The sequence below is a fragment of the Tenrec ecaudatus genome, chromosome 2 (genome assembly GCF_050624435.1).
Source record: "Tenrec ecaudatus isolate mTenEca1 chromosome 2, mTenEca1.hap1, whole genome shotgun sequence".
NCBI lineage: Eukaryota > Metazoa > Chordata > Mammalia > Afrosoricida > Tenrecidae > Tenrec > Tenrec ecaudatus.
The window spans coordinates 253,826,228-253,894,225 of record NC_134531.1 but is presented as its reverse complement, the minus strand read 5'-3'; the positions used below and the strand labels follow the sequence as shown (position 1 = coordinate 253,894,225).

Sequence of the window (67,998 nt, the reverse complement as noted above, 5' to 3'; positions counted from 1 at the left end):
AGCTCACAGTAGGGGGGTATTTAGAGGATTTGCACCTGGACTTTCTAGGAACTGTATAGTCTATTTCTCTATGACCTTATGAGCACCGCCACTGGAGAGATCAAGAGTGAGTCAGTCCACCGCTCAAATGGCTCCCGAAGAGTGAGGCAGAGAGTCAGCCCCTTGACGGCTCCCTTGGCTCATCTTTACAAGTTTGCAAAAGCAATTATCAAAGCACTGAGAAAATTAAGTGTTCTCAGTAGACTCACGTTGAATAAAAGTCTAAGATTATAGCCTTAGATTTAATGTAAAAAGATGAATTAATTTAATTAAACAGAATTTTATGATAGCTATATGGAGGTCCAAGTAAATAAACACATCTAGCTAACTTGTCTGATAATGGTGCATTTTGCAAGTTTAAAATGTGGGGCTTATTTTTAAAAGAAAAAGTTGCATGAACATGCTGAGCTGTTTTCCAAAACTTCCAAAAGACAGTGTGCCGTGGCATACGCCAAAGAAAGCATCAACAGACCCGAGACATGAGCATACATAATCGTGTGTCAGCCTCGCCCTGCAACACAGTCACAGAAAAAGTTGAATACAGCCAATGTGTGTTGTTGTCATAATCTGCTTTTCAGAAGCTGCAAAAATAAAGGAAAATTTTTCAGTGAGTTAAGTAGAGTCAGCTAATCAAAATACTGCTACCTTGTGGACTAATTCAATTATAAAATCAACTGCTCTCTGTGAAACTAAAAAAAAAGAAGACTGCTTTGCTCGGTGGATAGGTAGAGAGAATTTTTTAAGAGGGGAGGGAAAAAGCACAGAGCAGATTGTCTAAAGATGCTGATTTAAAAAAAATAAGATGCTGATTTAATAAATCAGTTTTTATTTGATCTCAGAGATCATGGTGGTCTATCTATATTCTCAACACCCTTCCTAAATTACATTTCTTGGTGATAATTGTGTTCTCATTATTAAAGGAGCCTGATTTTCTCCTCTTTCCTTTTTTCAAGACATGGTTGATTGCACCATTATACTAGACCATTCTGCATATTTTCTTTGGCTGATTTATCTCCTGGGTTCTGCCTACCACAGCTAAATTTTTCTCACTTAAAAAAAAAGGATAAAGCTAGAAGGAATAGAGTCTGAACATTTATTCCTTAAAGTATACTAAAAAGGAGAGCAGTGGGAAGTTCATCGCTTTTTAAGTAAACATGTCAGAATAGCTAGCAACATTTCCCAGCCATCACCTGCACGGCGATGCATCACTCATAGACGATCTGCAGGTTGCTGGATACATTTACCCAAATCTGGATACATTTAGAGGAAATGTAAAATGTCCATATTTATCTGTCTTCAAATGTATATTAAATAAGAACAGATGTAAAACAGATTAAATTTATTAATCATATATATTTATTTTTATAATACAACAAAAAGGTATTTAGAAATAAGGATTAAAATAATTATGGTCTTCCATAGAACTCTTGTCAGCAACTTCAGTATACCTTGATGATATAAATTTCCATGAAAATATTTACACAATTCTAGAGGATTGGCATTTAGTAATTGGACATTAAGGTTCTTTATTAAGATTTGTTTACCTTATAGGTTCTGATAATCCCAGAACTTTCGGTAGTACTATAAAACTGCCTTTTCCCTTGTCTCTCACTCCTCTCATCTACAGATTTTCTTTTGAATGCCATTTCTATTTTTCAGAACTGTAAGCATGAAAAAATTAAATGTGATTTGAACGTCACCATAGTCGAAGAAAGACTGAATGATGTGTGCAAAATTAAACAGAAACATTTTAAAAAGTAAGAATATCTATTTCTTTACTGCCTACCACTCATGGACCCCATGGTATTAACAGTTTAATTGCCACACTCGTTGGGAAATTTCACAGGAACCATTCTGAGATTTATTGGTGCATATAATTCAGTAATCAGAACTGTTTAATATTCATAAGTGTAATCTCAATTATAAAAAGAAAATGAATAACCTCCATAATCATAAACCTTCTGAAGTAATTTTGATAGCTAAAATGTTTATGTAGATTCATATCACTTGCTGTATCTCCAATTTCCTAATCTATCTTGTTGAGGAATTTTGGGATTTTAAAAAACAGAGATTTGAAGAAAACAATTTTCGTTTTATTTTCTGAGTGGTCAATTTCAAATCTATGGGAAACTCATTATCATAAAACATAAGGAAAGTTTTCAAAATGATGTATAAACAATGTACAATCAAGCAGAAAGATGAGCTATGCAAGTCATTAAACAAAACAAAACAAAAATGTGTAAGTACTAATGGGAAATGGCAAAACCCTTAACAAGAATCAAGAACTAGCACACCTTTGCTCTGAATGGTCATAACTATTGGCAAATAAATATTAACATCATAATGAAGAGCTGTCATATTTTACTCCTTTTCACTCTTTAAAATATATCCTGAATATATGCCCTGAATTAAACAGTTTCCCAGGTATGCTTTAAGGTCTATCTCAGTCTTTGGAGAGAAAGGAAATCCAAACCCTGACCTCAAAAGGGAGAGATTTGTCAAAGAGTCTTTTCAAAAGCCAACGAAGGGTGAACTGGATTACAAATCGCCCAACCATGATCCCTAAAAGTTCTGTTTTGACATCTTCCCCCTCGATTTTTTGCTCTGTAAGAGAAGCCTTCGTGACACCGTGGTTAAGTGTTAGGCTGCTGACCAATTGGTCCCACTAATCGTTGTAAGGGAGAAACTAGCAGCTTGGGGATTGAACTCTGTGCAGCAGCTTGTATCTGTCCCAGAGTCACCCTTGGTCGGTGTCAACTCCACGGTAATGGGTTTGCTTTGGGAGGTTAGGACACTCAGTTAAAGCTGTCATCTCAAAATTGCCACCTGTACAAGTTCTCTTGTCTCTATTCCTTGACTAAAATGTCTTAAACTTGTTTACTCAGCTCCCTCTATCCTACTCTCATAGGGTCCCATCCTTCCACAGCTTCTGCTATTCAACGTTGTATTTCTTCCAGCACAATGAAGGTGACAACAGATCTCAAGAGATCTTATGTTATCGCCTTAGAAGAGACTACAGGTGAGGCAAGAAGGGTAGAAGTTATACTTCAATATTTTGAGTCCCCTCATATAAAAGGAAGAATCCTGATGCCAAAGTGAGTTATTCATTTGTCAGCAATTCCAACCCACCGACATTGAAGCTTTCTTCCCGTAAAGATTTACAGTCTTGGAAACCCACCTGGGCAGTTCTATCCTAACCTATAGTGTTACTTTAAGTCAGATTCAGCTCAGTGGCAGGGAGTTTGGTTTTGTTTACATAAGTGAGAAGTATGGGTTCTAAAAAATTAAATACTTTGGAAAGCTATTTTGCAAAGGATGATGATGAACCTTTTCTATATCTTTGACTAAGATGGTTTATCATTAATTTAAAAGAAATTAATAGTTTAAGATGCAAAAACAATGATAAGGGCACAATTCATTCTCATGTCTTCATATAACAAAGAGATTAAAAATAAATGATCACTTCTTTTCGCATTATTCCCTTAATCTTTCTAAGATCACATTTCACATAGTAAAAGAATCAATCCACAGTACCTTGTAGTCAATCCAAAAGGACAGTAATTCTTTCTATATGCTGACTCCATAAGGTGGAAACGTACGGTATCTCGGGCACACGTCCATTAAGACTGCAGGCACTGAAGTCAAGGAACTGTTTTGTCTTCATGATCAATATTTTCAACTCGTTTTCTACTTTATGTTGTTACTGTTAGGTCTAATGGCCCTCTTCTGACTCACGGCAACCCTAGGCGCCACAGAGGGAAATGCTGCTGGTCCCGAACCATTCTCCTGACCATTCCTCCCATCGAGCCGTGGCTCCACCCACTGTGTCAATCCATGTCAGCAAGAGTCTCTCTTTTTCGTTGACCTTTTTCCATGGACTTTTCCAAGCATGATGTTCTTCTCCAGGGACAGGTCCCTCCTGATGGAAAAACAAACAAACAAACAAAAACAAACTCATTGCCATTGATTTTATTCCAGCTCACAGAGACCCGGTGGGACAGAATAGACCTGCCCTTTTGGGTTTGTGAGACTGTAAATCTTTGGGAGAGCAGAAAGCCTCATCTTTCTCCCCAGGAGGGGCTAGTGGTTTCTAACTGCTGACCTGACAATTAGCAGCTCAATTCTTAACCCTTTGCCTGGCCGCATGTCCCGGTCTCTCTTGATAGCATGTCCAACACATGAGTAAGAAAAGTCTTGCTGTCCTTGCTTTTAAGGAGTATTCTGGCTTTATTTCCTTCAAGATAGTTTTGTTCCTTATTCTAGCAGCCCAATATATATTTAATATTTGTCATCAATACTATAATTCTAAGACATCAATTCTTCAGTCTTCCTTATTCATTACCCAACTGTTGCATATATGTGAAAGTTGAAAATAGCATGGCTTGCATCACATGAAACAGAGCTCAGTGTGCCATCTTCACTTTTTGCCTGATTTTATTTGCTTCATGTCATTTGATTTCCCGCCGACTCTCCGTGGGTGTTGGTTGTGGATCCAAGTCAAATGGAATCCTTGACACCTTCAATCTTTTCATCATTGATCATGACGCTACTTACTAGTCTAGTTGGGATAATTTTTGTTTTCTTTCTGTTGAGGTGTAATGCATACTGAGAATGGCAGTCTTTGATCTTCATCAGTAAGTGCTTTACAATAAGCGCTTCAAGTCTTCTTCACTTTCAGTAAGCAAGGTAGTCATCTGCATATCACCGGTGGTTAATGGGTCTTCCTCTAATGCCAACACTGCATTCTTCTTCATCTAACCCACTTTCTCAAATTATTTGTTCTGCATACAGACGGAATAAATAAGATGAAAGGAAACTAGTCTGATGCACAACCTTCCCTGATTTAAGCCATTTACTATCCCCTGGTTCTGTGTAAATGACTGTCTCTTTGTCCACGTTACAGACAGGCTGTTTAACAACTATCTATGGAGCACTTCTTCTACACTTAAAACTGTTTAAAGGTTAAAAAAAAATAAAGAACAGTTTGAGAGAAAGCTAAGTTTGACATTACTGGCTTTCATTTCGTTTATGTCTCAAGCTGAAGTATTTGAGGTGAGAGCCTATTTGCTGTTGGCTGTGGTTTCCATGTAAGCAGCGATTGGCTCTTTTCAGGAGCGGAAATAAACAATGAGACACTGTGCAGTATGAACTGGGCTTGCGGTTATCGACAGATAATAAATACTTTTGGCCTCAAATTCTCATGGATTTCTTTCCGCTAACCCATATTCCTTCTGGCAGAAGAGAGCACTCTTGTTGGTCCTCTAACACAGTCTCTCTTGGCCCTTCTCATGAGTCACAAATTGTTACTGTCCCCAGTGGAAAAGTTTTCAGCTTCTACATGAACTCGCTACTTCACAGATACCTCCAACTAGAAAACAACTGCCCTTGTTCAAAACACTTCTGGAGTCGTCTCGTGCCCAAGCCAGTTCACCAGGCCCAGTGCAGACAATAAGGATGCATCTGTGATTGCTACGTAAGATGCCTCAAAACTTGATCTATCTAACAGGGAAGAGATGATGAAACTTAACAAGAGCTAATAAAGTATTCAGGAAATGAAAGAAACATACTATATTGCAGAAGAGTCAAATGCCCTATTGTTTCATGATTATTCTCAAAAAGTCAAGCATTAGGCAGGTGTTTCAATGCTTCCTTATGACTAAAACCATACTTTAAAAAATGTGATAAGGCAATATGATTGGCTATGTTTATTTCTATTGGGAAAAAAGATCCAGAAGAAGAGAAATATAATCAAAATGTAGTATTAAAACATCCTCTCTTCTACTAATTATGTTTAAACTATTAATGGATCTATAAAAAGTATATTAAACAATATTTATAACCTAAATGAAAGACTTAGGTTCTTTGCTCTTTAATCAAGACAAAGTGTTCATTTGTTTGTTTTGAGATTTTAGGATAGATTTTAAAGAGTTTAACTTTAGCTCATGAAAATTAATTCACAATTACCACATTTAAGAATGAAAGGAAAACGTGAAAGCTTTTCTAAGGCTCAGAGTGACAAAGCACCACTAAGTGAATAAAGTTAACCTTTAAAAGAAAGAAGGGGCTGCCTGCCATACATCGTATGTAAAGTTTTTCTATCTTACACTGATACAAGATCACCTCCACTGTATTATAATTGCAGTCTACCATTTATAACAACAGTTCATTCTAAACGAAATAAAGCAAAGGGAGGTTGCTTGCGCCTCTATGCTGCCTAATCAGAGTAGCCAATCTCTGTATCATTAAGGACTATTTTTTCCCCATGAAAGAGACAGTTTCAAAGAATTTCACTACTCTCCCCCGAAAAAAGCCTCACTGTAATTGAGCCAATCCCAACTCATAGAGCCCTTATAGGACAGAGTAGAACTACTCCTATAGGTTTCCAGGCCTATAACTCTTTGTGGGAATAGAAAACCTCATCTTTCTCCCAGGGAGCAGCTAGTGGCTTTGAACCACTGACCTTGGGGTTAGCAGTCCAACTTTTAACCCTCTATGCCTACAGTGCTACCCTAAGCACACCTAATTCATCCTTATCAATGACAAAAACATTAAATAAAAATTTCCTAGTGGATGAAGATGAAATACTGTCTTAAATGTAATATGGTTTCCCTTTTGTTTAGAAACTAAAGTACAAATTAATAATATAATTTCTCAAGAGTTCTAAATTAGAAAAGTGTCAGAATTCGTGAAGATCTTTTGTTAGTAATGGTTCCAATTTTTTTTCATTTTTTGTTCTTTGGTATGATAAACTCACTTTTGTTTAATATATTATTAACCTAAACAATCAATCAGAACAACTGAGATAGTGGCTTAAGGATATATGCAAAATGATGAGAGGACAACTTTATTTCAGGATTTCTATCTAGATAACATTGGAGTTCATACTCCCTGACGCTTCATTGAAAGGAGGACTACCTCTATCCTTAAATTATACATTATCATAAAGAATACTCCAAAGAAAAAGAACCTTCATCTTTCATGTACTTCATGAAATGTTAGTTATATTTTAGAAAAAAGATGGAATGAGGGTTGAGTAAATAGAAGTTTGCTTCAAAGGTATTGATTGGAGTGTTTAAAGTATCAGAAATTTGAAGATCGCGTTCTTTGTTTTCAGGAGTTAAATATGAGTTTACAGGAGAAATAATATTTATGTGAACACTTCTATATAAGTTTTCTACATTTATCTATCACATTCCTTTTAAGAAGTCTTCATTTTACTCCATTCTAAAAAGTTTCAATATTATTTAGCCCTTTGAAATCATAATACATGGAGTAAATAACCCTATCTCATAAAGATGAGTAAACAATACAGTTTCAAGATTTTTACCTAATTTAAAATATCCTATTCTGCTTTTATAATAAATCCTTTCCTCTACCTTTAATGATTTGTCAAAATAAATGTATACATTTACATAGAAATTGTTTTGTTAGATTTTCACATGAGCACACCTTCACTCAATCACTGAAAAGCTAGAAATAATTCTGTTAGTTCATTTTTCACACAAAGTAGTTTTATTTGCTCTTTAGAATTCTTGTCTACTCAATCATATCATTATTAACATTGCAATAAATTGTCTCTTTAACTATAAGCGATTTATTTATTGCCTTCTATTTTTTTTATTGAAAACAAATCTAAGAATTATGATTAGATCAGTGGCAATCATTTTCTAACAAACTGGTAACTGAACAAGCTATGTCTTTCTCAATGCAAATGATTATCATATTTAACCTGTTTACTCATTTAAAAAAATCTAGAGCCATTATTTCAATAGCTTCAGAAGTATAAAATCATGCTGAACTTCATGGACAATATTATAAACAATGATTGCGCTTTTCAAGATGTTTGTGTTACATGAAAAATAAGATTTAATGTGTATAAGTATTCTTCACTGGAGTTTTGAATTTACTTTAATGTGATTTTTTACAAGCTACCTGTATGTAGACAAAGAATATGAATCATACTGATGTATTTATACTATGCAAAAATGTCCTTTTCTTCCTTACAGATCTGAAGGTTGAATGTGATTTTAAGCTCTTTAGGCCTCCAAAAGGAAAAATGTCAGAATATAAAGTGGAAGTGTTTTCTGTTTGCTTGGTTTTTGTTCATCTTTGCTGAGGCACAAGACCTGAGCAACACTAACCACTATAAGCAGGAGCAACATTGGGTTGTAGATCTTATTGTGTGTGCTTGATTTCTGATATACTATTCATAATTTTGCTAATCATATTCTAACTTAGGTTGTGCCGTTGAAAACATTAATACCTCCACTGATATAAATGCCTTGTGGAAAATTTTCCTAGAGTTAGATTAAATATTATATACATTGCAAACACCTTAATTTTTAGTTTTAAGCAAATAATTGTTCATTAACAGCCTACAATATTAACTGCTATCACTGCTCTAATAAGCTCATTTTCGAAAACTCAAAAGCAGAACATGAACCCAGACTATGGTAAGAGAACCAAGTCCCACTAATAATTAGAAGATGAAAAGGCAATACAAATTTGTGTTGAAAATATTACCCCTTTAAAAACACACACATTAGGAAAAAGTAAGTAAAAATTATGTTGTTATGCTTACTGGAAATTTTGAAACTAAAATGCACTTGAGAATGGGAAATTCTCATACAAGTAGTCAGTTCACAAATATTTTCTAAAATAGATATTGGTATATAAAATTATATATAAATCTTATCAAAGTATCAAAAAGAGAAAGAGAAATTATTTGGGGGAAAAATCAGTAGACCAAATTATCACAATTCTTAACGTTTCTATGCTATGTATTCCTGTTATTTCTAATACTTATATAATCAAGGAAGTTTCCAAAAAGCAACATTTCATTGAAAGGTGGGTTTTCAAATTACCCTGTATATCAATGAATCATTTTCATTAATAAAGAGATTTTTTTCTCCTTCTTTTATTAAGAAGTAATGGGTAAGTATTGGGTTGCTAACCAAAGAGTCAGTGGGTTTGAACCCACTAGCTACTCTGTAGGAGAAAAGACTCAGCAATCTGCTCCCATAGAGATTACCGAAACATCCACGGCCCCTGCAAAGCTACCGCGAACCTCTGTGGTGGAGCTGGTACTGACCCATGAAGACTCTGTACTGGACTTCCAAGACTGTAAACCTTTATGGGAGCAGACAGAGCATCTTCCTCCTCCTGTGAAGCAGCTGGTGAATTTGAACTACCAATCTCATGGCTAAGAGCCCAACACCTAACCCACAGCACCCCCCACAAATATTACAGCCGAAGAATCCCTACAGAACAGTTCTATTCTGTCGTGGAAGGTCTCTGTGAGGCTGATTTGACTCAACCACACACAACAGCTGTTATTCAAGTAAAAATAGTATATACACGATGCAGAGTTGAAAGCCTAGTCTTTTCACAAGAATGGATGCTTTTTAAGTCATTACATAAATATGATGTGATTATAAATATATAAACACTATGACTTCTACATACTGATTTTTACATGATATTTTTGCTCTGTACATGTTTGTCATACTCTTTCAAGGAGATTGTTCTTGCTTTCCAATGAAGTAGTGCGTGTGTGTGTGTGTGTGTGTGTGTGTGTCTTGAAAAAGAGCCATTCTGTACCACTTTCTATTTTCTGGTACATCGTTTCATATTGTTCATAACTTTCAAATTTTCAAACTTGAAGCCAAATGAACTAAGGCTAGAGGTTATTCTTCTTTTACCTAATTTCAGTCAGAAATCATGTAAAGTCTGCTGGAAAAAAGCATATTATTCTTTCTCATAAGTGGAAATGCAAAAAATATATTTATATTAGAATTTGTGGATTCAAAATAGTGAATTTTTCTATTTTTTAATTTTTTTCTAATACCATTTTATGATTTTTTTTGTTTTAATCATTTTATTAGGGGCTCATAAAACTCTTATCACAAGCTATACATACATCAATTGTGTAAAGCATATCTGTACATTCATTGCCTTCATCATTCTCAAAACATTTGCTCTCCACTTAAGCCCCAGCATCAGTTCCTCATTTTTCCCCTCCCTCCCCGCAATCCCTTCCCTCATGAGCCCTTGATAATTTATAAATCATGATTTTGTCATCGCTTGCCCTCTCCAACATCTCCCTAGTAGTGAATTTTTTTTAATAGTTACTGGTTACTTTTCACTGGTTTCTGGTTGATTTTAAGAATTTCACCCATTTGGAAGTATCAAACAAGATTTTCTTCAAATACCTCAAAATTCCTCTCAAGAAGAAGAAATCCCCATTTCCCACCTTACAACACTGATTGCTGTATCATTAAATGCAACAGTTAGGGACCATTCTTAATATAAACAAACAAAACCAAGCAGGACTTGTTTAGATATGGGAAACCAATATAACAACACAGCAAAGGAAGTCATGTCCAAAAATAGATACTTTCTGAATCTTAAAATCAGTATATACACTGCTTTATGCTAAATATATACACATTCATAAATACATCCCTCCATCCAACTAATGCTTGTTGAACACCACTATGTACTCATGTTCTGTTCTCAACACTTGAGGATACAAGGCGACCCAGATGACCAAAGTCCCTGTCTCATGGAATTGACCTTCTAATGGGGAAGATGCACAGTAAAGAAATAGTGCTAAAAGGTACATGAATAATGTGACCCACCATGCCTGGGGATTCATTAAATTAAAGGGAAGCCTCTGAGAACTGGACCCTTCCACCGAAATCTGCAAGCAGGAGGTCGACTTGAGATATTCCGGAGGAAGCTCATTGCAGGCAGAGGGAGTAGCGCATGTGTGGGTAGTCAGAGTGTTTCGGGACAGAGGACCAGGTGACTGGTACACCGTGGATGAGGTGAGGTCTGGGGAAAGAGGTGAGGAGCGCAGAAAAGATCTGTGAAGTCCCTGCTCTAGTTCCAACCCCGAATAGTGATTGGTGTAGGGTGCAAGTAGAGAAGATGGAGACAAGATCATAGGTTTTGGACATGTTTCAAGATGGGGTTTGCTCCTGTCTAGGCAAAAGAAAAACAGAGGGAAATTTTGGGAAATGAGCAAATGAGTCAATTCTGCCATCAATTCGATTCGTGGTGAGCCTACAGGACAGGCTAGAACGGCCATGTGGGTTTGAAAGACTTGGTGGTAAACAAAAAGGAAGTTTAGAGGGGAAGGCAAGAGTTGGTCTTTAGCCATGTAATGGCTGAGATGCCTGTTACATATTTTTATTTATTTATTTATTTATTTATCTATTTATTTATTTATTTATTTATTTTTAAGCATTTTATTAAGGGCTCATACAACTCTTATCATAATCCATACATATACATACATCAATTGTATAAAGCACATCTGCACATTCACTGCCCCAATCATTCTCAAAGCATTTGCTCTCCATTTAAGCCCTTTGCATCAGGTCCTCGTTTTTTTTCCCCTCCCTCCCCGCTCTCCCCTCTCTCATGTGCCCTTGGTAATTTATACATTGTTATTTTGTCATGTCTTGCCCTATCCGGAATCTCCCTTCCCCCCCTTCTCTGCCGTCCATCTCCCAGGGAGGAGGTCACTTGTGGATCCTTGTAATTAGTTCCCCCTTTCCAACCCACTCAGCCTCCACTCTCCCAGCATCGCCCCTCACACCCTTGGTCCTGAAGGTATCATCCACCTTGGATTCCCTGTGCCTCCAGCCCTCATATGTACCAGTGTACAGCCTCTGTCCTATCCAGGCCTGCAAGGTAGAATTCGGATCATGGTAGTTGGGGGAGGTAGCATCCAGGATCTGGGGGAAAGCTGTGTTCTTCATCGGTACTACCTCGCACCCTGGCTGACCCATCTCCTCTCCTAAACCCCTCTATGAGGGGATCTCCAGTGGCCGACACTTGAGCCTTGGGTCTCCACTTTGCTCATCCCCCATCATTCAATATGGTATATATATATATATATATATATATACACACACATATACATACACACACATATATATACATATATTTAAATGGAGATAGCAAGTAGATTGTCCCACAGGAGATTTCCAAGGAGCACTCCGGGCGAGAAATCAAGATGTGTGGTGCATCTGTATACACGTGGGGTTTAAAGTTTTGAAATCACCTAGAAATGGACTACAGAGAGAAAAGTTAGTTTAAGATCGAGCATTCTAATGTTTAAACATTAAGCAGAAGTTTGGAAAACTACATCAGAAACCGAGGTACATGGTAAGGTAGAGGGGAAAGAGAGACACATTAAGATCAGTCACTTAATGCTTCTAAGAATTCAATATTAGAATAAAGAAATTATCATTGGATTTGGCAACTTGAAAGTTATTGATGGTCTTGAAAATGTTGGTCTCTCTGAAGTAATAAGGTAAAATCCTGGATTAAGAAGTAAGGAAACAAGACGAACTCCATATCTATAAACACATGTCTCCAGGTGTTTTACTGTGAATAATGTCGTAGAGGAGGGAAAACCAACTTTGTAGAAAAGATGGTAACTCTAGTAGCAGAAGCCTTGAAAGGTAGAGAAGTTGCATGCAGACCATAACTAGAGAGGCTAATTTGGGCAGAAGCAGGGACTTAGAATTCCAGTCGGAAAGAAGATAGTACATACTCTGCAGAGAAGTGGTAGATTTGCTGTAGAAATGTACAGGTATCACTGTGTGCATTGTTTTATGTACCAAAAATGAGATACAGGTTAAATATGGGGGATAAGAGTTAGAAAAGAAAGGTGGAGATAGTTGAAGAGTGGGGAAGTGAATATATAGATTCAGTAGGTATATGTGAATATAAGAAGCAATAGGAGAAAATCCATTGTATAAAATGTTCTCAAGGCAATTTTACTAAATATTTTGAGTCATATGATTTGGAAGACATGACATTTTTAATTCTGTTATCCAAGGACAGACAAAAGAAACCTTTTCCATAACAGAGATTCAGTGAGGATGCCTCACTGTTATATTTCTCATATTATCTTTCATACATATTTTTGTCTATTTCAGGAAGACAAAGAGGCAGAAACATTTTGTAGCTATTGGCATCATTCACAGCATATTGAAATTAAACATTTTTAATCCTGAATAATATGTATGCTATTTTCAAGCTGTCAGTTTTCTCAAAACACTATTTTGGAGAATTTTGAGCTCTCATCTGAATTTTTTGTTCAGTCAGACTCTTAATTGTTCAGTAAAACAATTCCTTTCTTTTGTTTTGATTTCCTATGAAAAGCACCAAAACCTTCTGTCCTTTTGAGGGAACCCAGGAGCAGTTTGGCTCTTTTGTTCACTGTGGTCCTCCCTGTCCTTTTGAAAGAATGTAAGCCTTTTACTTGTGCTTGGTGCTTCATTTCAGGATAGACTGTGTAATTCAATGTGGAGATTTAAGAAGGCATATGTATTCATTAGATTTGGTGTGAAATTAGATTGTGGATAATGGAATAAGATTGCTCTCCATTTTTTCTGCTATTCTAGCACAGCCATAAAGTATAAAGATATACGTGTAGATATAAATATGTATGCGATTGAACACTTTAGATATTTAAATGACCATTTCAAATCTTAAACGGTAGATGACATCTGCAGTGGCAGGGTATTCCAAGTAAATTAACAGTCATAAAAATATATGTTGCACAAATCCTATAGTTTATTAATTGACTACTAAAGAGCACATTTATTTAAAAATAAATACCTAGATAATCCTTCATAGAGCTATATTTGACTCGTGTAAAACTTCAGCCGGAAATATTTTCTTTCCTAAAAATACTAATGATTTTAAATAGTATCCCCTTGTAATTTATCATCGGCTATTTGTCACTACTTATGGCTTTGGCCTGGTGCTCCTCTACTTTTACAAGCGGGGGAAGATCTTGGTCGGGGAGAAGAAGGAAGTGCTACCCTGTACTGGTTTTTTCTCTTTGGTCTTCCATCACTATTTGGAGCGTCACTGTATGCCTTCCACTCAGGTTCCTTACACAGCCTGGATTCTCATTTCTGGTTGTAACCACAACATGGTAGAGAGATAAACAAGTGTAAAAGAATGCTAAAACTTGAACGGTAATCCTAACTACCTATTATCTAATTTACCACAGCAGTGAAGCAGTTCAGATTTACATGAAGGTAGTATTATTTTACCTTAAAAAATCTATGTTATTATGCTGTTCCATGTAAATTTTCATGTGCTGGCATGCATACAAGTTAATAGTGTCTTAGAATGCTCAGCTCTCAACATGAGGGATTGTTTATGGTGAATTGCATTACATATCTCATCTACGAGCATTTGCTGGAAAAAAATATGGTGTTTAGCAAAACTACGTGCTGAGCAACATACTAAGATTTTTGTACAAAGTACAAATGACTACTTATTGTATTTTATTTTTCTATGATTTCCTAAGAGGCATTATCAGGGTCTTACAGATGGAGTAAGCCTGTTTATTAAAATATCTATTCGCAAATAAAAGTTAGCAGTTCTGGTGTTCAATTTGTGAGTTTTTTGTATTTTATTTTACGTATCTTGGTTCAATTTATTTTTTAGCCGATTAAATCTAGATGCACACTGTTTCAGTAATTCTGAACACTGAATCATAGTTGTAATATTTCAAAATAATGAATGTCATTAAAGTCAAGAGTTCTACATTCCATCCTTCAGCATCCGGTTTCATTTTAAATGCACCGCTTACAACACATGCACGTGCTAGCCAACAATCTGCATAAATCACTACAAGTTACCAGTGTCATATTATTTTATTAGTGACTTTACATTGCTACAGCATTTTGAGATTTCAGTGGATTATATTCATTAAAGATGTGCTGTACACAAAATGCAGTCACTGAAAAAGACACATGTAGTATCTGACTGCTCAAACATATTCCAAAATACTAAAAAAATCCACCAAACTCACAGCCATCAAATCAATTCTAACTCACGAGAAATCCTGCAAGACAGAATAGAATGGCCCATAAAGGTGTCCGGGGTCGGCCAGGTTTACGGAAGCAGACTGCCATGTGAAGCATGTGCATTCTACCCTTGTGATGCCCACCTTCAACCATAGCACCACCAAAAGTCTTCTGTAAATTATCAATCAAGGGTTCTCTGTATTCTTTTCAAGGTTCCTTGTTGACCATTAAAAGAAAAAAAATCTTTAAAGTATCCTGATTAATAAAAAACAGTAGTGCATTCATCAAATCTACTTTTACTTCTTTATTTATAATTCCATTAGGGTTCTAAAAGCCAATATGAAATTAAAACTAGCTATAAAGTACATGTTGTCTTAATGGTCTCTATTTCATTTCTCTAGGTCCTAACATACATTGCAATGGCTACACAGAACTCACAGACAAATTTCTTAATGAAAAGCTTTATTAAGGAAGTTAACAAGTAATAATGCCAGTGAAAAAAATGCTCAGGATGTGTTACAGAGTTCTGACAGGGCTGCTAAAAAGTGCCCACAGGGCATACCCCTCTGTGTGAGCCGCAGCTAGAAGGCTTTCAGCTACATTCCATGGGTCAGCAAGCCCAGCGATCTGAATTAGCTGCCCTGAGGCACATCACTCCAGTCAGCCTGGGCCCAAAGGCACTCACTTCCCGTCAGCAAGTTCCACTTCCCCCAATTAGGTGGCCAAGGGCACCATATTCTGCAAGGCAGTCCCTCTCCCCCAAAGCACTCAGCTTTCCCTGCTCACGGGTGGAGGTTGGGAAAGTCCACCTCTCTGTGCCCTGCTCTGGTGCTGGGTTCTGCTGCTGGCCCTCTAGTGGTATAGCTGTCATCTAGATAAAGGAAATTCACTGCACAGGGACCTTAGCATGAGTTCCAAGCCTGGCTCTTGATGGGAAAGAGAGCCCTCCTCCTGCTTCTCAGGGCTCATTTTATGCACAGCAGGATGCCACTCCAGGGAATCCTGTTCACAATTACTCAAAGGTGAATCCTATTAGCATTCCCCCACCCCACATACACATACACACACACACACACCTTCCTACAAGGCCCTCTGCAGACTTCGGCGAAAGTCATGTTAAATAATTCACGGTTGCTGCAAAACTAAAGCCTTCTTACACAGGTATTTTAAGTAAACTTAGAAAGAAATCATGTACCCTTTTAAGGTGTGTTATCTTCTAAATAAAATGAAGAGAGCCAAACGAATTCCCTACATCATCCAGGACTATTTTTATGTTTTTTTGTATGGTGAGCCTCTGCATACACTCCTAAGGGTATGTTCTATGGGCAAAGCACCAAACAGGAGGTTCAACCATAGGAAATACTCCAAGTAGCTTTCACTAGTTAAGTGAATTATTCTTAGGTTTTCAGAAGACTTGGGATTCTTTTGATTTAAGATTTAATGATTATCTCAGGGATTCATCCTTCCTCCGTGGTTCCACGGGGTGCATGAAAAATTTAAATTCTGCCCTATATTTTCCCCCTTTTGACCAGTAGACTTCCATGGGATATTTCATCCAAATGTTCAGTAGTGGTAACCAGGCTCCATCCACAGCAAAAACCACACATTCCTTCTCCTTTTTCCTTTTCTTACTCTCATTTCCCCACTAGCTCCACCTGAATACAGACTAGTTGTTGTGTCTGAGGTGGCCACTTGCAAGCTTTTAACACCCCAGGCTTCCAGAACAAACTAGGAGATAGAACAGAAGCGCTAAATATCATATAAGGCAAAATCCTATGAGGCAGAACTATCCCACAAAACCAAGACTCTATACCTCCAAATCATTTTCAAGACTGATATTTTCTAGAAAAGTAGGTAGATTGTGGGTTATCATGACCACAAGCACAGCTCTGATAGTAATTAAAAGATCATCACATAAACTATACTTATCTGTTCCTTTGGGTTTTGTTAGTGTGTGTGTGTTGGTTTTTGTTTTTACATAAATTAACTCACTTATTACAGGCCAGAGAGGTTTCATACAGTGGAGCTTCTACTGGTCTTTGAATTCCTTCAGTCTTCTGATGGCAGACTCTACTGTGACAGCAGGGGTGGTATTGCAGGTCCAGGCCCCACCGGCTACTGTCTTCATGCAGGAGAACCGCAGTGCCAGATGCCCACAGCGCATCTCTTCATCTTGGTTTGCCGCAGAAGGAGCAAGTGTACTTGGCATATTGGCTGATTTCAATTTTCTTCACCATTTTCCTGTGGGTGCCGCCGTAACGGGCCCCATATTTGCCCACGATCCTGACCTCCTTGGTGTGTTTGGAGATCTTACTGAAAACTAGACCGGAGCAAGAGAGCGTTTTGTTTTTTGTTTTTGCAAAGTCCTGTGTATCTGTCAAGTGAACTGAAAATTTGGACACCCAATTTACCCACTACAATACTTCCAGTGTTCATTCAATGTTTTGTGCTAACCAAAAAATACGATTCAACCTAGGGGAGAAAGATCAGCTCCTAAAATGAATAAATTAAATGTGGCCACAAAAGTTTTCTGGAACATAAGATCTCTCCTTATTTCTATAAAAACAAACATCATATTCTGGCTTGTAATCGGAGTGTGTGATTGGGGGGGGTATATTTGGCTTCCTCTGACATCACAAACAGGAAGGAGAATCAAACTCACAATCAGTCCAAGGCTAATTCCCTTAGGCAAGGGTCAGAAGTGCCTTTTCAGCCTCTTTCCTCCTTGGCCAATTCTGACACCAATTGTAGCTGCCACTGTACCCTCTATCCCTCTGCTGAGTTCTAGAATCCACTACAATGGTACCTGTGAATTCGTAGATCATATTCACACAGGGCTTATTAGAGCAGTTACAATGCAGGGCAGAAATGCTTAGGACACGGACACGGTACTTTGGTCAGGACAGCCTCTTCACAGCCATGCTCATAGGCTGGCTTCTCTCTGGCCCTCCACCCACTGGCCTGCGCAGGCAAGGTTACAAAGTTCTTTTAGCACGACTGACAAATGTCCACAGGACGCTCCCTACTGCCTTCAGTGTCAGTGGGAAGGCGCTTGGCTAGGCCATGGGTCAGCAAACCTAGCTCCAATGATGTGCCTGTAGGCACCCGACTCCACAAGCAATCTTTCTGCCCAGGGCACTGAGCTTCACTTGCTCTGTGGGCTGGGAAGCAAGCCCACTGAGCTATTTCATGCTCTGGCTCTTGGCTCTGCTGGCCGCCCCTCCCCTTGCACCATAGCTTTTTGTCTCCTGGATCAAGGAGGCTCCACACAGGGATCTCTAGGTCCAGAGAATATCCTCCACTCCTTGTTCTTCTTGATGGTAGTGAAATCACCTACTATTGCTTCTGAGATGGCTCATTTCATAACCACCAGGATGGGAAAATTGACCAGTTTCCACATTAGAGTTCCACAGTTTTGCAAACCTGGTATCAATCACCCATAATTAAATCATATAATCCCTTCAGCATCTTCTCCCATATTCTTTTACCCAAACCCATGGCTAGAAGAATTTTCTCAAGTCGTTCACGCAGCTATAATACAATGACTTCCATCTCCTTATCAAAAAAATCAAAACTCCCGGACAGGAAGAAAAGTGATCAGTACGTCACTGCAAATGTCATTTGGAATCAGAAATAAAAACCACCACATTGAGGGTTGGATTAGATCCTGCTCATAAAGCAACTATTTCAGGACAAAGGAAGATAGGATGCTATCTATGTGCTAAACTTTATTTTCGAATCCAACTAATGGACTAAAATAATCTACCAAAGAACATGCTACATAATAGCTGCTATGGACTGAAACAAACACCTGTATTTTAATTGCTAATCTCCAAAGTTGTGGTTATAATTCCATTTGGGACTGGATTTTCTTCATTATATTAATGGAGAGGATTAGTGTAGGTTTTGTCTTGAGTCAATCTCCTTTGAGATATAAAGTAATTAAATAAGCAAGCCAGTAAGCAGGGATGGGATCAAACAGATGCCAAGAAGACCCAGGAAAATCCCCAAAGCACCAAGAAATACTAGTTAAAGGGAGAAGAGCCTAACTCAAGAGTCCAGAGAAAGCCTCAAGTTGGTGCTCTGAATTCAGACTTCCAGTCTCCTAAATTGTGTAACATTTTAAAAGCTATTTCTGTAACAGAAACACTAGAAAACCACCCCCCCCAAAAGTCCAAATCCATTGCCATCGAGTGGCTTCCCACTCTTGGCCCACCCCACCCCCAACATATGGAGTTTCCATAGCTGTAAATCTTTTTTTTAAATCTTTTTATTGGGGCTCATAAGGCTCTTATCAGTCTGTACATACACCAATTGAGCAAAGCACCCTTATACATTCGTTACACTCGTCATTCTCATAATTCACCTTCCACTTGGGTTCCTGGAATCAGCTCGGTTTCCCTCTTTTGCCCCGGTCCCCCTCCCTCCCCGACCCCACCCCTGGTCCCTTGATAGTTTATAAATAATTATTATATCTTATCTTACACTCCCCAGCGTCTCCCCTCACTCGCCTCCCCATTGCCCATCTCCCAGAGAGGAGGTTACACATAGATCTCCGAGATCGTTTCTCCTTTCTACACCCCCTTCCCTCCTGGTGTCGCCACTCCCACCGCTGGTGTTGAGGGGTTCGTCTGTCCTAGATTCCCTGTGCCTCCAGATCCCCACTGCACCGCTGTACATCCTCTGGTATAACCAGGTCCGCAAGGCAAGGTAGAATTGGGGTCATGATGATTGGGAGGGGAGGAAGCGTTCAGGAACTAGAGGAAGGTTTTGAGTTTTATTGTTGCTACACTGAACCCTGAGTGGCCCATTTCCTCCACACTACCCCTCTCGAAGGGGTGTCCCATAGCTGCAAATCTTTACTGAAAATAGCCCCATCTTTCTCCAAAGAAGGGGTTGGTGGGTTAGACCTGCGGAACTTCTGGAAATACCATGACTTAAGGGAAACAAGACCAGAACATTAGAATTGAGTCAAAAAAGAAGTTACTCAGAAGGTGGGGAACAGATGAAGTTGGTGGGAGTAGGCAGATTGGAAGGCAGATATCAAAAGAAATCCTAGGGCATAATGTTTGTTTAATTAGTCTGTCCATTATAAGGCATAGTGCTTAAAATGTGGGTACTGTATGTCTTCAATGATATATACTCAATTGATTTTGAGGCCTACTTATTACAATCAGACCCCAGTATAATTTAAGGTGACTAACTTCAAGCATTTAAATTTAACTCCTTTCCTGACTATCTCCCGATTTGATTCTGGGGACTGTAATCTAATTACAGGAGACAGACTTCAAGGAAATCTCTTTGGGAGATGAGCGGCTCAGCAGCAGTACAGGCATGTTTCCTCCATGCCAAGTAATGCCTCATACTTTCAACATGAGTTTATCATGTCTTCCTACCCACATGAATAGCTTAAAAAATAGTTTTATTGGTACATAGTCCACATATCATTCAATTCAGTCGTTCAATCATATCAAGAAGTCATTGCCATCATCAATTTTAGGACATGTTCTGCTTTCTGGTACTCATCGTTGTTTTTCCAGGGCTCAAGTCAGGCGCCGGAGTTCAAAGGAGGCTTTGAGCAACCAACTAGTATAGCTCAACCACTGGACGCTCACCCACGTCTCAGTGGCATATTCAAGTCCTATAATTGCTGCCACCATGCTGTGCTGGAGCCAGTAACACAGCTGAGAGTGCTTAGTGCTCCCAGGCGCAGGGACCTGTCCCAGCAGCGCTGATACACTCCCTAGGGTCACTGAGAACACTGATATACTCCCTAGGGTCACTGAGAAAACACACACACACACACACACACACACACACACACACACACACACACACGAACACTGATATACTCCTTAGGGTCAATGAGAAAACACACACACACACGAATGAGACCAAAGCCACACAAATGCACGCTCCGCTCGCAGCTCACACGCAGCCCAACCTTGGCAACGCAGACGCCACACGCTTCCCAGCAGGCTGTGCGAGCGCCTACAACTCCCATCATCCTTCACGGGGAACTGCCCGCCCCGCCCGTTGCACGGAATGAGTCTTTTCACCCCGCCCCCGGGCTCAAATCTCCTCCGCCGAGCGCGTCCGCCGGCCTCCGGCGTCCTTCGAAGCTCCCGGATCCCTGCTGGACCAGGACTCGGACCCCAGAGGCGGCCCCGGAGAAGCGGACCTCCCTGGTTTCCCTCGGGGAGGCGGGGCTTCGGGCCGGAAGAAGCCTGGGTTACCAGGGAAACGCCGCGCGCGGGGCGCCAACCCGGCTGCTGCGGCGGGAGCGGAGGCGAAGGCTGGCCGGTTCCCGCATTTCCTGACTGGGGCCCCGCTCGGACCCGGGGTCCTTCCGATGCGGGTTTAGAGAGGAGGGCTCGGGGCCCGAGACCGGCCGGGTAAGTGCGCCCTCCTTTCTCTACCCGCCGGCCCCGCCTCAAGCCCTAGGGCCCTGCTCCAGCCCAGCTCTTCGGACTCGGGGACCCCTCGAGTTTTGACCGCCCTCGGCTTTTCCCCGCGCTTGCCCCTCCACGTGCGTTTTTAAGGTGCGTGAGGCGGAACAGGGAAATGGGGTTATGCCGTGACGACTCGAGACCCCAGCAAGCTTGTCGGACGCGTGTGTGCGGGGTTCTCACTGTTTTTAATCCTGTCCAACCGGGTGTTTTTAGTGAATTGTGTAAAGCGTTGATGAAATTTCATCATCAAAAACGGAAAACTGAGTAAAATTGTTCGGTAGGAGGATGTGCAATAATGCGCTCACCAGGGAACTCATCTTCAGCTTTGCGAAGTACCATGCATGGTGTTTTATGACATGACTTCGATCCCTACCTACCCTCCCGTTAAGTAAGGATAACACCCTAATTCTCCTGGGCTCTTCTGCGAACCTGTAACCCTTTAGGAAGCAATTCCTCCATAACTATCGAGAGAATTGGATTGACATAGAGAGGGTTAGTGTAAGTAATGAAACTGGCAAGGTTCTTTTCTCTTTTTTAATCATTTTATTTGGGACTCTTACAGCTCTTATTACCATCCGTACATACATCTATTGTGTTCAGCACATTTGTACATATGTTGCTGTCATTATTTTCAAAACATTTTCTTTCTACTTGAGCCCTCATTTCCCCCCTCCCTCTCCCTCATGAACCTTTGATAATTTATAAATCCTCCTCTTCCCCACCCCTATGTTTTACACTAATCACGGCTTCTCTTCATCCACTTTTCTGTTGTCCAGCCCCCTGGGAGGGGATTATATGTTGATCATTGTGATTGGTTCCTCCTTTCTCCCCCCACCTTCCCCTTCCCCTTCTTGTATCTCTATTCTCATTATTGGTCCTGAGGGGTTTATCTGTCCTGGATTCCCTGTGTTGCGAGCTCTTATCTGTACCAGTGTACATGCTCTGGTCTAGTCTGATTTCTGAGGTAGAATTGAGGTCATGATAGTGGAGGGGGAGGAAGCATTAAAGAGCTAGAGGAATGTATGTTTCATCAGTGTTCTAGTGCACCCTGACTGTTTGATCAGTGTTACACTGCACCCTGACTGGCTCATCTCTTCCTTGTGACCCTTCTGTGAGGGGATGTCCAATTATCTACAGATGGACTTTGGGGCTCCACCCCACACTCCCCCCCCCCCTCATTCACTATGGTAAGATTTTTTGTTCTGATGATGCCCGATACCTGATCCCTTCAACACCTCATGATCGCACAGGCTGGTGTGCTTCTTCCATGTGGGCTTTGTTGCTGCTGAACTAGAGGGCTGCTTGTTTACCTTCAAGCCTTTAAGACCCCAGATGATAAATCTTTTGATAGCCAGGCACCATCAGCTTTCTTCAACACATTTTCTTTTTTTTTTAATTTTAACAATTTATTAGGGGCTCATACAATTCTTATCACAGTTCATACATATACATACATCAATTGTATAAAGCACATCTGTACAGTCTTTGCCCAAATCATTTTTTTCTCCTCTTTTCTTTTTTTACATTTATTAGGGACTCATACAACTCTTATCACCATCCATTCAACACATTTTCTTATTCCCCCATTTACTGACAAGGTTCTTAGGTTGAGATAGCTATTCATGGAAGTTTGAACTTTATTCTCAGTAGCTCTAAGCAGAACCTCACATCACAAACACTTAGTTTAGTTTCCAAATACAGATACCCTAGTTTCCAAATACAGATACCCTGGCCCTATCCTCAGCCATTCTGATTCAACACTTGTTTCTCTGTGTGCAAATAGAGCTGAGAATCATGGCAGTGGAAGTAAGTTGGTAGCCATGTACAAATGAATGTTAGATGGCTTGCCTTGTTATCTTTTCTTTCCCTCATTGATGTATGCAGGAAGTAAAATAAAAGAAAATTTATAATGATTAATGAAATAGACATATGGTTGTTTATAAACAACTTCAATCAATGTAATTATATATTTCAGAACAATTTAGCTTCTCTTTTATATGGTATTCCCCCAAATAGATCACTGACCAGCATCAGGTGTTAAACAATCCATGAAAATGGGAAGGAATTGTACACTGCATAGTACACTGCAAGGTACTATGGAAAAATGTTAGAATATCAGGTGTCTAATAGTTAATACCTACCTGTAAGGTGCCTAAAGGGGAAGGTGTGAGAAATTATATCTTATAAAAAGCTGTATAAAAGTATGTGAAAAAAGAGGATATAAGCATTTATTATCAATGTGTAATACAATAAATAGCAAAGTAATAGCTTTGCAGTAAAGTGATCTATGAACTATTTCACAATATCCGAAAGTTCATTTCACTAGTCTACAAATGCTGATACTTAAGCCGAAATTTAAAATATTTAGAGAACATGACTATAAATCTCCATTAGGAAGAGAATTGATTCACTTGGCAAAAATGGAAGTACCCTGAGGCCAAACTTGATAAAACACTGGGCATCTTTCTCTTGTGCATATTTTTGAAATTCAGTTTTGAATTTCTGTCTCTCAGGAGACCTTAGCAAAATATCTAGGTGTGAGCTTCTTTCAGATCTAGTTATTTTGGAAGCCTCTTGAAAGTTGCTGCAACTTGACACCTTTGATGGACGACCTTTGCTGGGTTGGTATGGAATATAAATACCAAAGAAACTAAGTTGACAGGCTTACTGAAACTTAGGTGGAGAATAGAATAAATAAATGTGATGGAAACAATGTAAAGATCTTTGAAAATGATAGCTTGGGGAGTAATAGGAACTATTTGGAATACTGATGTATTATGATTATTACTGTGAAGAAAAAACTCCCTGCCATTAAGTCCATTCTGACTCCTAGTGTGCCCCATAGGATGGAGAATTAGCCCATCAGTTTTCCAAGGCTGAAAATCTTTATGGAAACAGAAAGCCTCATCTTTCTCCCATGGTATGGCTGGTGGGTTTGAAGTGCTGACCTTGCAGTTAACAGCTCAAATCCTTGTGCATTGTGCCACCATGGCTCTACTTACTGCTGTAACAATTCACAAAGGGTTGTCTCCCACTACATGGTAAGGTTTTTTTGTGGAGAGGGTGATATTCCCAAGGTGGGCCTCTTGAAATATTTTCTTTTGTAATCTGAAATCTAAATTTAAGTGTCTGAGAAGGGTGAGAACAGCCATAATGTTAGTATATAATAGGCAGTGTATTATGGTTGAGTTCATAATACATCTATCTTTGAATTGCTAATAGAATTTCTAAGAGCATGCATCAGAAGTATTTACAAAGCCGTAATGCACTCTGGGAACACTGGTGGCACAGTGCTTATTCATTGGGCCACCCTCCACAGAACCTGCAGCTGCTCCTTGGGTGAAAGACAGACTTATCTTTCAACTCCAGTAAAGAGTTACAGTCTCAGAAACTCATGGGGGCATTATAAGCCCCCATATAAGCCCTATAAGGCCACCATGAGTCAGCATTCACTTGATTGTATTGAATTTGTCTGACTGGGTAGGCATTAGGCGACTAACCGCATAGCTGTCCGTCCAAGCCCACCCGCTGCTTCATGGTTTATGATCTTGGAAACCATGGGGAACAGTTTTACTGTCCTGTAGATAGGGTTGCTGTGGGTCGAAACTAACTCAGTGACAGTTGATTTAGACTGTTACAGTTATGAAAGCCAATAGTATGGTTCCATCACATTGTGTGCTGCTTATGCATGATATTCTTCTTAAAAAAATTTGTAGTGACTTACAAGGATATGTGTAAGGGTTAACAGGCAATAAGGACATGTCAGGAGCTTTGCTTCTTTTGATAAAATTTCCAACCTTAGCTGGGTAGAAGTAAGCAAATTTACAACAGTGAATTTATTACTTCGTGTTATTTATTGTGAAATATAAAAGCATAGCTGGCTTTGGGTAAAGAGTTAGCCGGTAGCTCAAATGATCAAGTCAAAATGCCAGTTTGTCTGTTGTCCTGGTCAGCCTTTTGCTTTCTAAGCTTCATTGTCAGGCTTTCAATGAACCCGATTGTCAGTAGATAATCCTGTGACCTCAGTTTCTTCTAAAGTAAAACAAACCACAATGAAAAATGCATGCTATTCCAAGGGCATTGTGCTGTCTTGCCAGGGGTTATGAGCTGTCGATGTGCGTTTCAGTTAAAGCTCCTGTCTCATCGTCAGCTTATCCTCTCTACTATGTGCCAATCTACACTGCATGGTTTCCTTAATATGTGCCATTAAGTTATTAAACATTTTGTAGTTTGCATGCTTAGTTTTCCATATTTAGGAGTCTTTGTGTAATAATATCTTACTTTTTCTTACTTGCAGCTAGTTTATTAATAGTTGAACCACGTTATGGGATTGCTAGACAAACTGTCATGCCTGCTGGGCCTGAAGAAGAAAGAGGTTCATGTGTTATGCCTTGGACTGGATAACAGTGGCAAAACAACTATCATTAACAAGCTTAAACCTGCAAATGTGAGCATCTTTATTAGATTATTTCTGCATTTCCTTCTACTAAACAAAGTTAATATGCAATGATTTGTTTGGTATTATAACTTCATGTAATCATCATATGAAATCCTGTTTGCTGAATAGTGCTTTAGGTTAGTATAGTTAACCACAATTTGCAGTTAATTTCATGCATGTATATAGAATATGGATATATATACACACATAGGTAAACACGCACAAACATATAAATCCAGGTTATGTAGACTAAAAGGTTATTTTCAAATGCCCTTTCACCTCAGAAGACTCATAAATTTACCAAGTGTACCTTCAGGATGTGTTGCTTTCTTTTTGGTTCTTTCTCCCAGAGGTAAAGGGGACCATCTTTGTGGAGTCTATAAATAATGTATCTCTTAAACAATTTTCCCTCCAAGTGTGGTATGCTTAGCAGTAGTTAGCAAAGTGATTTTAAGTGATAAATAGTTCAAATTTTAATAAATATTTTAAATATTTATTAGAAGAATATATAAAGTTAGCACATTTAACACAAGCTATAATTAGGTTATGCTACATAGCAGTAACCTAAATAAAAAAAGTCTTCTGCCATAAATTCATTTAATCTCATAACCACACTGTACAGGGCTTCTGAGGCTGGGAATCTCTACAGAGTCACTGTAGTTGATCATCATACCTGTAATCTAAGTGGCAGGAAGGGGAAAAGAAAAGAGCAAAAGAATAGGCCTTCCTGCTAAATGAGCCCCCTTTAAAGACGGTCTCTGCGGCTCCGCCTTATGTGCCTCGCTGATTACCCCTATTGGCAGCTACGACTGGTTTTCCCTGGCAACACCATATTGCTGTCAGACCGATTCCAACTCAGTATGACAGACTGTGTGTATGAGAATACCCAGAGTTCCGGGCTTTAAGTGGCTGAAATTTCAAAAGTACCGTGTATACTCGAGAATAAGCCAAGGCACCTAATTTTACCACAGAAATTGGGGAACTTTTTCTGCATAAAAAATGTGCTTGGCTTATAGTTGAGTATATATGGTAGTTTACCAGCCACCTCTTGCTTTAACCTCCAGCCTTTCAGGTGGAAACCGAGTACCATGAACTCTGCACTACCCAGGGATTCTTCCAAAAACAGAGATCCTAAAGAATGGTTAGTGAGTAGGCAACTAATAATTCCTATCATTGATAAGCACCTTTATTTAGGCTAAAACTAAGAGCCAACTAATAATACATGTTTAACAAGAAATAATTTAGATGTTAGACCTAAAAGGAGATAAAAACAAACCCATTTCCATCAAATTGATTTCAACTCTTAGCTACAGAAAATATGGAGGCGGCGAAATTGCAGATGGTTGAATGAGGGGGTGAGGGGAGGCTATATGGTATGGTAGTTACAGGTAAATAACCTTCAGTACCTTTAAATAGTGGAGTGTAGGGAATCTGTAGTACACCAGTTTCTTTGGGGACAGTTTGCTTTACTCCTATTCAGGTGAAGATTGCTTTGGGATTACAAAATTTGCCGCTCTTTCTTGTCCCCCTGCCACGATGCTCTGCACTGACAGGAATTTTCCATGCAAAAACGGCTAACTGCCTGTGTATTTTCAGATGGGTGTTAATTTGAGGCAGCTGGGATAAGAAACTGAAATGGATTTGGAAGCTAATTTAGGCTTTTTAGGGGGCTCTCCAACTGACTCAGGACTCAACTGCAATACATGCTGATGGCAGACAGGTGTAAAATAGCAGCTTTATTCTTAGAAAAGCTGATACTGAAGAGTGCTTCGATCTGATCAGAGGACTCGCGAACACTCTCTTGAATTGAGGTTTTCCAAACTTTCAAGCTTTTTTCCTTCTGGAAAGAGCCTACTCTACTTGTGCAGGTTCACTACATGGCTAAGAGCAGATGGGAATGCTTGCCTCCCATAAGCAGCTGCCTCTCAAATGAGAGCTGGTGGGAGGGTTGAGCCAAGGATGCTCAGCTCCCTCTCAAAAACTGAGCAGTCAGAAAACGGGCCGGAGCGGAGGAGGCAGTGTGATAGTATATAGAACTTGAAGGAAAAAAAATCCCTCCTCAGTTAGGAATAAGTTTAAAAAACCACACTATACTGGAGACTGTCTCCTGACCTAGATGATTATAAGGTTTTTATATCAGCCAAAATGTAGCATCTTGCCCAACAAGATAACTGATGGCATCAATAATATAATACACGGTCTCTTATTGAAATCTTTTTGCAAATAGAGTGTGTCTCAAATTCTTTTCAATTCTTGTTGTTGGTCTATTTCTGGGCTGTCATAGATGGTCTCCTCCACTTAGGAAATAATTCCTATACAACTTCTTGTTTGCACTATTTTGTTTCCTTTTTTTTTTTAACATTTTATTAGGGGCTCATACAACTCTTATCACAATCCATACATATACATACATCAATTGTATAAAGCACATCTGTACATTCTTTGCCTTAATCATTTTCTTTTTTTTTCTTTTTTTACATTTTATTAGGTGCTCATACAACGTTTATCTCAATCCACACATATACATACATCAATTGTATAAAGCACATCCATACATTCTTTGCGCTAATCACTCTCAAAGCATTTGCTCTCCACTTAAGCCCTCTGCATCAGGTCCTCTTTTTTTCCCCCCTCCCTCCCCGTTCCCCCCTCCCTCATGAGCCCTTGATAATCCACAGATTGTTATTTTGTCATATCTTGCCCTATCCAGAGTCTCCCTTCCCCCCCTTCTCTGCCATCCATCTTCAGGACCAAGGGTGTGAGGGGCGAGGCTGGAAGAGTGGAGGGTGAGTGGGTTGGAAAGGGGGAACTGATTACAAGGATCTACATGTGACCTCCTCCCTGGGAGATGGATGGCTCTATTTTGTTTCCTATACAACTTTTTGTTTACACTGTTCCTGATCATCTATTTTGCAAAGGGATCAAATATTTTTGTACCTAAATACAGTTGAGGGAGATTAATACTGGACACTTGCTTTTGGTTTTCTTCAGAAGAAAGTTGATCCTATTTGTATCTGGGAGCATTTGCCCACATATCTCTTCTAACTTAATTTATGAAGTTTCTATTTTCTCCTGAACTTTAAGTAGGACTTGAGAAGTGAGGGGTGGGGGCCAAAAAAGCTACTAGATTTCATCCTCTGCAAATAGAATAACTTCTCTGGAAACTAAACCAGCTTATGGAATGCCTAGGGGTGACTCAGGGGAGGCTGGAAGGATATGCTAACTACAATTTAATGAAGACCGAAGTACGATTTTTTAAAGCATTTTATTGAGGGCTCTTATAGCTCTTGTAACAATCCATACATCAGTTGTATCAAGCATATTTGTACATATGTTGCCATCATTCTTTTCTAGATATTTATTTTCTATTGAGCCCTTGGTGTCAGCTCCTCTTCCCCCCTGCCCCCACCCTCATGGTCCCTTTATAAATTATAATTATTTTCATATCTTACACCAACTACTGTTTCCTTCCCTTCTCTCCCCCTGGTTTCTGTTCTTCGTAGTGGAGGGGTGTTTCAGTTATGTGGCCATCATGGCAGTTGGTTTCCCGCATTCCTGAAGCCTCAAGGAACCAGAGCATTGTGTGTTTCCTAGGTGCTTTGCTGCACCCTGATTGACTCATCCCTTCCCTGTGACTCCTCTGCGATGGGATATCCCATGGTCTACAGATGGGCTTTGGAGCTCTACCGAAATAACTTTTGATTTACGTGTTTGCTGAAATTTCTTGAAGCTTTTAACTTTATCATACGTTTGTCATTGGTATGTTTTTCCGAATACCATGACCATTATATTGTAGAATGTATGCATAAAGACCCTAAAATAAAATTTGTCATAATTTACATAATTCTGCATAAAAGTTCCCACGCACTGAGGTTTGGGAGACAATAAAATAGTTGTTGTTATTGTTGCTAGGTGCCATGAGTTAGTTCCAACCAATAATGACCCTATGCATAACAGCCTGAAACACTTCCCAGTCCGGTGCCATGCTTATACTTTTTCTATGTCTTGAAGGCATACGACACCATCTGGCAGTACCTGGGATACGTTGCATCAATTAACTCATTTAACTAGAGTTCATGATTATTTTTAAGAGTTATGGATAATAATGCTGTATTTCACATTTGAGAAAACTAAGACTTGGAAGAATTAAGTAATTCACCCAAGGTAGCAGTTAGGAAATTGTTTAGTATTTCAAAACAAGAAATAAACATGCCTGAACTTGGATAGAACCAGTGGAGCTTAGAGGATGAATATGTATACTGAGTGTAGAACAGGGAAAGTTGAGAACAACTTCTAGGGCTCTAGATCTTGCTGATAAAGAAGACCAGTTGGAGGATAGAGATACTGTTGTTCTGTGCTCTCCAGTTGGTTCTGAATCAGAGCAACCCTGTGCACAGCAGGAGGAAGCACTCCCGGGTCCTGCGCCAGCCTCGCAATTGCTATGTCTACGCTCACTGTTGCAGCCACTCCGTCAGTCCATCTAGCTGAGGTCTTCTTCCTCTTTTTCACTGACCTCGTTCTTTAGCAAGCCTGCTGTTCTTTTCTAGGGACTGACTAATCTCTCCCGATTACACGCCCAACTGATACATTTCATGAGCTCATTACTGGGATGATGCATTTTAGTTTCCTTGGAGCTCATCAGCAGATTCTGCTTAACAATTGCCCATGTTTTCAATGTCTTCTTCGCACAGAATGCTCTACTGTAGCCTGCAAAACCCTACCTCTCTTACCCACTACTTAGTGAACTTTCCCTTCCAAGGTACTGATTTCCCAGACAGGCCAGCGTGCCTCAGGCCTTTGCACCACCTGATACTTCTGACTGAAATGGTCTTTGCCAAGATGGTGTTGGGGTTTTTCCCTTCTTGTCATTACTCCTGGGTCAGAAATATCCCCTTCAAAGAAGCCTTTCTTGGATACCCTTCTTCAAAGCCATCCTACCAATATCATCTGCCCTACTGCCTCCCAACCCCAAGAACCTTTCACTCACCCGCAGCTGTGTACCTCATGTAGTTGTGTACCTCATGTAGTTTATAAGCTTCATGAAAGCAGAGATCTTGTCTGCTTTGTTACCATCTAAACATGAGGATAATCCCTAGCATAGAAGAACTCATTAAATATATGTGTTGAAAGATTAGAAAATTCTGTATGTACACTCAAGTGACTTATTAAAACACTTCTTTAAGTCCTGGAAAACATCAACCCATAAAATATGAATTAAGGCATATCCATTATGCAGATTCACAATTAGTAAAGCTTAAACTTCTATAAAAATATACAGCAAGCCCATTTTGAAAATTATAATTTTGCTTAATCTTATGACATTTTAGTGGCAGATTTGAAAATAGAAATGATGCCTTTTTTCCTTTAACCTGAGGGAAAATTCATCTTTGTCAATTGCAACTTTCCAAACTTGTGTTTTTCTTAAAGGCTCAGTGTCAAGATATAGTTCCAACAATAGGATTCAACATTGAAAAATTCAGATCATCCAGGTAATTTACTTTGTTTATATTTTGATTAGCGCTCAACTACTAGCTAGAGGGTTGGCATTTACAACCCACTCCAATACTCAGTGGAAGAAAGGCGTGGTAATCTTCATCCGGAAGATGACAGTTAAGAAAACCCTATGGGGAACTTACACTCTTGCCATATGAGGCCACTAGAGTTCAGAACTAACTTGACAGCAGGAGCAGTGTATTTCGATTAAGAAGCTATGGGGGACTGCTTTCATTTTAAAGTTGTTTCTCTTGCTCTCTAGTTGAGTCCTGTATAAAGATATGTGAACAAGCCCACTAAGAGAATCAGTTCGGACTCAAAGCTGCCCTAGCTAGGGTTCCAGAGACTAAATTATTATGGGAACATCTTCTCTGAAGAAAGGTAAGTGGGGGCTTCAAAAATTTTATGGGGAAAACGGAATTAAAAACTAATGGAATATTTTTGAAGCCCCTGGAATTTAGATGGCATAGTGGGTTACTCAATGAGCTGCTAACCACAGATCAGCAGTTCAAAACTACAAGCCACTCTGCAGGAGAAAGATGAGACGTTCCTATGAAGAATTTCAGTCTCAGAAATCCAGAACAGTTTTACCCTGCCCTATAGGGTCGCTGTGAGTCAAAATTGATTTAATAGCAGTGAATTTGGTTTTTGATTTTGTTTGTTTGGGTTTTATTGTTCAGTAAGTAGACAATCACATATCAAAAAATATATATCATATATATATATTTATCAGTATCCCCTTTAGAATGTATGCTTCAAGAAGATAAGGATTATCTGTTTTCTTCATTGAATCATTGTATCAGTTGACACTAGAAAAATGGTGAAGAGTCTTTAAAAATGTTTTTTCTTTGAGGAAATACAGCTAAATACTAATTGTCAGTTCTGGGGAATGAGAACCTTGGTGATTATATTACCTAAATCTTTTTAGTGGGATTTTTTTCTGAAAATAAAATTTACAATTTAAGGAGGGGTGACAAGAAGCTATCGGTGAAAAATGACAATATTAGATCTTCATTCTTAGAAAGAAAATTGGTCATTTACAAACCTATAGTCATTATTGTAGCAATGACCTCGATTATTTCTCAGAATTTGGGCTGGAGACCACAGGCACCCAGATATGTTTGTCTGACCACCTCCTTTTCACAAAAGAAAGTGAAGCAAACAACTTCTCAGCACTCCTGGCAGTTAAAGACACTTTGTACTCTCAACCCTAATCCGGGAGTAAGTGTAGGTACCTGTTCCTCTAGTCCCCCTGGATCAGTCCCAGTGCCCTGTAGTGGGTAACATCACCCACATTGGGAGATACTGGTTTAGACAATCTGATAACATTGCTAGCAAAATAGAATATCTTTCTATATGTTATTTATTTCAACTGTATGTTTATTTTCACTAAATTCATATTTGAAGTTTTTACTTGAGAAATGGTATAATTTGAAATATTGTAATTGAGAGTGATTTTCTTCCATTGAAAACAACTGAATCTGTATCTTAAAGTTGTGCTTTAAGTTAGTCATGTATAGTATGGTCATTTTATGTATATCTTTGCCCTTTGTAGTTTGTCTTTTACAGTGTTTGATATGTCAGGTCAAGGAAGATACAGAAACCTCTGGGAACACTATTACAAGTAAGTGCATTTGTGAATGTTTCTTAACTAGATGATTGCATACTATTTAATTGTGACATGTTAGAGTTTAATAGTGATTATAAATATAAATCATAACGTGGGCTGCATTTTCGTTTTTGGTTTTTAAAAAAATCATTTTATTGGGAGCTCATTCAGCTCTTATCACAATCCATACATGCATCCATTGTACCAAGCACATTTGTAAGCCTTTAGCGTTTTCCCCCTGGTGTGGTAGGGTCAGATTGGGCTCAATTCCCATTCTCATGGGTCAGTGAGAGATGTCGTGTCTCATGGTGGGGCCAACCCTATGGTCCTCTCTGTGCATGTGCTGCTCTGAACAGGAATATCGTCCTCGGGGCTTGGTAGGTCAGGATGTGTTCCACTCTCTCTCCTTCCCTCTTCATTTGCTCCTATATGCTCTGATCAGATGCTCTCCTCTACCTGATGTCGCTTCAGTGCTGTCTTCTGTGGTGCATTCTTCTGCGGGGAGGGGAGCGTCCACGTAATTGGGGGTGGGACCGACCATACAGACCTCTCTATTGGTTCCCTACTTCATGCTGGTATGTTACATTCACCTCTTGGCACACCGGATTGAAGTCTTGTCTCTCCCGTGTGGAGATAAAAACAACATCCTTCCCTTGGGTAGGTTAGTGCCCTGTTCCCCTGCTTCCCTGTCTTTTTTTCCCCTTCCTTTTTAGTGGGCTGCCATATGTGTCCTTGGATTGGGTCTAGCCCTTGCCATAGTACCTGAACCTCACGCCAGGAATCTATGTATATAGTAGCTTTTCCCTGATGCCTCTTTTACATTTTTAAGCTTACCTCAACGGACTGATGTTCTACTTGTCCTTTTGTGCTTGGCTTACTTCACTTAGCATAATTTCTACCAGTTCGTCCCATGCGGTGATGTGCTTCATGAGTTCATCACTGCTTTTTAGGGATGTGTAGTACTCCATTGTATGTACGAACCACAGTGTTTTAATTCACTTGCCTGTTGATGGAAATTTGGGTTGTTTCCAACTCCTTGTGATTGTGAACTGTGCCATGATGAACATTGGAGCACGGATGTCTGGCCGTGGTTTGTGTCTTGCCTCCTCTGGGTATATGCCCAGTAGGGGGATTGCTGGGTCGTATAGTAAGTAGCTCAGTTTCCATTTTGAGAAATTTCCAAATCTATTTCCACAGTGGCTGTACATACCTACAGGTCCACCAGCAGTGGATGAGGGTTCCTATCTCACCGGAGCCCCCCGCAACACTTGTTGCTTTCTGATTTTTTGAATTGGACTATTCTTGAGGGTGTTAGGTGCTATCTCATTGGTTTTTTAATTTGCATATCTCTTAATGACTAATGATCGGGACATTTTCTCATATGTTTATTGGCTATTCGTATTTCTGCCCCTGAGAAACTTCTGTTCAGGTCCTTTGCCGACCTCCTCAGTGGGTAATTTATTTTTTCTTTTTGGAAGCTAGCAGAAGTACTGTAGGCCTTTGATGTGTCATTGCTAAAGATGTTTTCATAGTCCATGGGCTCTCATTCCTTTCTTGGTCAGTTCACATGGGCTGCATTATAATGTTGATTTTTCATATAATTTATACATTTTCTTATGTAAAGAAGTATGATCATATTTTGCACTGTCTGTCAAGTATTTCAGTCTTTCATGACCTTGGCCTTTACATGTGCTGTTCTCTTTGTTTTTCATGCCCTCTTGTACCATACTTCTTTACCATTTAACATGCAGATAGCCATCCTTTAAGAATGGCTCAAGAATAACCTCGTCTGTAACCTTTCACTGTTTGTGACGGTCCCTCTGTCCCTTGAGCTGTACTAATAAGCTTATTCACATACTTCCCAGACAGCTAGACAGAGACCAGAGCCTCCCAGCTGGGATTGTAAAAGCCTGCAGGGCAGAGGCTTTTCTCAGGCAAATTATTTGAAGTCCTAGTTAGGTGTTCAGCCCATATACTTATGTTTGCTTATAATTTTTACTTATATTTTTATATATATATCCAATAAATATTTCACTCAATGTAGCTAAAAATTGCAGTATAACTCAAAAAGTAAATCCATTTGTTCTATAAACAGTTCTAAACAAGGTATTTTCTAGCGTGTGAAAAATCAGGTCCTCACTAATTACTTTCAGTTCTAGAAGAGAGATTAAGAACCACCCATGTACTGGAATCAAAATATGTTAAACCTTTTCAAGATATGCTTATAATTTTCAAATGAATTCGTTGCTTTTAATATTATTAGAACTCCTTCACTGAAGAACAGGTGGCTCACTCTTGCTCCCAGAACTTAAAAACCAGACTAATAGCTAAACTCCCTTTGTTACTATACCTGTAATCCTTGCCAGGTCAGATTTAGATGCTGATGAACTCTTTCCTGCAAATGAACATGGGAATATACATTGCATTCCTCTGATTTGAACGAATCACAAATTTGTTCCAGATAATCTTTAGGTTAGGACTGTGACACATAGAAACCCAGAGAAGCTCAGCGATCAGGAAAAAGACTCGATCACATTTAAGGGGCAAATCAGAAAATGAAAGGTGGCATATTTATGGTATACTGTATTAAATTTATTGGGACATGTGGAATTTTTGGAAAAACTGTATTCAATACAGGATTTTTGTATTCCTCTTCTAATAAACTATTAACTACTGTATGATATGTTTAATTTAGATACTTTAAGATATATGCATTATTCTAATTATAGAAAAATATATTTGAAAAAATGCACATTTTCTTCTGACTTTAATCTATTTTTCTTGAAAAATTTTTAGAAGAAATGGATAAGCTCAGAAATATTGTGGTTAAGGTGTAAATTGAATACTAAATATAATTATTAGGAAGAAGTAAATACATTTATTTTCTCTATATTTTTTCTGATTATGAAAGAATAAGTGAATTTTAACTAATAAACTGAAGGGTTTTAAGAGATTTATTAGATTGCTGGTAGAACAAGAAACCACTCTTAGAAGTGGGATTCTAAGAAAGATATATTTGAGGATGATTTAACAATATTTGTTGAAATAAAAAATGTTCATGCCTAACATTCGTACATTTAGAAACATATTTTATGTTTAGAGCTAGTAGCTAAAGATATAAAGAGAAAAATTTGCCCTGAGAATGATCTAGTATGACATGTTTTCAGATCTCAATTTTATAAAGGAAAACCCTGTTTTAATAAAAATGTGTATATATGTTGCTGTTGTTGCTAGTTGCCATTAAGTTGATACCGAAACATGTGCAGAATAGAACGACTCCATAGGGGGTTTAGGCCTTTGCCCTTCCAGCAGCCAGTCTCCAGACCTGCCTTCCAAGGTTCCCATTGAGACTTAGAGTCTCCCCTTCCTACAGCATTGCAGTAAGTTGGCACGGACTCGGTGTCAGGAAGTGAGTGATCTTGCAATGTGTCTCTTTTGTAACCATTAAAAGCGAAAACGCATGTGAATGTTCAGCAGCTGATTTGCTGCATTAGTGAATCCTTCAACCTACTCATTTGCTGGCCATCATCTTGTAAAAAGTCATGTAGACCAAAAGACTTGATTAAGTATTGTTTCAGAGTAGTTCCCTTTCGGTTATATTTGTGTATGCCTGTGTATGTGGCACGTCAAATATAAAATGTGCTTCTTGAGGGTGGGGTGGAGAGGGAGAACCAATGACAAGCATCTGCATGTAACCCTGTCCCTGGAAGATGGACAACAGAAAAGTGGGTGAAGGGAGATGTCGGACAGTGCAAGATATGACAAAATAATAATTTCTAAATTATCAAGGGTTCATGAGGGAGGGGGAACGGGGAAATGAGCTGATCCCAGGGGCTTATGTGGAGAGCACATACTTTGAGCATGATGAGGGTAACGAATGTACACATGTGCTTTACACAATTGATGTATGTATGGATTGTGATAAGAGTTGTATGAGCCCCCAATAAAATTAAAAATTAATAATAAAATAAAATGTGTTTCTCATTTATAAACACATTTCTTTTTCACTATAGTTTATGTAAAAGTAAAAAAAACTGAGAAGCACTGGTGTAGCGCCTTAGTGCTTGATAATAAAATACAGTAGAGCATTCCTGTGAAACCTTTTATAAGCTAAATGACATAAATCAGAGAACTACCATTAATTTATATAGGAAAATTTTTAGCATTCCTGGGCCTAATAACCTATCAATCATACCAAATACATACAAAAATGAAAATAATGCTGCTTATATCGTGTTCATAGACCCAGTTCAAAGCAGTGAAGGCTTGATGCTGTGTGGTCTTCGGGAAGGAACTTAGCAATACCACTTTCTCTGCTCAGAGTGCAATGGCCTCGTTCATAGGTTCCTGTGTTTTCTAACACAGGCCACTTTTCACTTTACGCCCCGCCCCCGCCCCCTTTTTTTGTAAAAGTGAAAAAGCTTTGTTTGAAAACAGGTACTAATCTATGATAAAAATGAAGTTGAAGTGGCATAAAGCATACTTTGGAAAAGTTAGTGATACTTGTAGATCAGATTATATTGCTATAAAACAAATTTAATAATTAAGGGGAAAAATATCTGGGGCGTCAAAATGTTTGTGGGAAATTCCATTGTCTTTTAATTCCATTTTCCACAAACATTTAAAACTCCCTCATGACAAATGATTAATATACTAATCACATAAATTAATAAGAAAGAACTCCACAATCTAATGTTCAGCAGACATTAACATAAAGTGATAATATGGAAGTTAAAAATGCAAATGGATATCAAACATGGAAAAATTTTAAAGTGTGGTTTAAATTTTTCTTTTTATATTACACAGAGAAGGACAAGCCATTATTTTTGTCATTGATAGTAGTGACAGATTAAGAATGGTTGTGGCTAAAGAAGAACTTGAGACTCTTCTGAATCACCCAGGTATGTGTCTGTGTTTGAGTTTCTGGGTTCCTGTGCTTATGTGTTTGTCTCTAGGTGTGTTATTTTTCTCTTTTCTGTTGATGGCAAGTGATGCTCATACTGTTTAATCATCTCTTATTAGACATTTTTAAATACAAAAACACATGTAGAATTCATAACATCTTTACCTGCATTTTCTGGGTCTCAAATTTTTTTCAATGCCCCCTCCCCACAATAAATATTTATCTTTTTTTCTGATCACTCAGATACTATGTGCTGAGAGTAAAAATGCACACAGCAAAAGAATAAAGGAGGAAGTAGAAATCCTTTTATCTTAATATGCACTAAAATTTGGGTTGGCATCTTCTCATGCATATATACATACGTGTGTGTGCTTTTGTGATTATGTGTTCATAGCATTTTTTATATATTTTCAGAAATTCTTCAGAAACATGTTTAATTTTAGTACCCCAATCCCTTCTTCCATAGTTAACTGACATTAACAACTAGGTAGGGTGTTATATTTCTTTCATACTTTTCACATACACCATATTTATATAGAGACACATAGATGGCACTGAGTTTTTTGGTTCAATTTTTTATCGTAATATATTTTCCATTTACCTATACCTTTGTAAATTATTAGTCATCTTTTATAATACAGAAGTTACAAATTTTTAATCAATTTCCCCCTTTTTTAAAAGCTACTAAATACTTCATATTTGAATGGTTTATTGCTACTAATGAAAGTGCTCTTGATTTATAAACACTGCCTTTGAATCTAATTACTTTGTTAAATATATTTATAATTTCAGATTGTTTGTGTCCTTAGGTTCAAAGTGAATTTCTTGTGTATGGCATATACGTGTGTCCTATTTATAACCCATTTTGACAAACACTGCTTTAATTACAATATTTAGCTTATGTCCATTTCATATGTTGGATGTTAAGTCTGCCATCTTGTTTAATTTTTTTAACTCGTCGCCTCTTTTTTTCTTCTTCCTTTCCTTTACTTGAAATCAAATGTTGTTAGTATTCCATTTTCTTTCTATCACTTCTCTGTCAGTTGTCATACTGTGGTAGAGTCTGTGTACCTGTGATGCTGGAGGATAAATTACAGGTATTTCAAAACCAGAAGGGTCACCCAAAGTGAACAGGTTTCAGCAGAACTTTCACCCTACAAAAAAGGTGTAGGCTGTTCACTTTTGAGGAATTATCCACAAAGAAACTTGTGGATAGCAGCAGAACATTACCAGCTACAGAAAACCTCACCAATATCAGCAGAGTATTGTCAGATAGAGTGCCAAACACTACCCAAACAGTTGAGTATGTGCCACTTGAATTTTGAGAATATCTCAAGAACAGATTTGATGCATTGAACATTAAGGCCAGAAGATCTGATGAGCCATGGGATGACATCAGAAACATTAAAGATGAAGGAAACAATGGATCGTGAAAATAATAGGATAGAAAAGATAAACTGGCTATCAGAAAATATTCTGAAACTGGCTTTTAATCATAGAAGAGCTCAGGCACATGAAAGAAATGAAGTCTAGCAGCTCAATAGGAAATGTCAAAAGGCAGTTTGAGAAAATCATTTATTGAATGTAGAAAACCAAAAAGGAAGAACATGTTCAGCTTATCTTAAACTGAAAGAACTCAAGAAAAAATTCAAGCTTCGAGGTACAAATCTCAAAGATTCCATGGGCAAAGTGTTGAGAAATGCAAGAAGCAACAATAGAATATGGAAAGAATACGCAGAGCCGCTATACAAAAAAAAAACAACTAGTCGAAATGCCACCATTTTAGGAAGTAGCATATGACCAAGAATGATATGAAGGAAGATGTCCAAGCTACAATAAAAGCATTGGCAAAAAGGAAAAAAGTTCCAGGATGTGATGGAATACCAATTAAAATGTGTAAACAAGTTGATGAAGCACTTGAAACACTGATTCATCTATCCCAAGAAATTTGGAAGACAGCAACCTGGCCATCTGATTGGAAGAGCTCATATTTGTTTCCATTCAATAAAAGGTACCCCAACAGAACATGCAAATTATAAAGCAATATCATTGATAGCACATACAAGTAAAATTTTGCTGAAGGTGATCCAGCCACTGATTCAACAGTACACTGACAAGGTCATTGCCAAAGGTCAGGCCAGATTCAGAAAAGGACATAGAGCAAACTATCATTGATAACTGATGGATCTTGGCTAAAAGCAGATAATACTGAAAATATATTGTCTTGTGTTTTATTGACAAGGCATTTGACTATGTGGATCATAATAAACTATGGATAACCTTGAGAAGATTGGGAATTCCAAGGCACTTAATTTTGCTTCTTCGGAACTTGGACATGAATCAAGAGACAGTTGTGCAAACAGAGCAAAGGAATGCTACTTAGTTTGAAATCAGGAAAGGTGTGTGACAGAGTTATATCCTCTCACCATACTTATTCAACCTGCATGCTGAGCTAATCAGAGGATTATATAAAGAAGAATGTGGCATCAGGATTGGAGAAGGCTTTTTTCCCCAAAAATAATCTGGTTCTTTATTTATTTTTAAATACTTTTATTGGGGACTATTACATCTCTTATCACAATCCATACATTCCTCCCATGTGTCAAGCACATTTGCACATATGCTGCCATCATCATTTTCAAAGCGTTCTCTTCCCACTTGAGCCTTTGATATCATCTCCCCATTTCTTCCCCCTCCTTCCCCAGCCCGCCCTCCCTCACGAACCCTTGATATTATAGATTATTATTTCCATATCTTACATCGTCTTCCATCGTCCTTCACCCACTTTTCTGTTGTTTGTCCCCCTGGGAGGGGGTTATAGGTTGATCCTTGTGATTAATTCCCCCTTTCTCCCCCCACCCTTCCATAATCCTCCTGGTATCTCCACTCTCATTGTTGGCCCTGAGGAGTTTATCTATCTTGGATTCCCTGTGTTGCAGACTCTGTGTGCATGTTTTGGTCTAATACGATTTGTAAGGTAGAATTGAGGTCTTGATAGTGGGGTGAAGGAAGCACCAAAGAACTAGAGGAAAGTTGTATGTTTTATCAGTGCTATACTGCACCCTGACTGGCTCATCTCTTCCCTGTGACCCCTCTGTGAGGGGATGTCCAACTGTCTACAGATGGGCATTGGGTCTCCACTCCATGCCCACCCCCCACCCCACCCCATAAACTTTGGATATTGTTTTATTTGGGGTCTTAGATGCCTCTTACCTGATCTGATCGACACTTCATGATCACACAGACTGGTGTGCTTCTTCCATGTGGGTTTTGTTGTTTCTCAGCTAGATGACTGCTTGTTTATCTTCAAGCCTTTAAGACCCCAGATGCTATATCTTTGGATAGCCGAGCACTATCAGCTTTCTTCACCACATTAGCTTATGCACCCATTTTGTCTTCAGCAATCATGTTGGGAAGTTGAGCGTCACAGAATGCCAGATTGTTAAAGTGCTCTTGTGTTAAGGGAGTTGAGGCCCAATGTTCACCTGTAACCTTAATTCTTAATATATAGATATAAGTACATAGTTCTATTCCCCTCATTATATATATGTATATATATATACATATATATAATGAGGGGAATAGAACTATGTATATATATACATATATATACATAGTATATATACATACATAGTATATATGTATATACATGCCTGTATTTGGGCCTCTATAAATGTCCTTTGCGTCCTTATTCTTTGGAGGAAGGTTTATTAGCAGCCTGTGATAGGCAGATGACACAACCTTGCTTGCTAAAAGTGAGGAGGACTTAGAGCACTTGTTGATGAAGATGAAGGATTGCAGCCTTCAATATGGGTCACAACTCAGTGTAAAGAAGACTAGAATCCTTATGACTGTACCAATATGTATCATGATAAATGGAGGAAAGGTTGAAGTTGTCAAGGATTGTGTTTTTGGATCCACAATCATTGCTCATGGAAGCAGCAGTTGAAGGGTCAGATGACACATTGAATTGGAGAAATTTGCTGCATAGACTTCTTTAATGTGTGGAAGAGCAAGGATGTTACTTTGAGGACTAAGGTGTACCTACCCAAGCCATGATATTTTCAGTTGCCTCAACTGCAAGTGAGAGAAAGACATTGTATAAAGAAGGCCGAAGAAGAATCTGTGCATGTGGATTATGATGCTGGTGAAGAATACCAAAAATACCACGGACTTCCAAAAGAACAAACAAATCTGTCTTGGGCACCGTACAACCAGAATACACTTTCCTTAGAAGCAAGGATGGTGAAAGTTCATCGCATGTACTTTCAAACATGTCATCGGGAAAGACCAGGCCCTGGAAAAGGACACCATGCTGGGTAAAGCAGAGGTAATCTCGACAAAACTGATTGACACAGTGACTGCAGCAAGGGGTCCCAATCCTAACAGTCGTGAGGATGGCGCAGAACCAGGCCGTGTTTCCTTCAGTTGCACATGGGGTCACAATCAGAACCAATGCAAACGCCGCCTAACAGACAAAATTTTATTTTAGTTATACCTTCTGAATTAGTTTTAATGGTTGTTCTAGAGATTATAATATCTATCTATCGTTGATCACATAAAACACAAAACTAGACAAAAGTATAGAAATAGACTGAAATGTTTTATTTAGAAATATGTGTGATTATACATTTAAAATTATCCGAGGAAAGGAATTATTAGTTATATGTGTGTTCAGAGACTTTGGAAGGCTGTTTGAAAAACATGGTACTTATTCCAGGGTAAATTCTAGCTAGCTTAAATATTTAAGTGTAAAAACTCATAGCAGCAGAAAAACTATGGGAGAATTTAAAAATAATTTTAAGATGATTAGGGTCCTTTCTAAATATAGTACATAGAATCTTAAGATAAAATATTGATGAATATGACACACAAAGGTTTCTAAATAGCAAAATATGTTTAAGTAGTCCATGAAAGTCAGAGGCAAATGATACATAATAGAAAATATATGCTGTTTATGTAATAGCTATAGGGATTAATTTTTAATTATTATGTTTCTGCAAATCAAGAAGAGAATTAAAAACTTAATAGAAACACAGGGTTAGGATATGACACGATTGTTAACCAAAACTTTAACTAGAAATATCTTGTGTATGGAAAGATGTTTTAGATTTTCTTAAATGCTATTAGATACATTATTGTCATTTTTACTTATCACCTATCATGGAATTTTTTTGGTAAGTTTTATAACACTTTTGGCAAGGACAGTGAAAACACTCTGTTTGTAGTATGAATTGATTGTAAACTTTTTAATAAAAGTTAATTTGGTTATTACTACTTGTCTTGATTAAAATGACATCCTTGGTCCCAGCAATTCCACTTATTGAATTCATCTTAGAGACATGCACTCCATGTACAAAATTGCTTACTGTGTTCATTGCAGCTTTGTTTACAGTTCTGAAGATTGGTAACAAGTTACATGTATCTCTGATGGGTACTGGTTAAGTACATTATAGAACCTAGTACTAAAATAAGAGGACTCAGTGACTGATAAAATAATAAAGTACTCTTTATATGCTGATGTAGAAGGATATTCAAAATAAGCAAGTTTGGTGAAAAGAGAAAAGTGAAATATGAAAACTAAATTTATTAAACTATAATAAGTATGTAGTACATTAGTGTTTATGTGGAAAATAGCCTAATACTCATACTTGCAAATAAGTAGAGTGCTTCCGGAATGATGCGAAGAAACTTACGCTATGAGCTGCCTCCTATAAGGAAGGCAACTATCACCTGGGACACCAGTACAAGGATTTTATTTTTTTCTAATTTTATAACTATATAATTTATTCAAAACAATAAAAATTTAACAGTATCTAAAAGGTAAAGATATCTTGTTCAAATAGCTTGCGAAAATTTACATAATTTATCTTCCTTGTACTTTCTACTTGAAGTTAACCTCCTTTTTTTAAAAATCATTTTATTGGAGGCTCATACAACTCTTATCACAATCCATACATCATCCATTGTGTCAAGCACATTTGTTGCCATCATTATTCTCAAAACATTTATTTGCTTTCTGCTTGAGCCCTTGATATCAGCTCCTCATTTTCCCTGCCCTTCCCGCTGCCCCCTCTCTCATGAACCCTTCCTTGATAATTTATAAATTATTATTATTTTGTCTTGTCTTAAACTGTCCGACGTCTCCCTTCACTCACTTTTCTGTTGTCTGTCCCCCAGGGAGGAGGTTATATGTGAATCCTTGTAATCGGTTCCCCCTTTCCACCCCACTCTCACCACTGGTCCTGAAGGGGTCAGTCATCTGTCCTGGATTCCCTGTGTTTCCAGTTCCTATCTGTACCAGTGTACATCCTCTTGTATAGCCAGATTTATAAGGTAGAATTGGGATTATGGTAGTGGGGGGTGGGAAGGAAGCATTTAGGAATTAGAAAGTTGTATGTTTCATCATTGCTACATTGTATCCTGACTGGCCTTTCTCCCCACAGCCCTTCTGCAAGGGGATACCTAATTTCCCACAGATGGGCTCTGGGTCCCCACTCTGCACTCCCCCTCATTACAATGATATGATTTTTTCTTTGATGCCTAATACCTGATCCCTTCGGCACCTTGTGATCACAGGCTGGTGTGCTTCTTCCATGTGGGCTTTTTTGCTTCTCAGCTAGGTGGCCGCTTGTTTACCTTTAAGCCTTTAAGACTCCAGACACTGTATCTTTTGATAGCTGGGCACCATCAGCTTTCTTCGCCACATTTGCTTATGCACCCATTTGTCTTCAGCGATCGTATTGGAGAGATGAGCATCATGGAATGCCAGTTTAATAGAACAAAGTATTCTTTCATTGAGGGAATACTTGAGTGGAGTAACCTCCTCTCTTTTGGCAATAAAAATGAAACAAGCAAAACATGTATTTAACCCTTTGAAAGGCCTGTTCTACAAAGACATAATTACCCTCTGTCCCCATTTACCTCATCTTTGGGTTGTTAGTTTTAATAAGTATTTGATTTTTTTCTGTTGTTCCAATATGTGGCTGACAGTATGTTATCTATAAATGTTTAATTATGTGTACTGTGAAAGAAAAATATGGAAAATAATGTTCATGGATTTCAGTTTTTGTGATCTGGGTCAGGGAAAGACCCGAACTGGAAGTACAATAATAGTCTGTTTTGTCTTTTTTTAGATATTAAACACCGCCGAATACCAATCTTATTCTTCGCAAATAAAATGGATCTTAGAGATGCAGTAACATCTGTAAAAGTGTCTCAATTGCTGTGTTTAGAAAACATCAAGGATAAACCCTGGCATATTTGGTAAACTTTTATTCTGTATTTACTTTTCTGTTTTATCATCCTGAAAAATATTTCCTACCATCTTTCTTTCTTATCTTAGTTCATGTGTTAAATAACTGAGCATGATAGGATATAAGCTAAGGATTTTGTATTATGGAATTAGATATTGCAGATAATCAGGAATATAATACTATTACAACCTTTCGATTATTTTTCAGGTTACCAAAAAAATCACTCCTCATAATGAAATAAAACTGCACATTTTCACTTTAACTACGCCAATTTCTTTCTATACCTTTATCCGGTCATTTGCATTTGTCACTCCCTTTGAGTCATTCTCTCGGGTAAATTTGCCTGACTTGCTATATTGTACTTCCTTCACAGGAACTATATTTCCATTTACTCTGAATATCATTATATTCTCCTCCCTGTTGCTTGTTTTTCATCTAGGTTTGCTTTAGTGTTCTATTACCAGGTGACTTTCTGTATCTCGGTGTGTTACATCATCTCTCTCCTTGGTACTGGTATTTTAGAACTGTAAGCTTGGATTTTGTCTGCTTTATTCTCTTCTGTAACCCCTAAGTCTTAGTTACCTACTGCTGCAATAACAAAAAATAATACCACAAGGGAGTGAATTGAAAGAACAGAAATTTATGTTATCCTTGTTCTGGAGGCTCTCAGTCCCATCCGTGTGCGGCCTTGTGCTGGCATCTCTGGTTATGGGAGTGCAGCCATGCTTGCTGTTTTGTCTTCCCCACGTGTGCGCACCTCTCCCTGCCTGTTCTACTCTATTTACACTGAGACACCACTTGAGAAGGGATTAAGTTTAGGACCACTCTTTGCAACATGGCCTCATTAGCAGAGCATAAGGAAAGCCTTTTTTTTACAAATAAGGTCATATTTAAAGGTAATAGATGTTAGGATTTCAGCAGGGAGGGATGCACTTCAATTTGTATTCCCTAGAATTATGCCAAGACCTAAGTAGGAACACAATAATTATTTGCTAAAATAAATAAATAGATATGGAAATATTGGTATCTTTTGTACATTTTAATAAAATTGAATCCTGGTGGCCAAGTTGGCAGCTCCTTTGGCTGTTAATTACAAGGTCAGCAGTTTGAAACTACCAGCTGTCAGCTGAGAGATGAGGTTTCCCACCCCTGTAAGAGTACCAGTCTGGGGAACCCTAGAAGCTTTTACCCGACTTTATTTAGCGCTACCCCTGAGTAGACTTGAAACTCTAATTTTTTGGTTAACAACCAAGTGTGCTCACAATTTTTTATTTTATGTATATATTATTTATAATTGTATTTTACTATTATTGTTTGTCTGACTAATTTTAACTCCGATATGGTATTTTTTTTTCAAAATGCATCAAGAAAAATAACCAGAGGTTATATGTTAGATACACTGTTAGTATCTAGCACTTCTTTTATATTGCTGCTTTCTATCTACCCGCACCTTCATTCTGTAAGGTAACCTTTCTCCTGCCAGAAGTTTCCCCTTTTACATAAGACTGTGTCTGTGAAAGTTAAACACAGGCAAGAGTATGAATCAAGAAGGTACATAGAAGATTCTTTAAGAGCTAGCCTTGGTGCTGACAGAGTAGTTGTATGAAATAACAAAAGAGCCATTTACTGTGGAAACAGTTGGGGCCCACAGCAACCCCATGCATGTCAGAATAAAACTGTGATCTTTAGTGTTTTTCGTTGATGATTTTTTAAAAGTACATCACCCGGCCTTTCTTCCTGGTGCCACTAGGTGGACACACAAACCTCCAAGCTGTCAGTTCTTAGCTGAATGGGTTAGCCATGTGCACCAACCACCCCAGGATTCCCATAGTGTGGAAAAGAGCTTGAGAAAGCCCTGGAGCTCCTCAGTATCCAAGACCTCCGGTTCCTTTACCCAGGAGTGTAACACAGTCTGTTTTGAGTAAAACCCACTTTTGGGATCAGGCTAGTGAGTATTTACTAAATGACACTTGAAGTTAGAATTTTAAATTCTTTGAAAAAGAGAGGATGGATTTTGAGCGGGGGAGCATGTTGATTTATTTCCCTCATACCCAAATTGAAACTCTGAATATAATATTTTTATCTTTTCATTATGGTAAGTATTATGACTGCTCTAGTAACCATATGTAAAACTACTGAGACACTTAAGTCTTTATTAGGGCAGGTAACCTTCTCTTTCCAGTGGTGCCATTGGTGGGTTTGAACCACCAGCCTTGCAGTTAACAGCTCAGTGCTTATTCAGCAGTGCCCATGCTTGAGAAATAATTGGGACCTATTTTATTTGTAGGACCTTACAGACATGGGAGAACTTTGGCTTTCATTTTAGATACAGGGTTTGTTTGTTTTGAAAGGAAAGGTAGAATTCAAACATTAGGGAACTAACTGCTTGGAAAAGGCACAAACTTTTATTAAGTTTTTCTGTTATAATGGATGATCATATGTTGGTTGTTTCTTTGTCTTCCTATTTTAAAATAAATCTGAATTATATTAATTCCTTGGAAGTAGCTTTTGTGTTTATTATACGTATATTAACTCTTTTAAGTACCTTAATACATTTTAAAAATCATGCACCAGCATACTAAAAGACATCACATTCAGAAGAGCTAATTATACATACAAAGACTGTTAGAAAATTATTTGGTGAAGAAATTATAAAAATCAATTAAATTTTATGAGAAAATATCAATTTTGCATCTGTACGTATTTGGTACACAAAAGTATTTGGTACTCTTAAATTTTTTCTGCATTTTTTATTTTAGTTCATACAAGTTGATTATGAATAGATAGAAGGTGACATTAACAATAAAAGTTTACTCTTCTCAGAATGAAAAGTCCCTATTTCAGATGTTTACATACTTTGAACCCTGGTGGCATATAGATTATGTGATGGGCTACAAGATCAGTGGTTTGAAACCAGCAGCCACTCCAAAAGAGAAAAACAGACTTTTTGCTCCTGTATAGATTTACAACTTCAGAAATCCTGGGGAGAAGTTCTGCTCTGTCCTACAGGGTCTCTATGAGTCAGAATTGACTCAATGGTAGTGGGTTTGTATACATTAAGGAGGAACTCTGGCGGCTTTATATACATTAAGGAACCACAGCTCACACAGATGTTAGGCTGCTAGGTAGATTAGGCTGCAAGGCTAGTGGTAATTCAAACTCACCATCCACTCCACAGGAGTAAAAATGAAGCTGGTCACTCCCATAAAGATCCCTAGTTGCAGAAACTCCATATTGGGGCTCTCTGTGTCAGAATGGACTTGATGGCAGTGGAGTTTTGGGGTTCCTTTGTTGGGCTTATTGGGTTTTGCTTTGGTTCATACACATTGACTCAATTTTTAATTCTCCCAATAAACATGAGATTGGGATTATAGGTAACTCTTATGAATGATAAAATTTAATATGAAACAGTTCAATAAGCTAACTGGGCTCCTAATTGGAGTCATTCTATATATCAGTTTACTACAGCTGTGATTATGAGTGGCTTAGTTTGCTCTAGTACTGCCATAATGGAACTGCCGCAAGTGGGAGGTTCTAAAGGCTAGATACATTTTCTCACGGTTTTGGAGGCTAAAAGTGCAAATCAAGGATTTAGCTGTTTCTCTTCCTTTGTGAACCTCACACTAGTGTTTCTGGTGTCTGCCTGTAGACACACTTTGCACACCGTCTCTCTTTCCTCTGTGCATCACTGTGTCCATTCGGCTCTTTTGATAACTCAGAAGTGAATGGGTTGAGGATCTACCCTACTCTGCCGTCACTCCAGTAACATGACACAATGCAGGCTGTTGCTAGTTTTTTTTATTTACAGCTGCACGAGTAGAATTTCTCAACAAGTCAGTCCAAGTAGTGGGCTTAGAGCCTATAGATACAGAATTAAATTGAAAATAGGCTGCAAGGTTGGTGGTTATTCAAATAAGACCGCTTTATTCTATGGACAAATTATAACCTAGGCCAAGCATTTCTAACAAATAAATGCTGTTGACTTATGGGAGTCTGGTAAAGTAGGACGTTAGACTCTGTAAAATTTTATTACTGGAAGAATAACCCAAAGGTGGTATTTTTGGTAACATTAGTCTGAATACTGTTCTTATCATAAGAAGCTTTTACTGATATTCTTTTAAAATATCTATACAGATTTTAACATTATTGTCATGCCTTTTTCCTGAGCACTCAGGCTTTCACTTATTTGTGTTCTGTACTGAACCAGATTTGCTCTAACCAGATTTGTTGCTAGAAGCAATGTAATTTGCCATGTTACAAATTTTTAACTTTTTATCCTGATAGTTGTATGCCGTCATGAAGTGGATTGTTTCTTGTGAATTTATTTCAGTGCTAGTGATGCCATTAAAGGAGAAGGACTACAAGAAGGCGTAGACTGGCTTCAAGGTATGGCCCACATACTGTGCGCTTCTAGTTCTTACTTCCTTTGTGTTCACTTATTTATTTCCTGTTTACATTTTATTTTATCACATCATTGCTTCCCCCCCTCATTTCTGCCTTTTCCTGCTGTCAGAAAACACATTACAGTAAGTATTCAATATCTTGCTCCATTTCATTCTATTAGTTTTCTGAAGGATTTATTTAAATAAAGTGATGGCATATTTTAAATCAATATACATAAAACTTTAATAAATAAATGTATGTCTGGCAATAAATTTCTGTCAGTTTTAGTAACTGAAGCATGTATGAATTTTGAGGCAAATGTTAGACATTACTGTCAGTAACCATTCCCATTTTTTATCAGAACAACTAAAGATAGTTCCCATATGACTCTCTCCCCTGACAAAAAGATAACATAGATTCTCCTTGTGGTCTTACGTAGTTATAAATTATTTCTTCTATACCTAATTTTGAACATTTTATTGTAAATTAGATGGTTTACAGAGTTGATCAGTGTTTCACTCAGCACATCATATGCATTTTGTTTGATCTCATTGATTTCGATCCCTCGAGTGTAGCATCGTGTGTTTCATGTCCCCGTGTTTTCTGTTTCCATTCTTCTATTCTAACACTTCCCATTCCTCCCTGTGTTTTCAGTTGCACCTACAGTGACCACTCACAAACTTTTAAGACCCCAACCAATAGTCGCCAAACTAGGTTGTAGAACCTTGTCTTTCATAGCCTGTGTTATGCCAATTGACCTAATGTCCCCCAAGACTTGTGGTCCTGCACCCCAGGTCTAGTGACTTACTCCTTCAGGCTGTTTGGTTATGGCTAAGAAGTTTTCAAATACAGTGCACCCTCCACTACCCACTACTATTTAATGCCAGTCATGCGGATTTTTTTCTCTATTGTGTTGATGTCGGCTTCTTAACACCATTAAGCTGCAGCGAGAATTCTAGACATATTGTAAAATTCAATTGAAAACCTCTAGTATTTCTCAAAAAAATTAAAGGTACTTTTGTTGTTTTTTTCCTGTAAACCCATTAACTTTCTGCGTTTTGGGTTAAGAAATAGCCAAGGTTGGGGGACTGATTAGCCCACAGAAGACATAGGTGATAGGATTACTCTGGAGAAGACTCCATAAAACTAGGGTCATTCCAGATTTTTTTAACGATGTTACAATGATTTATGATGTAACATGGAGAGAAATCTTACTTTTAGTCATAGTAAAGTTATTATAAACATAGTACATGGTGTTGGCAAAGAATATTGAAAGTCTATGAACTGCCAATAGAACAAACAGACCTGTGTTGGAAGAAGTCCAGTTGCAATGCTTCTCAGAGGCAAGGATGGCAAGACTTTGCCTGACCCCTTTGGACATGTTCTCAGGGAGAGCAGTCCCTGGGAAAGGACATGATGCTTGGTGAGGTGAAGGGGCAGGGAGAGCAAGGAAAGCCCTCCACAAATGAATCACCGCAGTGGCTGCAACAATGGGCTCAAACGCTGAGAACATTTGGGAGGATGGTGCAGGGACCCGGTGGCATTCCGTTCCATGGTACACAGGCGAGCTCTGAGTCTGAACTGACTGACTCAGTGGTACCTAAGCACAACCAGCACTGAAAATAGACTTGGTGCTAGTCATCCTGCTTTAACATTTTGTTCTGCCACTTTTGTTTGGTTTATTTCATCTGTAACAGTTGGGCCACTAGGTGTCAGAATGATCCAACATCACAGTGCAACTTGCCAACTCTGATCTTGCTCTTCTCAATTTTTTTGGATCCATTATCTCTGTGCCTCGCCTCCTTAGTCTTTATTTCCATATATTTAATAAATCTTACAACATTTTATTTTAAATTGGATTAATAATTACAGAGCAGATAAGCCAGTTAACGTTTTAAAATTCAGACACATTTTGTTTCATCTCTGACTGCAGTCACTACCATTCACAGTACCTCCTGTAGGGGCAGTAGAATGAACAAGGGGATTGCAAAACAGATACCTATACTTTTTCCTGGATTGTGGCTGGTAGTGCAGCAATTTTTAGTTGCCAGGGGCATGCTGAGTAAATTTTCTTTTTCCTAAAAAGGGAGAAGCAGACCAAATAAATTTGAGAACCTGTGATATATCACATTACTTACTGATTTCCTTACTGTACTTCCTGTTTCCATTCCACCTCCTATCTAACCCATCTGAACTTTGTCCTTATATAAATACTTCCTTTTTTATATCAAATAGTTGATTGTTCAAAGGTGTGTGTACCTCATTGGTGTTATTGTGCCCCTTATAGACATTTTCTTTGTCTGAAAATTAGCCATGAGTGTGAGTTCATTTCTAAGTCTGATAGGTGACCAAGGAGCATGGTCTCAGAAATTCCTACAATCTATCCTACCAGTAAGCCTGGTCTATTTTATGATTTTGAGTTTTGTTCCTCATTTTTCTGGCACTCAGTCTCGGACCTTCTAATATATGATCTCTTTCAGAACAGTTGGTATTGGTACCAAGCACCATTTAATTTTGCTGGTCTCAGGACCATAGAGACTGATGTTCCCATGGCCTATTATTCTATTGGACTAATTGTTTCCATATGTCTTTAATTTTCGTCATTCTTTCCCTGGACAGGAGACCTATGAATAGCTGTACCTTAGCTGGTTACTCACAAATTTTTAAGACCCCAGGCACTGCTCATCAAAGTAGGCTGTAGAACGCTATCTTTGTGAACTATGTTACGCCCATTGACCTTGGTGTGTCCTTACCCCTAGCTCAGGGGCTCATTCTCTGAAAATGTTTAGTTACCTCTAAGAAGTGTTCCTAATTTTGCCCCCTGTGTGCTCCACATATTCGTGGACCTATTGGCATCCTAGGTAAATGCATATGCAGAAATATCCTCCATAAAATTCATGTGTCCATGAATATGTGGAAATAGTCCTCTCTTTCCCACGCCTCTTCATTCTGCATGTCTGCCCATGCATCCACTCATAAATTTCAGGCTGGTGTGTGTCAGTATTCACTTCTGTAGCCTCTACTCTTGCACTCCTCCCACTACTTTCTCTGTCTCCGGTTGCTTTTACTAACCTCCCTCTTGTGCTAACTTGTCTCTCGTTCACCCAAGTTAAGTATGTGTTTACCTTCTAGCCAGTGACCTCTCTTCACTCCCCTTCCCACTCTGGTGGTTACCATCAAAATATGTTTCTTTTTATGTGAAAACTTTTTCTTGACTGTTACAGTCGTGGTCTCATATACTGTCTGTTCTTTTGTAATTGATTAATTTCACTCAAGATAATTACTTGAAGGATCATCCATGATATATGAGGTGTTTGCAACTCCATCATTATTCATTATTAATCTTTTTATGTATGTGCTCTTGTCGTACTTCTGGCTACTTCATTCTACAAGATTTTCTGTACTGAGTTCATTTTGTTTGTGGGTTTCTTCGTTGTATTGGTTGTGCTTTATCATTTACTAAGTCTCTATACTTTTTTTATTTTGATGAGGTTATTCATTTTATTTGAGGTTCTCTTGTAATTTGTAAATTTCTTTCCAAATGTAAAATGGTCTATTCTAGCTTGAAATCAATTTGAAATTTCTATACTTAGACTATTTTCTCTTTTTATCTTGCAATTGTCTTCACTGCAAATTGCTTAGGTACCTACTTTCAGTCTCATAGGTTTGTTTTCCTTTGGATAATTCTATATATAGGTTGCCTTTTGGGTTTTGTTGTCAGACATATTAATCTTAAATTGTTATCTACTGGTTTTCTGTCCAGTGAACTCTCCTTAGTATTTCTTGTAAAGTTGATCTATCTTTCATAAACCTCCATTAAATTCTGCTTATCTGGAAATGCACTAATTTTACTGTCATATTTGAAGTACAGTTTGCTAGGTTATGATTTTTGATTGTGAATTTTTTTTCTTTCAGATTTTTATATATGTCTCCCATTGCCTTCTTTTTTTTATTAACAGATCCTTTTATTGGGGATTCTTAAAACTCTTGTTAGAGTCCATACATTGTTTGTATCAGGCATGTTTGCACATATCTTGCCTTCATTCATTTCTAGACATTTACTTTGTTTGGAGCCCTTGGTATCAGCTCCTCATTACCCACCCCACCCTCATACCTCCTTGGTAGATTGTTATTATTTCCATATCTTACACTGACCACCGTCTCTCTTCCCTCGTGTTTTCTGTTGTTCCTCTCCCTAGAGGGGGTGTATTTTGATCATTGCAATTGGTTCCCCTTTCTCCCTTCCTCTTCCCCCCTTTATCCCTTCTGGTATTGCTATTCCCAGAATGAGGAGGGGTGGAGCAGAGACCCAAAGCCCATCTATAGACTATGGAACAATTCCCCCACAGAGGGGTCACAGAGAATGGATGAGTCAACCAGGGCACAGGTAAAGCACTGATGAAACACAATATTCCTCTGGGTTCTTGAGGCTTCCTCACCCCCCCTATCATGACCCCAGTACTGCTTCTCAATTCAGACTAGACTGGAACATGTACACAGGTATAGTAAAGAGAGGGGGCTCGGGAAACACAGAATCCCATTGCCTTCTTGATGGCATGGTTTCTACTGAGAAATCAGAACTTAGTCCTATTGGTTCCTTTTTGTAGGTAACTTGTTTTTTTGCAAGCAGCTCTCAGGATTCTTTTTTGTCCATGGTTTTGGAAATGTAATTATATATCTATATGATATTCCTTTGGCATTTATTTCATTTATAGTTTGTTCAGCTTCTTGAATCCATCATGTCTTCTCATCTTTCATGCGTTAGGAGAATTTTCTTCCAATAAATCTTGGACAATCTACCCTATGTTCTCTCCCCCACCCCCGGGCATCTTTTCCTATTCTGTATCCCATGTAAGTTATTTCACTTGATGGCTTCCCTCATAATTCTTCAGATTTTTGTGCTTTTGATTGTTGTTCTAGCATATTAGTCTTGAGAGATTTATGTTCAAGCTCACAAATTTAGCCGTTGATTCAATATTCCTTTGCCCTTTTGATGTAGTCTCTATTTCTGAAATGTCAGTAATGATCTTTTTTTTCTTTTCTTTTTATTAAATACTTTTATTAGGGGCTTTTACATCTCTTATTACATTCCATACATTGATCCATTGTGTCAAGTATATTTGCACATATGCTGCCATCATCATTTTCAAAGCATTCTCTTCCCACTTGAGCCCCTGATATCAGCTCCCCATTTCTTCCCCCTCCCTCTGCTGCCCGCCTGCACTCCCTCATGAACCCTTAAGTTATAGATTATTATTTCCATATCTTACATCATCCCCCATCGCCCCTAACCCACTTTTCCGTAATTCGTACCCCTGGGAGGGAGTTATAGGTTGATCCTTGTGATTGATTCTCCCTTCCTCCCCCCACCCTCTCCTGATCCTCCTGGTATCTCTACTCTCATTGTTGGCCCCAAAGGGGTTTATCTATCTTGGATTCCCCTACCCCGTGTTGTAGGCTCTTATCTGTAACAGTGTGCATGTTCTGGTCTAATCCGGTTTGTAAGGTAGGATTTAAATCTAACTATAAAGAATTTCTGGATTTTTTTTCTTTTATTTTGCTTTTAGAATTCTGAAATTTTCTAGCATAATAAACAAGAAGGCCTCCGGTTTATTGTGGACCAATTTAGTCTTACTATTATAAGTTTCAGGTTGGAAAACTCACAATAAAATAGTAAATTATCTTATAGTGTCATACATATATTTTCTTTTGGAAGAATTTTTCAATAATTTCCTGTGTATTACATCCCAAAGTCAGAATCCTAGATTTAGTAAAACAGTACATGTTGGTTCAAGTGAAATGCAGATAACTGAATACACATACTTAGCTTTAATCTCCTCAAAATTACTAACTATGAAGGCACTTTTGAAAAGACTTACAAGAACAAAAAGAATAGGAACAATGAAAATGGCAACCACATTTTGGCAATTGGATATCTGATGAATGTTGACCACAGACCTTAGAACTAGCTGAATTCCAAATGAACACTGGAAAAAGCTGCTAAGCAGCCTAATTTACATTGCAAATGCGATGCTGAAAAGAGAAGATGCAGTTATACATCATTCTTTGACTAGAATCACGGAAGGTCTCCAGACTGGAGGTGAAAAGTGCATTTCTTTTTGTACAATTGATGTTGACCTGCAAAAGGAAAATTAACTGAAATTTTTCATACTGAATTTAACAACCGTCTTTGGTCTTCTTTGGCTTGTTCCAACTAATGGCAAAATACTGGAGATAGATTCATCTTTGAGAAAGTTGAATAGGCTAAGAGAAAAGACCTAAGGGTATTAATATTAGAATTCCCAAGCAAGTGGCTTAGCTATATACCCAAGAATGAAGATGTATTTGACAAGGCTCATGCATTTCCAAGTTTTAACCAGCTATTTTATAGTGTTTAATCATATATATTAGAGATAGCAAGTCCAAAAGACATTTGAAAGCCAAATATTAAAAAACGAGAGAACCTGCAGTGTAACAGTGCCACCAGGGCTACTTCAGGCTAAGCGAGGGGTTGTGGGACCCAGTTCCACATAGAGCCAAAGACGATTCCTAAGAAGTGGAAGCCAGATGTCCTCCAACTTCCAAGTCTTTATTCTGACACCAACTTATCCCTCCCATGGCACTCTTTAAGTATTGCAGTGGTCACACAAAATTCATATTTAATACCATTATGGATTTATTAGAGAAGTTAGCAAATTACAAATCAGAATCCAAAGTGATAAAGATAAAGTGATAAAGGTGATCTGCAGCACCTCTTTCTAGCCTTGCCCACAGGCACGGTGGTCTAGTCCTCAGTCTCTTCCACACAGCCCATTGGCTTCTGCCCTGCTTGGGCAAGCGTTATACGGCTCCTTTAGCTCTGCCAATAAATGCCTAAGGGTACTACACTCTGCCAATACGCCTGAGCCTGAAAGCAGTCCGTTCTAGCCCTCTGGCTTGGCAAACATAACTCCTGACTATGTGCCTGGAGACAACCTCCTTCAACAGCAGTCCTTGTCCAAAGGAACGAGCTCAGCCCCTCCTCTGTCTTGTTCTAGTTTGGCTGCTGACATCTCTCTGCCACTGCTCCTCACTGTCTCGTGTCACAGTTGTCTGTCCCAAGTTGAGAGATTCAGCATAGAGATCTCAGGTTTGAAAACTGTACAGTGAGTGGACTCATTGCTCTTCTTTCTCGATGATAGTGAGATCCTCTGTTCTACATCTAGGATGGCTCATTTTAAACTCAGTGGAATGATAAAATGAACCAGTCACCCCATTAGGATATCATGTACCTTATCTGCATGTTTCCACTTGGCAAGGGTACAAGCTGTGTAATCCTGTTCGTGGGACATAAGCACCTCACATTCTCATATCCCTACCTAGACATCCGTTAGTGATAGAAAAATATAACCACAAAAACTGGCTAGATGGCCTTATCAAGTAAAACACCTCATAACATAAAATAGTATGCCAAATAAGCAGAACAGAGGGTCTAGAGCTTAGGCATGGAAAACATTTTTTAAACTACTATTAATTCCCTAAAAGTGGTAATAAAATATACCTTTTCTGACTAAGGCCAGGATGCTGTTAAAAAATAAACAATGAAAGAACAACAGCAAAAAAGTTTGGGGAAAATAAAAATAAATGATAGATCTACATATAACCCCTTCCCAGGGGGGTGGACAATAGAAAAGTGGGTGAAGAGTGACATAGGATAGTGTAAGACATGAAAAAAATTTTTAATAAAATATCAAGGGTTCATGAAGGGGGGAAGGAGGGAAAAAATGAGCTAATACCAAGGGCTCAAATAGAAAGAAAATGTTTTTAAAATGATTATGACAACATATGTACAGATGTGCTTGACACAATGGATGGATGTATGGATTGTGATAATTGCTGTATGAGCCCCCAATAAAATGATAAGAAAAGAAAGACCCCCCCTTTTTTTCTTACTTTTATTGGGGGCTTTTCCATCTCATCACAATCCATATATTCATCCAGTGTATCAAGTACATTTGCACATATGCCGCCATCGTCATTTTCAAAGAATTCTCTTCCCACTTGAGCCCCTGATGTCGGCTCCCCATCTCTTACCCCGCCAACCCTCTCTCACGAACTCTTGATAAGTTATAGATTATTATTTTCCTATCTTACACCATCCTCCATTGCTCCTCACCCACTTTTCCGTTGTTTGTCCCCCTGGGAGGGGGTTATAGATTGATCTTTGTGATCGATTTCTCCCTTTCTCCCCCCAACCCCCTCCCTAATCCTCCTAGTATCTCTATTCTCCTTGTTGGCCCCGAGGGTTTATCTATCCTGAATTCCCTGTGTTGCAGATTCTTATATGTAGCAGTGTGCATAGTCTGGGTTAATTCAATTTGCAAGGTAGAATTAAGGTCATGATAGTGGGGTGCAGGAAGCACCAAAGAACTATAAGAAAGTTGTGTGTTTCATCGGTGCTATACTGCACCCTGACTGGCTCATCTCTTCCCTGTAAGCCCTCTGTGAGGGGATGTCCAATTGTCTACAGATGGGCATTGGGTCTCCACTCCATGCTGCCCCCACCATTCACATTGGGTATGATTTTGTTCTGGGTCTTAGATGCCTGATACCTGATCCCATCAACACTTCATTATCACACAGGCTGGTGTGCTTCTTCCATGTGGCCTTTGTTGCTTCTCAGCTAGATGTTTGCTTAGTTATCTTCAAGCCTTTAAGACCACAGATGCTATATACTCGGGTATCATCAGCTTTCTTCACCACATTTGCTTATGCACCCATTTTGAATAAAGACCCCTTTTTAAAAAAAAAGCATAAATAATAGAAATGGGAAACTCAATAGAAGAATTAGAAGATAAAGTAGAGGTAGTCTCCTAGAAAATAAAGAAAAATAATGAGATGGCTTAGTTATCCAATGCTGGTATAACAAATACCACAAGTGGATGATATTAATGAATTTATTTTTCTGACAGTTAGCATACCAACTTGGGGAAGGGGATTGAGAGGCTTTTTCTCTTTTTCAGCCCTGGATGGAGGTCTGTGTTTCTTCTGAGATTTTGTGTCTGTGCAATCCTCATGGGTTGGCATCTCTCTTCCCTGCTTGCTTGCTTAATCTCTTATATGCCTCAAAAGAGATATCTTGAAACTCATCCTGCAATAATCCTGTCTCAGTAAAGACAACCCATTATCGAATGGGATGATAAGCATAGTCATAGAAGTTAGAATTTACAAGACATCTTGGGGGCAAGATATAATCTCATCCATTACGGTCCATGTCCAAGAGACCCAATATTCAAATAAAAAGAATTTCAGAAAGCAAGAATAGAAGAAACAATGGGACACAAAGTTCAAACACTATTTTCCACAACAGAAGGGTTGGTTTGTGTTTGAAATGCTTCTCAAGAGCCCAGTGCTCTTAGAATAAACATAGCCCACACCAAAGGACATCCTCCTGAAACGTCAGCATTGAAGACCATGGAACTGCAGTACAAAAGGAGATCCGACAAGTTGCCTGAGAGAAAAATAGGTTTCATATAAAGGAAAGGAAACAGATGGCATCAGATTTCTCAACAGTAATTAGGTTTTTCACCAATAAAACTTGGAAGCTGGGAAATATTGAAAATCCTAGAAAATCCAAGGGAAAATGATTGAACTATGTTGTTAGGCCGTATTAAGGTAATGATGGCCAAATAAAGACATTTTCAAGTATGTTACGTCTCAAAGTTTATATTTTATGTATTTTGCTGAGGTACCCAGTAATTGGTGTGCTGCATATAAACAAGGACATAAACCAAATAAGAGAAAAAGTGATCATAGTATACCGTTGCTGCCATGAATAGCATTTAGATCATCATATTAATAATCACTGTATGATTATGTTAGGAGGATGGTAAGCTTAGAAACCTCATGTTGGGTTTTGGAGTTACTAGCATGAGAGCATGAAAGCGGGTCGTGTTCTCCTTCTATTGAGGGAACCTTTCATTGAAGACATGATAGTGAAAGCACATAGGGACTGGGCGGGACCACCTGAGAGGGAGAAAACTCATGTAGTTGCCTTTGAAAGGGAAGAGAAAGGCCAGGCCAAGGAATTGCTTTCTCCATGCAACTTTGTATAACTTTTTGATTTTTCTAACTGTGTGAAACTTTGGTAAAAATAAACATCTCAATGTGCTTTTTAAAACTCGGTCTGTGAATAGGTTTCTTCTGTTGTTTGGATTACTTTAAAAAAATGTATTCCCATGTGGACTCAATTTTTTGTTTGTCTGTCTGTTTGTTTATTTTTATCAGATCAGATCCAGGCTGTGAAGACATGAAAAGATAGTATTTGGAAACCTCAGCAATTTTCAATTCAAGGATTTTATATTTAAGTCAATCTAAAACCTTTAAAGTTTCTGAAAGATTTTTGTGTATCTAAGAATGCGTTATCATATTCTGCTTTTATTTATGGACTTCAAATTAGCGTTTTAACAATGTAGGACTTTAGTTATGATAACTTGGCCAAAATTAATTCTTATCTCAGAAGGGTTCCCTAGAATTATCAGCCTCTTGGTAAAGGTCTGTATTCAGTTAGAATGGTGTAAGCCAACTTCATGTCGCATCATGATTTATTTCATATTTTATGCATTTAGTTTTAATATTGTCTGTTTTTAAATTTTAGTGTATGGTATATAACTTTACAGTATGAATTGTGCTTGTAAAAGAAAAACTTTAAATAATTATAAGGGACCAGGGTAATTGATCCATATTAATTTTTTTCTATGTATCCATTAATAAAATATATAATACCAATTATTATGCTTGATTTATGATGAAAGCAATACTGTTAAGGTGATAATGGTGTTTTACTTTCATTCATTTGTAAATTATATGAAATAAATGTACTTAAAGAATATTTATTGAGTTCTCTACACCTATCAGCCCAGTTTATCCTAGGCAATTGCAATACAAGATAAAGAAGGCATAGTTCCTGCTTTATAGACATAGCGTTTAGTGAGGGGGACTTAAGATCCCTTTCATACATAATATCTGGTTTTATCTCATTGGCCAAGTAAAAATATGTGTCTTAAAATTAAGTGATACAAAAGGTCATTGATGTTTGATTCTTCAAAATTTATTATAACTTATTGTTCTATTTAAATGCCTCCAATTTACTATAGTGCTTTTCTAACTAGAGTGAATAATTAAACTGACTTTCCTTGAGATTTATTAATGTTCTTTAGAAGTTAAGAAATAACTTGGTTATTTACTCTATAAAAATTATGTTACTTTTCACATGGAAGAAACACACCAGCCTGCGTGATCATGAGATGTCGAAGGTATCAGGTATCAGGCATCAAAGAACAAAAAATCGTATCATTGTGAATGAGAGAGAGTGCGGAGTGGAGACCCAAAGCCCATCTGTAGGCAACTGGACACCCACCTGCTTACTGAAGGGTCGCTAGGAGGAGGAGCCAGTTGGTACAATGCCGCCACTATGAAGCATACAACTTTCCTCTAGTTCTTAAATGCTTACCCACTCCCCACCCCTACCGCCACCTATCATGATCCCAATTCTTTACAAATCTGGCTAGACCAGAGGATGGACACTGGTACAGATAGGAACTGGAAACACAGGGAACCCACGGCAGATGAACTCTTCATGACTAGAGGAGAGAGTGATGATACCGGGAGGGTTGAGGGAAGGTGGGGTAGAAGGGGGCATACAAGGACATATAACCATCTCCCTGGGGGACGGACATTGGAGAAGTGGGTGAAGGGAGACGTTGGACAGTGTAAGACATGACAAAATAATCATTTAAATTATCAAGAGTTCATGAAGGAGGGGAAAATGAGCTGATACCAAGGGCTCAAGTAGAAAGCAAATGTTTTGAGAATGATAAGACCAATAAATTTACAAATGTGCTTGACACAATGGATGTATGTATGGATTGTGTTACGAGTTGTATGAGCCCCCAATTTAAAAAAATAGTTATTTCTCACAACTTAAATGAAGACTACTTTTAATAGTGTACTTTTCAGGCTTTCATTTTAATTCCTGGAAGACAGTTCTTATACCAGTGGTGTCAGTCCTGGGGAGAAAAGGTGTATGTAATGAAATATAGAGAACTATTGAAAGTTCTGCCCTATCACCAACCCCCATTGTTTGTGTGAGATGTCCAGTTACTTAAGAGCATAATCTATAAGCCAACAACAGGTATTAAAGTCTGAAATCAGCCTATACTTGTAGAATTTCCTTTTCAAAACAGTGTTTCAAATTCTATACCATTGGCTAAATTAATGACAGTATCAGAATTACGTGAATCCCAGGAGAATGATTTATAATGTTCTCTATCACAAAATGGTAATGATATTCTCTAATGTGACCCAGACATATATAAAACATAGATTATGAATAGATTTGTGGCTCACACTTAATTCTAACACCAGTCTAAGAACAATTAATTCTGACAACATGACCTTACTCAATATTTTCCTTCATTAAGACATCACTGAAGATATGGGTGTTATAGAAAAGTGTAGTAAAGAAACCACATGGTGCCCGGCTATCAGAAAAAATAGTGTCTGGGATCTGAAAGGCTGTATTAAAACACAGCCATCTAAATGAGGCAGCAACTAAGTCAACATGGCAGAATCACACTAGCCTGTGTGATCCAAGGATTGTAAATAAAATACAAGTCTGTAAGGAAGAAATGGTATCAGAGCTTAAATAGTGAGCACCCAGTTTTTAGAGACTATGGATGACCATGGAAAATCAGCTTTCAGGGTCCTCACATGGATTCAGCCTCCCCTCTGACCATAGTAAATTGCCTCTGACCATCGTGGAGAGGCAGAACACTGCATAGTTCACTGGCAGATGCAGTTGGGTTAAAATATCCCTTATCATTTGATACCCCTTTTGACCCTTTTTAAAGTTGCTTCAATTTTTTAACATTTTCCTTCTTTTTAATCGAAGTTTTTCTATATGTAGTCATTGTTGGGGCTTTTTAATGTTTGCTTGCTGCTTGTCTGTTTTATATCATTTTCTGTATATGAAATCCAGGATGGATGGATCTATCGAGACAGTAACTGGATAATTGCCTAAGGGCACAGCAGGGGTCTATGGGGATATGGGGCACCATCAACAGCCGGAGAAAAAATGTACCAAAGTTGACTGGGGTGGTGATTTTACAAACCTTAATATGACTCAACAATTACATTGTATTTGTAAAGTATATTCCGATGAAACTACTAAAAATTAAAAAATATATATTTAAGGGTTCATGAGGGAAGGGGTAGTGGGGAGGGATGGGGGAAAAATGAGTTACTGATGCCAGGGGCTTGGAGAGCAAATGTTTTGAGGATGATGAGGGCAATGAATGTACAGATGTGCTTTACACAATTGATCTATGTGATGAGAGTTTTATGAGCCCCTAATAAAATGATTTTTATTAAGTATGGCACTAAAAAACACTGCTATATAGTTGATTCAAACCTATAGCAGACAGCCTTTCTCCCAGAATAGCTGATCAGTTTAAACTTCAAACCTTGCGTTTAGCATGCTGTCCAACAGTACCCAACCCAGGCTCCATACATGGTACCGGAGCTTCAAACATTTGTGAACAAATGGAATTAGAAGATAATGACCTTTTCCATAATTAAATTTTAAGAAGCTTTTTATGAGTTGGGTGGAGATTTGCAGAGGAAATCATTATATTTCAGTACTTTATACCTGTTTGTTTCAATTCATCTGTTTCAGTCTCCTTTGGTATCCTCACATCTCCCATTTTCTCCTTGTGTCCTATTTGCATTTCTCCTTTCCTAACCCTCGGACTTTGTCCTTGGGCACATGCTGCTTTAAAAAACCTTAAATGGCCGATTAGTGTAAGATGTACATACCACACTACTGCCAGTACTACCCTTACATTGTGCTGAAAATTGAGCCACGCTGCTAAAGTGCAGTTCCAGGTTTGAAGGATGACTAAGGGCCACAGCTTGGGTGTTTCACCGGTTTCTATCCAATGAGTAAATCTAGTCTTCCTTAAGATTTTGAGTGTGGTCTACATTTTTCTTCCATTCTATCCAGAAATGTCTGATGTGATCTTTTGCAAGCCAGTTGGTAGCTGTAGCCAGATGCTATTTAGTTCTGGCCTCAGGATTGATTCCACAAACTTTTTGAAGCTTCCTTATAATTTATTGACATCTCTGACTATGAAGATGATTTAAAAATGGAACTGAAAAACTGATTTTTTTCAAAGTAGTACATTTTACAAAGATTTGAATATTTCAAACTACAATAAAAGTTGTAAAATCTAGTTTTTTATATTCCAGAAGTCTCCTAATTGGCAAGTTAAGATGTATCCAGAAAACATCTCAATTCCACATCAGTAAAGCAATTCATGGAGAATACATAGGGAGCTAGAATCTACGCTGGCCTGGAAAGAAGGAACTCAGGAAAAACATGGCCATCCTTTGTAGTGCTCCGGAAGTGGCGTTGAATTGCCCCTGCATTGCACATGAGCTGGACTCAACCTGCTTTGACCAATAGAATGTGGCAGACAGGATGTTGCTCAGATGCTGGAGCCTAACCAAGAAACATTGCAGCTTCTGATTTTGTGATTTGAGAACTGAGCTGCTCCAGCCTCAGCCCTGTAAGTGAAGCCTTCTTGCACTTTAACCAGTTGACACTCCAATGGAATGTGCTCAGGTGCATGATCTTATATGAAGCCAAAGGCTGTCACTGGAATCATAAGAAATGATGGCTGTTGTGAGCCTCCCATTTTTGTAGTGGTTTGTTAAGCAGCAATTGAGCAGAATAGACCAAATAGGATTAATTAGACTTTTGGGATTGGTAGGAATGGATATTTACCCAAGCTGGATTAACAAATTAGGTCACCTTTTAAGGCATATGTGCTTGACTATGGAGAGTAATCTTAAGTATTAGTAAGAATTAATGGGGCCAGTTTTGTGTATACAGAAATTGGAAGGGCATCTCCATTCAAGGAAGTTTAGCAGCAGGAAGAGTTAGATTTCCCAGCATGATTCATTGATTTCTGCGTATTCTCATTTATCCCTTGTCAAGTGATTAATTAGTATTTCCAGGTTCACATAATAACGAATCTGACTGGCCTATGATACTTGCTATTAATGGGACATAGCTTTTTATTCCAGCCCAAATCACAGATAATTTTCTATTCTATGGATCCAGTTAGATATGACTCTAAAGGAAGATAATATGTAGTGCAGCCTGGAGTAGCCTTTCCCAGCGATCTTGTTTTCAGAAGCTCTGCAAGTCTCCTATTGAATATAGACAGGTCAGAATCAATCCTTCGGACATGCCTCAAACTAGACCAATAAAGTTGAAGTGTTTTTTATTTTGTAACATTTTTCAGACTATTGTGTGAAGATATTCTCAGACACGTCCACAATGGAGTAAAAGCTCATTGTGGACAGTTTGGATAATCACTATATGTAATAATGGATAATTCCTCTGACTAGCAGTAAGTCATATTTAGTAGCCAGCTTAATATACTGCCTCTCCTGCTTCAGTGTCCTTGTCCATCCTCATTGGTAAATTAATAAGCAAAATACCTCTGGTTCAAGAATGAAACTGGGGAACTTGGGTTGCATACAGCACAAATGTCTTCAGTATGTCTTACCTGAATATGTAAATCTCATTAGATTTAGCTCATTAAACACCAAATGAATTGTGGGATCACAATTTAAATGAAGAAAGCAAAAAAGTCATGAAAAAAAAGATACCAATATAGATGTCAGAAAAGACTAAAATGTGCTCTTGAAGGTAGGGTACCTAAAACAAATGGAAGAGATGATGAATTCAAAGCTGAATAATAGAAGATTTCAAAATGTGGCTTGAGAAGAGAAAATAAAATGAAATGTATGAAGACCAGTAGTTAGAAAACCTAAAGGGAATAACAGAACCAGTGTTTCTCAAGTCAAAAGAACTGAGGGAAAACTTAGTCTCAAGTTGCAATACTGAAGAAGTCGATGAACGAATGATTGAGAAAATGTATGAAACCACTGTATCAAAAAGAACACTTCCAGTCAAACATTTCAAGAACCAATGGTGATAAGTCCATCTGAAATGCTTGTCTCAAAACAAGCAGGCATCTAAGAGAAATTAGTTAAGTCCACATGAAAAAAGCATGCCAACCTGTGTGATCCAAGGATAGTAAATAATAAGATCCAACCCTGGTTGAGGGAATGGGAAGAGTGCCTAAGTTCTTAACACCTGGTTTGTGGGAAACTGATCCATTTACAGAATCTCTACATGAATTCAGCCCATGACGAATCCCCAGTGCACATAGGCAAGAAATGTTAACAGCCCTAACATCAAACAGAAAGCATTATAAAGTGGATTTTAGTTGATACACTTTGCTGGAATGTAATACCTTGTAATTTGATCACACCCGATAAGAATTTCTTCCCAAAGTTTTGATATTCTCTGCTTTCTCTTAGGTTAAGGTCTTTGCCTGGTTCGTACGGTCTGGGTTGCTGAGATCTTGTTTGTAGTTTGGTCCTATTTTCTATTTCCCTGTATAGGGAAAGCAGGGTGGGTAGAAGTACAAAGACAGTAGCTGGATGGATAATTGCCGGGGACACAGAAAGAAAGGGCGTGGAAAAGGGGAGTCGACCTCAATGGGTACGAGAATGAAGAAAAGGTTCCAAAGTTGACTGTGGCAAAGATTACCCAGCCCTTCTTGATATGATTGTTCTATTGTATGATATGTTCATTGTCTCCCTGAATTCGAGTGGACTCTGCCTCACATTGACCTTCTAAAGCCAAAACTGCCCCTGTGTGTTTACAAGACCAGAACTGTTTACAGGAATAGAAAACCACCTTTCTCCCGCACAGCAGCCAGGGGACCTGGTTAGCAGCTGAATGGGTAAGCTCCTACGCCAGCAGGGCTAGTTAGGTATAGCTCCATAAAAATGATTAAGCCCAAGCGTCAGTGAAGGCTTTGGATAAAACAAGGCTCAAGGATTGATGGAATACCAACTCAAGTGTTTTAGCAGATACAATGCTGTAATGACTCAGTTATCCGTGCCAAGAAATTTGGAAGATAGTTACCTGCCCTACTAACTGTAAGGGATCTGTATTCAGGCCCATTTCAAAGAGAGATGATCCAAATGAAGCTAGAAACTATTCAGTGATGTTTTTGATAGCACATGCAAGTAAAATCTAGAAGATAATTCAAAAGCTGTTACACCAGGACATCTCCAGGGACCTTCAAGATTCAGAAGAGGATGTGGAATGAGAACTATCATTGCTGACATCAACTAGATCTTAGCTGGAAGCAGAGAATAACAGAAACATTTATATTAACTATGTAAAGGGATTTGACTGTGTGATCATACCAAATTATAGATAGCATTGCAAAGAATGGGAATTCCAAAATTTCCTTTGTGTCATGCAGAGCCTACGTATAGACCAAGAGGCAGTAGTCTGAGCATAACAAAGGGATACCTTGTGCATCAAGGTTGTATCCTTTCATCATGCTTATTCAATCTGTACTCTGAGTAAAACATCTGAGAAACTGAATTACATGGAGAAGAATTCGGCATCAGGGTTGAAGGAAAATTCATTAACAACCCGCAGTTTGCAGAGACACAACCATGCTTGCTGGAAACAAAGGAATTGAAGCACTTAATTGCTGATCACAGAATAAAGCTCTCAGTATGCCCAATAGGGGATACCATGACACCTGGAGAAAATAATGACATTGTCGGTAATTTTATTGGGATATATTGTCAATGCTTATGGAAGTTACAGTCAAGAAATCAAAGATCATATTGTATGGGGTAAATCTGGAGCAAAAGACCTCTTCAATGTGTTAAAAAAAAATTGTAGATGTCACTTGAACAACAAAGGTGCACCTGACCAAAGTGACAATATTTTCATTCCCCTCATACGCATTGAAAATCAGAATACTGCTGAGACTGTGTCTCAACATACTTTGACTTTATTGTCAGGAGGAACCAGTCCCTGGATAAGTACATTTGTGTGGTATAGAGTCACTAACTATGAGGAAGCCCTTCAATTAAATGGATTGACCCAGTGGCCGCAGCAATCAGTTTGAACATATCAAACATTTTTAGTATGGTGCAGGACCTGTCAGTGGTGTGTTCTGTTGGAACTGGGATTGTTATGAGTTGGAACCAACTCATTGAAACCTAAAAATAACAGTCAACTCACAAGTGCATCCTCCGAGTGCCTTTATCCTAACTGCCTCATCCTCCTTGTCCATCAGGGCACCACTCAGTAAAGTAATAGCACAAAATATGTCTGCCTTCGGAGTGCAGGCTAAGAATCCAGCTTGTGACCATCATTTCTCAGATTTTGGTCAAAATCTTCTGTGGTGATTATAGGAAAAGCTTCAAAAGATTGATGTAAAATGGAATTCATAGAATGTTTCTCCAAACACTGCTTCATACATTCTGCCCAACTTTTATAGTGGCTTCAGTGGGAGATACAGGGTAACATGTTGTTCTCCAATTCACCCAGAACCAGAACCTGCAAACGATTTTTAATCAACTGGTTATAGCAATACTTATTTTGGGGTGATTGGTGTATATTTCAGAATCTTCAAACACTGTGTCTCA

At 38.4% G+C, this 67,998-nt stretch overlaps 1 protein-coding gene across 2 annotated transcripts; it reads left to right on the top strand.

Moving 5' to 3' along the window:
• The first annotated feature begins 20,962 nt into the window (after positions 1–20,962).
• On the top strand, positions 20,963–62,660 carry ARL6 (ARF like GTPase 6). Of its 2 annotated transcripts, none has more exons than XM_075542437.1 (8): positions 20,963–21,280; positions 25,635–25,784; positions 31,203–31,264; positions 32,824–32,892; positions 37,684–37,778; positions 44,917–45,046; positions 49,367–49,422; positions 59,686–62,660. In XM_075542437.1, the coding sequence occupies exons 2-8, from the start codon at positions 25,662–25,664 to the stop codon at positions 59,709–59,711; spliced, it is 561 nt and encodes a 186-aa protein (XP_075398552.1). In that variant the 5' UTR covers positions 20,963–21,280; positions 25,635–25,661; the 3' UTR covers positions 59,712–62,660. The 2 variants fall into 2 exon arrangements, with proteins under 2 accessions (XP_075398552.1, XP_075398553.1); XM_075542438.1 differs by lacking the exon at positions 20,963–21,280 and adding an exon at positions 21,287–21,427.
• Positions 62,661–67,998: the final 5,338 nt, after the last annotated feature.

Bases quoted from the DNA above. Each gene is read 5' to 3' on its own strand.
- ARL6 (XM_075542437.1), top strand. From the start codon at position 25,662: ATGGGATTGCTAGACAAACTGTCATGCCTGCTGGGCCTGAAGAAGAAA. The intron at 37,779-44,916 runs GTATGTGTCTGT...GTCTTTTTTTAG, and splicing joins GACTCTTCTGAATCACCCAG to ATATTAAACACCGCCGAATA. The intron at 49,423-59,685 runs GTATGGCCCACA...TATTTTTATCAG, and splicing joins AGGCGTAGACTGGCTTCAAG to ATCAGATCCAGGCTGTGAAG.